Genomic DNA, 72,089 nt, shown 5'->3' with positions numbered 1-72,089 from the left:
CAGATCCTCCGGAGAATACTTGGACCCGTCAATGAGAACCACCGGTGGCGCATCCGCACAAATGCTGAGCTCTTCGACCGATACCAACCTAGAATCACTAATATTCTGAGGTCAAGAAGGCTCAGGTGGGCGGGCCACGTTGTACGATCTGAAAGATCTAGAACTCTCTATAGGATTCACAAAGACACACCAGCTGGCACTCGACCTCTTGACCGCCCGCGACGGAGATGGGCGGACAACATTCAAAGGGATGCGGAAAGGCAGGGGATAGTCAACTGGGAAGAGAGAGCGCTGGGCAGAGATCCCTGGAGAAACGTTGTGCAGTCGGCCATGGACCTGAACGGCCCCTAGCGCCAATTTAATAATAATAATAACAATTTACATTGCGTTTAGATATATTATGAAAATTTCAAGTGTCTAGCTAGTCGGGAAGTTAGTTAAAAATCGATTGCAAGATTTGTACCGGACAAAGAACCACCGGAAAAATAAGAATACGAGCTAAGAAAACCGTTGTAAAATAGTCGCCTATTAAATAAATATAATGATAAAACCAAACTACTTTTTTTATTCTAAATTTTCATTACGTTTTTATAATGTTTTATTGCAAAATAATATTTATTATTATTATATTTTATGTGCACATTTGTCCACCACCATGGCGAATTGCTTATTTTTATGGTATTATAAACATCAGAAAAAAGACTATATTTTGATACCTACTATTTCATATTTTAAGGAATAAATAATTTAAAAAAAGATAATATTACTATAGGCATAAATATGTAAAGAAAAATTATCAACAAACAGTGCATTGATCAATCATCAAAACGAAAAAAGTTTTTATTAAATAATCTTACCTGTTCATGAACTGACCATCTGATTATAAATTTAAAAAAATTTTCGTCAAATTTTAATAAATTAATAATAAATAAATAGGTACTTCGAAGCCGACTTTTTGTCACCCTCCAGCGGTGCTACATAAGCGAACTGCACGTTACCGGTCTCACATAGGAAACCAAGGGAAATGGTGAGATCTGGTGAATGTAATAAAGTACATATTATTATTATGTGTATGCGTAGGTGAATACCTATTAATTACCTACATGATTAGTAGTATAGTATCTATACTCCAGATAGATTTGGAGCAGGAATCACCGTTATTAGTGTTGCACCATTATTATACTATTAATTGTGACCTAAAAAAATAGATATAAGTACCATTAAATAATAAATGGGTAGGCGGTAGTAACTATAATATTTCAAATTTGGAATTTTTCATAAAATATTTTTAATTTTCATAACTATATTTTTTTTTAAATAAAGAAAGACTTTGTTAAGAAGAAGAGAATTGTAGGCATTTTAATTATAAATAATTGCGAAAGGACAAATTGGCTGAAATGTAACGCTAAATGCATCCATTTGTTACTGGAGATGAAATTTGCATTTTTTTTTTTGAAAAAATTACGTTTGCCCTGCTTTTATCAAAAGGCATAGGTACTTACAGTGACCATAATGTCATATCATATTCAATATAATTATAGTTATGTTTTTAAAAAGCTGATACTTAAGTTGGTAGTTGTCAATATTAAATAATTACAAGATAAAAAGAACTTTTTATATACAACGTTTTTAAAATTTCTGTTGAATTATTATGCTCAATATGCTCAATCTTGATATGAAGTAAATAAAAACAAACAAACAAATATATAATACTGAAATGTCATTGTGACATTTAATATTGATTTCCATAGTAACGCACGTATATATTAATAATTTAGTTGCTAGGACCACCCCCTTAGCAACCAATAATAGTGGATTGGATTACGGATTTCTTCCGAAATAACTTTTCATACAAAACAAAATTAACTGAAAATGAATTAAATTCTGCTTAAAGATGGCTAAAAGTATTAAAAGAATGCATTGGTATCGTGTTCTGATATATTCTAAAAGTTTCAAAATTCTAGCTAGTCGGTAAGTTAGATAAAAATCGATTGCAAGATTTGTACTGGACAAACAACCACCGGACAAATACGAGCTAATAAAAACGTTGTAAAATATAAACGTTGACATTAAATATTTATAGTATCGATTGAAGCAACATGGTGGAAATTGAAAATTCTTTTGCGTAGTTCAGACAAATCTAAATAATAAAATCTTTTTTTCGTGAAAAAATAACAGTTTTTGCCAAATGACACAACGTTATTTGACTATTTGAAACGTTGCTATAACGATGAATATTTTTATATTTGGCCTCAATTAAAATAAATAGTTGAAGCTACTAGAGTAAAATCCAACATAGTACGAATCATGAGGTTTTTAGCTGTTTTCAATACTCTTTTATTATGTTCTATTTCAAGATAAATTCATATTTGAACTTAGTTGCAAGTGTCACATAATCATGATTTTAATATTGAAAAGCTGTATGCAATGCCAATAATCTGAATTAGGTAGGTATTAAATTAATAAAAATGAAATGTATTTTTTACAAAATTATAAATTCAGTGAATGTTCAATTCTACGTGGAAATTATTTAAAATAATACTTTGGTAAGAAATTAGGTATAGGTTTTTGTAGTAGTAAGTAGGGCTTTTATTTTAATGTAGATACTGCTACAGTTTCAAATTGTGTTATAAGTTTGTAATATGTAAAATAAATATATTTTCTTTAAATTGAATCACCAGCTTACATTTTGCTGGCTTCCTTTAAAATGTTAGGCATCTTTTTAATTCAATAGATAATGCCATGTTGAATTTTTTTGCTGTAAGCTGAAATCAGTGCAGTTTTTTTGAGAATGTCTTCTAATTCTGCTATAACATCGTCTGATGTTGCTGATTTAATAGTTTATAATGTGAATCACAAAAAATACAATGCATAATTTATTTTCATAATAAATATTTTTTGAAGACAATAAATTAATCATGATTCTTTCGAAATATATTTAGAAATGTTTACGTGAATATTAAATATTAAATATTTAACATTTATATATATATATATATATATATTATATGGTTATCTATCTAAGCTTTAGACGTTATTTTATAACCCACAGCAAATAAAATACCAAATGTTTGCTTCAAAATATTGATGAAATAAAATCGGTATTAATCTGGTTTTTACACATTATTATTTTATTATTTATAAATCTGGGTCAATTTTTATTTGGTTATAGAATCGCACAAATTTCCCATTTTTTTCCTTTCCGGCTATGATTGAACTGCAACTGGTACTGCAGCCAATTTTTCACACGATTAATCACAAACGTAATAATATAATATGTAATTACAAAATCATGACTAGAAAGTCTATGCTGACATTCGAAAAAAGCTTTCAAATGAATATTTATTACAATGTGAAAAATAATGAATGAAGTATAAATAACTTTAAAATACATGACACAAAAATGTAATAAATAATCATATTACATTAATAATAAATAGTTTACTCGCTGCAGTAGAATTCCGATGATTATGCGACTATTGCATCGCTAGCTGTTTTTCAGTCGTTTTTTATTACTGAAATTTCTATAAGTACATCGGTATTATATAGCAATCATACCAGTCAGCATTGCATGAATGACATACTTTAATATATGTTTTGTTGTAAAAACAAAACAATAGAGCGATAATTATCGTCAGCATTTCCTCAATCATAACTAGATCAGTAAGGTCGGTTATGATTTGTTAATTGCGTCAATATCTCTTGTAATTACTGAATTTATATAAATTAGATGGACAATGAATAAATCCTCACTCACTCATCGAGTCCGTCACGCAACGCACTACTATTGTCACGAGTCACTTCACTCGACATAGCCAATCGTCATTCAACTCGAATCAAGTCTCTCAGTTCATTAGTATAATCAATCTCTTGATCACATCGATCTCGTACATCCATATCCGCGATTATAAGCCATCCTTATTATTGTATTTATTTATTCTTGTAAAAGACAAATAAACTCTCACCTCACAACATCCAACCAACAACGACTTTATCTCCTCCACCTCATCTACTGTAAAAAATATAATTCAGATATAAATAAAGATATTGTTTATTGAATTATAATATAATTATTGCTGAGGCCTGGATAAGTGTTAAGCAATGTTTGGAATTGTATGAATCAAATCAAAAATATTTTGAATTAGTTTAATGACAAATTATAATGGTTACAGCATACAATAGAGGCAAATCCGCGAATGCCAGCGCAGAGCCAAGAACTAAGGAATACAACGCTAACGATGATAAACCGCCAGCTCATTTATCACTTTACCCGTTGCAAAAAAAAAGAAAAAACTTTTGCGAAAAAATTCCCCGTTTTGATTTTTTTGGCTCCATTTTAACTGAGTAATAAAAGATCTCCTTGGAATACTCTTTTACTCACCTTTCTGTCTGTTATTTATTTGACACAAAAGAAACATAAATTAAGCGGGAACATCTTTTTGTAACGGGCGGAAATTTTATGTAAAAAATATATATTATAATTTTGAACGCGGCGGATTTCTTTGAATTATATTGAAAAAAATACTATAAATTTAATATAACTAACTTTCACAATTTCATTTTGTTAACAATCTGGACGGTTTTTTTTATCTAGTAAAAGCCTAATTACTAATGAGCAACTTACAAAAAATACGAAATAGTTCAAAATGATATAATAAATAAACTAAGTATAAAAAAATGTACTAAAATGTAATTAGTTATATTAGGATAAGATTGGGGCAAATGGACAGAAGTTAAATAAACGTGACGTCAGTTGGTCATCGGACACGTCCATCTTGTTTTTTTGCTTGTATGATACGTGCGTCTTGTGGAGTAATTACTGAATAAATCCATTTAACCCGCCGCAATCCCTGTGTAGGTATTCTGATTTTTCAAACGCAAGAATTGCACAAAAAAGGTTGGTATGTGGGAAAATTGTGTCATAAAATTATAATATCATTTAAAATCTATATATATTTTGGTAAAACTTATAGATTTTTTACAATATGATACTCAATATAAAAACGATATTCCAGCATTCTGTGACATATTTTGATACGTATAAAAAACCTACTACCGTGTCCATTCGCCAAACTTTTACCCTATTATAGTTAATAAATCAATTATTATTTGAGCGTTAGTGATTTTAAGTTCAATTATTTTCAATTATGTATTTATTTTACGAATTATGAACATGACAAATAACACATTCAAAGCGTTCACGGCATGACATAAAAATACAGAATAATACGAGTAAATAATAACTGGAAGCACACCGAGTGAAGTATGTTGATAGACCCTGTCCTAAAAACGTATAAAAAACATCCACATAAACTCACCTCACGTAAGTTGAGTATATCAATATCCGAAGCGATCCGATTGGAGATAGTCGTTGTCCTCCCAGTTGGCATTACTAATAGAAGGTGATTTCCACAGTTTGGGAGAACAAACAAGGGATGCTGCCATTTTTTACGATAATTATCAGAAAGTTAATACTGCCAAGAATGGCAGAGTTTCCAATAAGGCCGTAGTTAAATAATACCTCGTCTAAACTTTAAGCTACAGTATATAAGCACACCTAAGAGAAGATCAGTCGTGTAGACCCACGGATAATATCCATACTATACTATAGAAAATATTGGAAAGTTAAAACAAACAGAATGCGCTATTGAACTTTGAGCTTTGTGTCCGGGGTTAGAATAAGCGCAATTCGCAATATATTAATTTATTATTAATTTAAATGAAATGCAATTCTACAGTGCTTATTTCACTTTTATTGACTATTTAACTGGACCGATTTTATTTTTAAAAAAGTACATATTTATAATCATGACAATTTTTTTTTCATCTTCTCCATCTTGTTCTATTTTTTAAATATGAGAAAAGCAATCCACGTACAATAAAATCTGTCAGAAAATATTTTATTTATTTACATAATATATCATTATACTCTGTGATCTAACAATCCAGCATGTTTCTTCTAATCCCCCCATCCTAAGAATGTCAATTGAGCTTGTTAGTCACTCACTTACATATTATTATCTAACTGGATTTATTCTCTGGTTTTAAAGGAAAAAAAACATTTTAATTTATCGTGATGCAAGATTCGAATTCGCGACCAAAAGACACCAGCGTTCTTCATCACTGTGTATGTATGTAGGGGGTTATAAAACTTGTGGTACGAATTTCACAGTCCTGTTATGTATTAACTTTCAAATATTTTACGCGTTTTTTATGACATATCGTTAGTTTAAAGTCTAACATTTAACACAATTAATCGTTTATCCTAGCACAATGCATAACAAAAATCATACTACGAAAATGCCAAATCTTTGACTGTCGTAGTGCAAAAATGAAGGTCACAATTTGATAGAAATTATTGCCTTTAACTAAAGACTGTACTCGCAAGATGACTAAAAATACTCTTGTTTTTAATCACCCAACACGTATGTCCAGGCCCTTCACGCATAAACACTGTTGAAGTACGCGAAAGTGTGGTCAGAGAGCCAGAAATGTCGATTCCAAGAAGATCGCAGAAATTTGGTCTCTCATACGGCTCTTTGTGGCGAATTTTGAATAAATCGTTTTACTTAAACCCGTATAACATTCCAGCTTACGCAAGTACTAAAGCCAATGTAATGGATGGAAGCCAATGCGTCGCAGATTGGGTTTTGGAAGAGCAGGCGATTTTTCAATGAAAATCATCTTAAGTGATGTGGAATATTTTCACCTCAATGATAACGTTAAAAAGCGAAATTGCCATATTTTTGGGGCTAAAAAAACTGATTCAAGAGAGACCGTTACATGCTGCGAAAGTTACTGTTTGGTGTGGTTTTTAGGCTGGAAGCATTATCAGGCCGTACTTCTTCGATAATGATCGTTCGCTATTGACAAATGACAACTGACTCTTTGTGGTCGATTTGGATATGAGAGATTACAATTTGGAAAACACGTGGTTCCAACAGGATCAGGCCACATGTAATACTGCTCGTGAAACACTGGCTTTATTGCGTGTAAAAAACAAATTTGTACAAAAACTTGGATTTAAATAATATTTTTAAAATGTGATCGATATATTATGTATAAAATTCATTTCATGTGATAGTAAATATGTTTTCAAAACAGAAAAGATACATTACCTCAACTTTAATGAAATATTGTCAATTCTTTTAAAGGCAAAGGTGCGGTCCATAGAGACTTCGAATGCTTTTTTCTTTTTTATTTTACTTTATAGTATAAATAATGCTACCATCAATACACGTAGCGAAGCTTTTCTAAAAAGTTTGTTGTTATTTTCTCAAAGTAGTCTAGGGTAAAAAACTTTCAAAATACTTAAATGTGCTTTTTTAAACAATTCTATTACTGTGGTCTGGAAATACAGTCAACTTTAAAAAGCAGAATTCAATTTTCTTCTGAAAGATATTATTTATTTCAAGTTTAAAACGATTCAGAATTGCGTAAAGTTTTTTAAAACGGGTCATTTAATATAACTTGGCATATTGTGTGCGTGCGTAAATTATTAAAAAAAATACAATATGGAATCGAGAAAAATTGGATGGCAAAATGTTTTTTTGTCAAATTTTGTTGTAAAAATAAGATCTCTATAATAATGTATTTTTAGGACATTTAGAAAATATTCATTCCTTCGTACGGAGATATTTTTTTATAGAAACTGTCGATACTTTTTTTTCAGTCAAATTAATTGTATTGTATTGTGTATTTTTTGTACTATGTATGTGTTTCAACTCAATCGTACCAATAACGCAGATATTTTAGGAATTGGTAAGTATATTTACAATGTTATTCCTGGTATCTTACTCTTAACGAGAAGGTCACCTCATGAAGCTTTTATCATTTTAGATTAATGCAGAAAATAATATATATAAGGCAAAGCTCTGGAGGTTTCTTAAGAGGTGCTACGGTGTTTCATAACACTAGTGACTAGGACATATCCCCGACCAATGTATCTAAAGTAGTCATCACTTAGAAGTCTTCCCGTCAATTACATGTCATGTCTCGTTCTTACTGATTAGGTCATTCGAGTCGCGAATAACAAAACTCTTCTAACTCTTCAGAGCGTTTACTAGCCTAGATTATTGGTTGTAAAAGGTATCTATAATTGAGAATTTTTGGTTCAATTAAATGCCAATTATAGTCAATTAAACCCATGTAGAATGATAGTCTTTATTCTTGATATCGTTATACAATTGTTATGGAAGCCTAGGTATCATTAATAATTATTATAAGTACATTTGATTTTAATATTTCATTTATTGAGAATGATCTCTATAACAAGCATGAAATATTAAAGATAAATAAAGATGGAAGAACACACGGTGACAGAAAAAACAGCAAAAAAATATAAGTATCTTTCTTTTACTTAAAAAAATGTAAACATAATAGAATCCAGGTAAAGACAATAAGGTACTTCTTATTTATATACCCTTGTTTTATAATATTTTTACACGAATCGTGTTGTGAATTCTTATATATATGACCATTTCAGAAAGGTCTTTCATAAATAATGTGTACCTCCAGGTGATGACAAAGCACACAGTTTTTATTTGAAGTGAATTATTATACAAAGAACACGTAATATTATCATTGGGGTGAAATTATATGAAGAAAAGAAAAATATACATAAAATGCATACTAAAATAAAAAAGTATTCTGACGTGTTAGTAATAGCTAGGGCAGATTTTCCGCAGGGTGGTTTAATTTATCAAAACCACGCGAGCTGCGGCGCTTTTCCAGGCTGGGGGAAAGTCTTAAGCTCGACATCACAATGCACGGATTTCATTTTGTTACCTTCTTTGTATGCACGCATTCGTGGTTTTCAGACGCTTTCCAGAGTAAGTGATGCCAAACATTTAGCAGTTTGTTAAATTGGAATTGTTTTGTTTGTTTACAGACATTTAAAGTATGCACACGTAGAGGGGCATACTTACATATTTATTTATTTATAACGGTGCATGTACATAATATGAAACTTGATTATATGAAATACAACAGCAAAACAAAGTACCTACATATAATAATAATATTATAAATATTACAATCAAGTACAATTATTTATGCTACAACAAAAAAATACAATGTATCGCTAAATTTGAATAAAATAGAAGAAAAAGTACAATAACATAAAAGCAACATAACGAATTATGAAGTATAGTTTTAGAAGAAGTCTGTAGTGAGTTTGGTATTATTGTAATGATTCTGTATTTATCTATTCATTTTTGTATGGCCAGTATTGTCATATTTTGTATAGTATTTCTGAGTTATTTTATTTTTTAGTGGGTATTTTGTGAGATTTTTAGAGGTCAGCATCGTATTTGTACTGTCTGCACATAAGTGGGCTCGCACATCAGAACTCGCCGCATGCGTCTTATGACAAATTCGTCGATGTGACGTCATTGTAAACCAAGAAACAAACGTTATCAAATGGAGCTTTGCAGATTGGCCGATGCAACTGCGACTCTGCAACCCTGCGACATGCCTCGAGTTGCATTGGCCAAAGCCTGCATGTCGATCTCGAAAAATGTCGATTCCGCGCATGCGCACAGCTTGCGGCCATCGGCAATTTCTGTCTCTGTCTCTGTCTACACTGTCATTGCTCGCTCATCGCTGATCACCGCGTTTGATGTTTGTTCATACAATCAACCCAATAAAAATGGCAGACGAGAGACTTCTCCTTTTTCGCGTTTGACGTTTGCCGCTAGGCATATTTGCGAGGTTGTAGCATGCAACATTTTCCGGCAGTCTCAGTAGTTTTGATTTATGGCCGTCAGGCACACAAGGCGAGTTGTGATGTGCGAGCCGGCTAAAGTGTTTTTGTAGTATTGGGCAGTTGTAAATGACATGCCACACTGATTGAGACGTATCGCCGTCACATAGTAAACTGTCATCTCAATTTGAATTTTTAGATTCAAGATTAAGATAGTACTCCGTGGCCGTAAATGTGTCCCAATTATTAAGAATATAATATTGTGTTTTGTTTCAATAATATATTTTTTATGATATTACTTCACCATACCCAAGAGGATTTAGGTCAACGTTATATTATGTGAGGATCAAATAATGTCAAATAATAACCTTTCCAATACGTGCTTGCTACTTGTGCCCCTGTATGGCTATGAGAAGTGGTATATTAATTACAAAAACATAAAATTTTGAATTTTTAAGTTTTGAAAATCGACGTCTCTGACGAATTTCAGGGGTTCATTGGTACGAACGCGTTACAAATACTCGAGCTAGTGACTCGATACGTCAGTCAGTAGCCAACTCTCCTTCACCTTGTAGCGATACTATACAATATATCTACCCACTACATGTGTGACGTGGCGGAAGACGCTGGACGTAGTGATGATGAACCGCTGCTGAGGTATCATATGGTCATGGTCCCCATATGGGAGGGGGGGTGATAGAGCTTTAGCCTGGGGCTCAGTATGGCGGGTTGATCAGTAAAGTGAGATAAACACACATCACAAATTTGCTCTAATAATAAAAAGCTGCTTACTTGAGACTTATTTATGTTTAAAAATGTATGGCTGTGCAATGAAATTTGATGTGAAATGACGATTGATATAATTAAATCATAATTCACGTATACAATTATATTTTGTTTTTTTTTTTAGGGGATTGCCTGATTAATAAAAATGGCTATTTATCCAATATGACGAAGGGTCACACGTTACATGGACACCCGAAAACTGAGTCGCGATCAGTACTTCATAATATGATGCCGAGTGCCGACTACTCAATAATTTAAGTCGATTTATTTAAAAATACAAAGAAACGGTTTGGAGAACACTACTGTAGTACATCAAACTGTCATTAATTTTAGCGATAAGTAGGAGGTCCCACCAAACATCTTGGCCTAGGAGCCCGCTTCAGGATTTGGTGGCCATGCATAGGGTGATGTATTAAAATATGATTTAACCATATCAATAATAAAATATCTCTAAGAAATACATGCCGTCGAGTGAAGACCAGGAAAATGAAAACTCAGTATAAGAAGTACGTACTTACCCGGAATGTGCACCAGAGATTTCCAGAGTCAAACTAGATGAATAAACGAAGATACATATTATACAATGATATTTATATAGAATTAGTAATATGTTTATTAAGAATTATTTTACCATAATAATATCTTTATTGATATTAACGTGATGCCATTGACCATTAAAACTAAGTATAAATGGTTTGAATCACCTGCCATAATAATATTCCGAAGACGATATTATTTCCTCGAACACTTTAAAATTCCTACATATTATTATTATTCTCATGGCAAGTAAAACGGCAGATATTTCATAAAATAGAAACAGACGTGTACGTAAATAGAAACAGGTAGGAAATTCCATTCAATGGTATAGAATTCTTTCCCTGATCGAGCACAAAACATGTTTTGTCAAACTTATAGACAACCCAATATATTTTTATCTGTAGCTTTATATGCTACATCTAAGTAGATATATATGTGAATGCGTAGGAGTTTTCTACGCAAAAGAATGCTTGAATTTTAAAAACATATATTTTTAAGTCGTTGACAGTTGAACAAAACAAATGAATAATAATTAATGCATTATGGTGGTTCCTCAATAAATATTTATGAACATTTTACAAAGCATGAAAAAGATTTATTTGAAATTTTAGAAGTCTGTCCATTTAAATGACTACATTAATTATTATTAATTGTGGAAATAATACTTTTATACTTGACACTTTCCTTGGCAGTAGTGAAATTAATTGTAATGGGATTAGGTACCAACTTTATATAGGGGACATTAATTAATGTTATTTTATATGAGGTACCTACGTTCCTAGATTATGAATGACAGATTATAGGATTATTAAAAATTAAGATATTTTTTGGTTAATGATTTTTTGAGTAGATAATATCGATGACCCGTTATGAAAAAACTTCTGCAACTCATGACATAAACGAAAACTGTTAGAAAAATAAATTCAGATAGAAGACAAATAATATTATGTACCTATTTCGAATTTATCAATCAAATATCAACAATGTAACATAATTCGACGTAATTATTACAAATGTAAAAATGTACCTTTAAATGCGCCAGTGGATAAAGCAGTATTATCTTATGACAACCACTAGACTTTACTACAGCTCGCACGAAGTCTATGTAGGTGCGGTTTGTACGTAAATGTAGGAATTTATGCTGAGGCATGCACGTGCATCAATTCGACAGGAAAAGTTGGATATGAGAAATGGGCGAGGGAAATGCGAGAGTAATGTGAAGTACGCAGGTCGTGGTTTACTACAAGGCCCATTAAGCATTCTGTACCGGGTTATAACGCGTGTATGATCTCTCCGCACTCTACTGCATAAAATTCAGATATCGAAACGTTCCTGCAGTGAAAACATTACCTGCGATCTGCCACAATATACAGTGATTGTCGTTTGTGATGATTCATATTCACCTAACTCTCTTCTTTTTCATCTTCGTCGTGCCCTCGTGTCTAAAGATCGTGACTACCCTAAAAAAAGTCATTTTTCGAGCAACTAAAACTGTCCACCCCTCACAGTCCTCTAATTTTCTCAGGGCAGAGTGAATACTACATCCAGTAAACTCCTTCACACCTCTTTATTTACCTGAAGGCTACCTAGATGACTCTCCAGATTATTTTGTCCACACCAGATATGTCTAAAAAACTACAGAAATTATATAATAGACATAATTATCGAGAATCATTCCTTTATCCGGAGTCTGGATGATTGAGTGATCCATTCTGTGATTTGTCCAAATAAAAATGAACCATTTGGCGCCAACATCACATTTAGAATACATAAATTGAATTCTACTCCCTTACCTTTATTACCGAATGATAAATTTGTACCAGTTCGATCTCCAAACCATCCTTAGCTGCTCTGTAAGTGATTTGGTGAGTTTTTAATGTTAGGTATATTATGAGGACACTATTGATATATTTTGCACTAACTATGGTCAAGTGATAGCATGTCGCCTTTTAATGTGGATTCCGGGTTTGAATCCCGGGTCTTGCGAAAATTCACATGTATCCTTGGACTCAGAATATGTACGTAATAGTTTGAGCAAGTAGCTAACATCCATTTTTCATAAAAACAAAAATGTGTTAATACAACCTCCACTCTGTGCAGGCCCATTAGGATTGAACAAAGTATAGTATTTTAATTGTCTGTGTATAAATTTAAATTTACTTTCCGAGTCAAAAATACTAAAATATTGTGTAAGTGTGTTTGTAATATTCCTATTTTAAAATTCCTTCCCTAAAAAACATCTTGAATTCTGTGTTTTAAATTTCGCATTATGCTGATATGAAAATAAATTATGTGTATTATATTATAGGTGCCCACTTTATCTCGCATGCAAATTCCCTGAATAACTTTGGCCCGCGTACTAAAGAAATATTACATTTCCTCGGGTGTACCGAGCGTAGCCTCCCAGGTCTTGTGAAATGATACTTTGGGAAAGTTTCCTCTGCGAGTCGCCAGGTGTGTTGGGTGGCACTATAGCCACTCTCCCATATACCTATCACATGAGCGTACAGGTACAACATGTGAGTAACGCATACAGGGCCTGCGTGAATAATATATAAATTAAAAAGATTTATAGGTAGCCGGTTTTGTACGGATAGAATAATGCAGCAATTGAAAATATGATAGGGCTGAAATTTTCCACATAAATAATTTTGAGCGAATCATTTTCAGTGTTTATGGAATCAACTAAATATTTAATATAAAATACTTTGTTGCAACCAGTGTTACCAACAAGACAATTCAGAAAAATATGCCAGATAGGCTGTAATACTAGAATTTCTCAAAATTAAAAAAAAAATATAGAAAATAGTATTTCAAAAAATATATTCATAATTATGAACTTTGTTTATTACAAAAAAAAACCGTATTTTATAACTAGGTAATTAAATTAAAAATCAATATAGGTAAGTGTGTCGTACATAACGCTGGGGTCACCACTTTGGGTTCGTGTTATAGAGGGACGAGAACCATTTTGGCGGCGAAGGTGTAAAGATGTAAAGACCGGATGGAGATTGCTCTGATGAATTGCGAAGAGAGTTTATTTTACTGGATGAAAAAATACAATGATTCAAAATACAGTTGCGAAATGCAGTGCCAGATACTATGCTCGGAGATGTTAGGATCGAGTGTGTTGCTCGGTGAAGTCTGAATTTACTAGGACCTCCTCCAGTACACTTTTATGTGCAGTGTAGTCTTTGAAAAAGCCAGTAAAAGTCAGTAGCATTTGGTGTCAATTACTAATTTATCTTGTATTATACATATTGAAATTTTTTTCAAGGGATGCATATTAATTATGAATGTTAAAAGTGGAAACACATTCAAAACATGCCACGCGACGTGTCCACAACCGATGTAAACCGTGCAAAATAAAGGGGTTGTTTTCCTTCTTCGTTAGGACCTTATGACTGTGAATTGTGACCTGGATTATTTGACTATCAGCCGTCTCGACAGGTTGGTCCCACTCCTCTCAGAATTGTACGATAAGCAAGACCTGTGGTCACTTTAAAGACCCGTGGAACTCATAAATTGGTGCAAATATTTTGGATCTCCAATGTTTGGTTTAATATTCTAGTGCGACATGTTTAATAAACAAGACAGCGCGGATGGTACAAATGGACACTAACGATCCTAAATAATGACTATTAAACCATTTGCATTCGATAGCCTTTTATGGATACGACAGCTCGCAATAAGAGGTAAGTGAATATCTTTAGTTGTATCTACAGGTCAAGTTTTAATCGCTACGCTCAAAGTGTGAAAAGTATGGGTATGAAGAATGTACATGTAAAAATGCGGTATTCCCCGCATATAAGTAGTAAGTGGGGTGAATGTGTAAGTCAGTAGGACCTACTTGATTTTGTTATTATTTTGCCCACTCCCGCCTTATAAGGGAATAAAAAAAATTAATATATTTTTTTAAATGGACCCCCACTAAAAACATTTTTCGGTGTGCACCTGTACAATAACGTTTGAGAAGCTCAACGAACTTTACTTTATTATTATTGAGTCTTTATTTGATCATGTTAAAAATATAAAATTAAAACAGATAGATATAGAATATTATTTAAATACAAATAATAAGTAAATAATGATGAATATTTCTGATGTCTTCATTTCCCTGTCATAAATTTCAATATTCCCCTTTGTTTTCAATTCTTAGTAAAACGAGACAATGTTTACATTGGAGATTACCTTTCAAACAAATAGGTAACAGATGAGAAAATTCGAAACGTACCTGTATTATTTTGTATTATTGATGATGATTGATCTGTGCACATCTTGAAAATGGTGAATCAAGAAATTACATAATTATATTATAAGTAAATTTATTAACACATTAAATACTTTACATTTTTATATAAAATCTATAACGTATTCTTCTGTCTTCAGTACTCGCCTTTTAATAAATAAATACTCAACCACAGAACAGATTAATAAATATAATTCAGATAGGCTCGATGGCCGCGTGGCCTAAGCGCCAGCCTATAGTGTCGAGGGTCCCAGGTTCGAATCCTGGGTCTGGCAAGTAAACATATTGTTTTTCAATTTGTGTATGAGTCAGAGTATGGACCTAATAGGTTGAGCAAATGGCTGACATCCATTTCTCGTAAAAATTAAATCTGTTAATACAAACCTCCTCTCTGTGGAGGCCCATATGATCCTATAAGGATCGGACATGGTCAAATAAAAGAAGAAGAATACCATACCCCACCCCAATGCACTACATTTTGAAGGAAGGTTTTGAATGTGTGACTGTACTACGAAATACATGCAATAGTGTGTGTTCAACCTTCAAATACACCAATATTAAATGAGCGTCAGTGCATAAACTAAAAGCAGTTGTCAGAACGAAGGACAAGCTTAGAATGACGTATTCTTGACACATGTTTAAGTTCATCCCATATTTTTCCACACTCTAGATCGGTTGCCTGTTACTCCACACCCGTTAGGTATTTCAGTTCCTGGTGCTCTACCCCAACAGAGACACCTAGTGAACAACAATGTTTAAACAACATTTAAAAAAAACGTTGTAACATGTGAATAAGTTAAGAAACCTCATCATATTACATCTACATTACAGCCATGTTTATAATTAAAATATAATGAACTATTTCTTTTATTCAACGAATAATTCACAAGATTTTAGACTGAAATATTATATATATTGAACATACATAATTTGAAAACATCTCATGCATATACCCATAATGCAATTTGATAGTTAAAATCGTTGTAATTAAGTAAGATGCGTAAAAGACATTAATGTATATTTTCTAAAATTAAAATAAAAATGTGTTTCACTTTAAATCTTTCGAGTGTGGATAAATATGGAATAAATTTAAATAAGTTTGTCACGTAAACGAAACGCGCATCCAATATTGGTAATATTTGAAGACATTAGGATACGCTTCATATTTTGTACATTTAATAACGTGACCATCATTAAGTCAGTTGAGCTGTCTCACCGGAAAAAGATAACAGTATAGCATTGATATCAATAAATGATATTTGCTATTTGTAGAGTATTAATTGCAAACAATAATATTTCGATTTTATTAGATTCAATAGCAACATTAATTTGATATTTATTGTTAAAAAATATCTCATAATAATGCTGTTTTTCTAATTTACTTACTTACCTATTTTTTTCTGCCTTTCCCTGTATTCCGGTGGGTCTTATTACGTATTATTAGGTGTTTTTTTTTTCATACATTTATTTACAATTTGGTTTATAAATATTTCACAGTAAGCTGTAATACAACCAACCTACTGCATACGGAACATCTGGTTCAACGAATGATGGACAAATTTAATGTAGAGTATAGTTTACGTTTTATAACTTTGCACTTTTTGCACTTTTTACTACACTGATACGCCTCTTTGCCTGATTACCTCGCATAAAATTAGATCAAATAAATTATTCACTTGTATATCTGTGGTAATAAGAAAATAAATAAATAATATACTTATGTAAAAAAAATATTTTTAGAATAGTATTTAAGTACATCATTTTCATCCAACCGCCAAAGTGCAAAGTAATGAAGCAGCAACTCTACATAGTCATAAAGTGGTACACAATGGGCACAAACCAATAACAGGGCCACCCTAAAACCTGGTAGATTTTCATCATATTCGGCGGGGAGTTAGAGGAGGCCTCCATTCAGTAGTGGATCGGCCGCTGATTATGATGATGGTATAAATAAATATTCTTTGAGAGAAGGGAAAAGGGAAATAACTCTATAAAAAAAAACTACTTTTAAAGACAAGATTTTATATAGATACTTCAGTCGGAAGCCAACAGCGGTGGAGTGAGGTTGTACAACTTCGCTTGCGTATTCGGGACGCTATTCGCCTGGTTACTCGCGAACGGTTATAAATACGGGATACAACAAAAATAATATTGTTTGTAAATGAATTTGACAATAAACTCAACATGTGTGGTCCCATGTGATTTTGACAATCAGTGCCAGTGCTTGAGAAAAAGTGAAAAATATTTATTGTTGCACGGATAGTGCACTTTGTGCGGGGAGTGCGTCAAACGCTGTGAAGCGAGGGGTTGTCCACACTGTTTTTTGTTCACACTGTTGCGCGAATTCCAAGACCGCGTGAACGGCAAAAGCAATAAAATGGAAAACACCACGATGGAAGTGAATGAAACCAAAAAAACGAAGAAGAAAAGAAACGATGATGAAGAGGAAGTGGTTGGAGAAAAAGAAGAAGAATGGCAGACGGTGACCTCTGGAAAAAAACCCAGAAGAGACTCTGGGGTCACTCCAAAGGGAAACCAAAACATCGTCATGATAGCGACGGGAAGTAAAATTCCATTAAAATTGAAAATAGCGCAGATGCTGCATAAGGCAGGAGTAAAAGTACAGAAAATTTACAATAAAAATTTAAAGACGTACATCCAAGTAGAAGACGAAAAAGAAGCAGATAAAGTGAAACAAGCTGGAGAACTCAAAGATCTCGGTTTTGTGACCAAAGAGAATGACTCCTGCTCTTATGGAGTAATAAGAAAAGTCGATATTGATATGGACCTCCAAGAACTGCAAATGGAAATCAAAAGTGATGCAAAAGTAATCAACCTTAAGAGGTTGACAAGAAAAGGTGATACAGGAGAGCTGACAAAGACCTCGTCAGTCAGTATTAAATTTGGGGAGAAAATATTGCCGAGAACAATTTACATATATGGAGTCTCTTTTGCTGTAGAACCGTATGTATTCAGGGTTATGCAATGCTACAAATGCTGGCGATATGGGCATATCGCGAACAATTGCGGACGTACAGTAGAAACGTGCCCTAAGTGTGGTGAAAACCACAAAACCTGCGAAAAAAATGAGGAAATTACGTGCATCAATTGCAAAGGTAACCACGCGGCAAACAGCCAAAAATGCCCAAAGTGGCAAGAGGAAAAGAATTGCAAAGAAGCAATGAAAAAAATGAACATACCTTTCAAGGAAGCAAAAAAAAATATGTTAAATAATAGCTATGCTGACATATTAAAACAAAAAAAAATCGTAAGAAGAGATGAAAGCGAAACAATTCAAAAAACTAAGGAAAACAAAAAGAAAGAAGAGGCGGTGGTAGAAGCTTCAGGCTCAACAATAATATCTACAGGTAGGAGCGTAAAGCCTACAAAAAATAAGAAAAATTCAAAGGGGAAGACAGAGGTTAACGCGATGGGAGAAATTATGAAAGTCTTGCTGAAAGGGGGAGACTGGCAGCAGATCATTAAACAACTAATAATTAAAGCAGTGGACTGGGTATGCAAACAATTCAAAGAAGGACACTTAAAGGAAATTCTAGGGGAGGTTCTGGAGCAAAATGGATAATAAAAAACAAATTAGGATTTTACAATGGAATGCCAGAAGTATGAAGCAAAAAAAGGATGATATAGAACTCTACTTAATAAGACAAAAAATTTCAATAGCATTAATCTCAGAGACTTGGCTGAGGTCTGAATTAGACTATCTGAAATTCAATGATTACACGATGTATCGAAAATACAGAAGGGATGGATACGGAGGAGAGCGATTCTGGTGCATAAAACACTGGCGTCTAAAGAAGAAAGAAAGAAAGACGGAAGAGCTAGACAAAATAATTATAAAGCCATTTAACAGAATAGGAGTGAGGACCTGATCGAAGGATCCCCTTCTAGAAGAGAAGAGGCGATATGACAGCGAGTCGCAGTCAAAGCCTCGGTAAAATCACAAAAAAAAAAAAAAAAATATAGATACTTATGCGAGTATGTTTCTGTCTACAGTTTAGTTATTAGTTTATTGGCATTGATTTGATTCATCATTTTATCTAGTAAAATAAATATTATATGGATTATGATTAAATTACGGAATCATTTATCAATAAATACATTTTTCTTTCGCACACAGAATTAACTTAAGATCTAATTAATAAAATGTAGTATTTTTTTGTAACTCCCCTGTATATAGTGGGAAACTTATTTTTCTTATTTGCTGACGATGCGATAAAAACCACATAAGCGAGTCGATTTGAAAAAGAAAGCTTAAATGTTTGATAAGTGTTCGGGACTTTCCCGCACTTTTGAAAAAACTCAACGTGATATTTTGCGGAGATATTATTTTCTCACGAGCTTGTAATTATTATTTTCACAAGCTATTGTCGCTCAGGTGAGACTTATTTTCGTGACAATAAAATTGATGCCTGAAAAGGTGTTATCCCTTTTTCAAGAAGGCTTACCAGATTCGTTACCATTGTTTTACTTTCAACGAGTTCGTTATTATAAAGTTGCCATGAATAATTCTTTAAAAAGTCATCTCCACGAGAAATAAATATAAATCATCTTATTTTAGAGATATATGTATTTTAAGGGATACTATAAAAGTATCAGCTATTATTTTATAGATTTGCACTTGCACAGAATGTCAAGTAAGATAATTTTAAATTAGTATTCAACACCATAAAATACATGTCATAAATGTAAATCAATTAAATTAGACGATAATTATAGTAAGTTGAATTCTCTCATTTCTCGATCATCTCGCCATTTTAAATAATATAAGTGTTCATGAAGAAAAATAAAAAAGTTCAATATCTTAAAAATAATATATTGTATGCTAATTATCAGTCGAAAATGGCCACTGCAACGAGCCCGAAACGTCGAAGAAAGAAGGTTTAAAGTACACATGGTGAAAACCCAGAAATCTATAAATACGATTCATACGGATCAGTTTAAAAAAATGATGCAGGTATTTTCATAGCGGTCAACATTTAAAAACACTTGTATAATTAATCGCTAACAGTGAGATAAGTCAAAAATACTAGTTCAGAGATAATTTACTTTAAAGTATGTTTCATATAAATTTATTTTATTTTTTATGCTGCTTATATATTACTAGCTGACCCGGCAAACGTTGTTCTGCCATATAAATTATTTCTAGTGAATATTTTGGTTGTTAAATAAAAAATAACGAATGTATCGTAAGTGTGTGGGGATGGGATCTATGACAGAAAGAGGAATAGAGCGCTGTAGACGATGACCGCCGATAAAAACAAAAAAACATCAACCATTCATTTTCTCAATTCAAAATGACTAATGATGTTCATAATGAATGAATTACCGGGGACAGGATCTCGTTGTTTAATGTTTATGCAATATCCGAGAAAATTAGCGGATATTGGAGAGCGTCGTATGAACGGTGTGTGTCAGCGATGAACTCCAGATTATTGTTTCTTTTTCGAATCACGATTTCTCGCGTCGATGTGCGGTCGCCAACCATGATTCCAGCAATTCGTCAACAACAGGTGCATTGAATCGACGCACGTGCTCTCCAGCTGGTGTTTTATCAGGATTGATGACAATAGCGTGATTGTCACTTTGCAATTTGTGCATGTGTGCTTTGAAAAATTTCAATAATTCATTGTGCTCATTCAACAGGGCGTCCAGTTCACCGACGATGCGCCTGGAAATAGGCGAATTGAGGCCATTGTAGCCGCAACGTGCATTCACATGATTGATGTCCTCACCGCCCATGAAGTAGATTTGTAAAAATTTATGTGGTTCGTTTGGCATTGGCAGCAATGAGCCTACTTTGTGGTATACTTGGCCTTTGATTTTGAACGTAGAATGGAATTGTTGACCATTTGCCGCAGTATTGTGAACTATTTCTGTTGCTCCGAACGAAGTCATTTGGAAGCATGAATTGAATGTGCGAATGGACTTCAGGAACAGGTTTGCATCTGGAACCGTGCCGATGAGCAAGCCGTTCAATGGTTCTGGTGGTATCTCAATTTCTGGTAGTTGCACTTTTCCTGATGCGCAACACATCCCGGCTGACTCATGTTTGAATTTGAGCGCATGACAATGGGGACATTCTTTGTCCATAGCACCAATCAGCACTTTCGGATGAGCGGAATATTTAATATCTGGCTCGTACTCGAATGCGAGACGAAGGAACGAAGCGGATGTAAATGTTCGATGTACTTGTTGGCGTTGTCAGTCATTTGCTCTGCGTGTGTTAACTACGAACCGGCGCGCTTGGCTCCGTTCCAATTGTCGTTGTTGATTTCGTTCAGCTTGTGCCTCTTATGATAGAGATGCATGCAATTGCGACATGCTTACACGCACGTTTTTGTTCTCTTGTTGGATTTGTTCGTCTGTTCTTTCTGCTCTACTATTTTGCATGTTTGTTGCTTTATTCGTTCGACGGCCTAAATGGCCCCCCTTGCGTCTTGCTGGCATTATGCACTGTAATACACGCACATAAAAATAGATAAATTAAAATAAATCGTACAAAATTTTGCACGCACTGCGTTGTGATATGCCGAATGAAATGTCAAAATGACGCAACGCTTCTCTTGAATTCTTCTCGGACGTAGCGCCATCTGTCATTCAACAACATAAATAATTTCGTTTGAAATACGAACGACGGTTAAATTTGTTCATACAAAAATAATAAAATCGCGATTAAAAATGGGAGAGTAGGGTTAGGAGAGTTAAAATTTGGGGTTATAAGTATTTTTTTATGCCAAATAATAAAAAAAATACAAAAAAAAAATTGTCAAAAAAATAAAAGAAAATTTTTCTGGAAAGAGATACCCTTATCAACTAGCGGTATAAAATATACTTGTTGACCTATTCTCATACCTAACAAATATACATAAAAAAAAACATAAAAATCGGTCGAGCCATTTCGGAGGAGTTCAACCACAAACATCGTGACACGAGATTTTTATATATATATAGAGATAATAATGGTAAGATTTTTTTATTATCAGTGGGTTATCTCAGTTATCCACTTTTACTTTGAAGTTACAAAACATTTTTAATAAATGCAACATTGGCACTGCAATATGAGTATTACATTTTTTTTACAACTATTTACTCAGTGATTTATTATGTAGATAGGTACAACATTCAGCAATCGATTGGTATACTCATCTCAAAATCAACATGTTCAGTTTATTATTTTTACTAATGCTTCCAAGTGGTAATATCGGCCTATGGTTTGAGCAATTATTGTCCAAATATCTATCTCAAAAAATATATTGTAGAATATCTTCAGAGTGTGATCAATAACCACACTTGACTGTAAACCCAATAATGATGATGATAATGATAACTGAGTTCGACTTCTGGTACTATACTAATGATTATTCCCAGATTTATAATTAGCCAATTTAAACAATTAGAACTGGTTTATTTAACACATTAAACGACACAGTATTCCTTATTAAATGTATTATTAATGATATATTATAATATTTCGAATATGTACGTAAATAATTATTTAATTAAAAAAATAGTCCTCCACTCTGGTACTTACCTACATATTTAAAAGAAAACATAATATTTAAAAACTGCGTATGATCTATAACTGCTTAAATTGCTTATATTTTATTTTTTGGATTTTTTCTAATAATTCCAGTTCTACAATAAATTTAAATAAAGTATAATAATATGTGCATCACATATACTTATAATTTAAATGTTATTTTTATTTATGTCGCCTCATGTAATAAATAATGTAGGTACAAATATAAAAATTAACGAAAATTGCTTTTTTTCCAAACAGCTGCTGTGTTATAATATAGAGCCTTCAAATTATAGCTGTTTGCTTTGAAAAGTTAATTTTATATCATATTTACATTTCCAAATAAGCACCCTTAACGATAATAATTTCAAACTTTATAAATTATAATAATTTATTGCCAACAATTTGTATTGTTAAGTTATTAAATATTATTTGTATTTATGAGAAACACTCAAATTCGTACAGCTTTTGTGTACTTTGTTCTACAAAGTTCGAATTCAAATTCAAAATTCGAATTTATCAGCAAAGATGGTAAATTGTATTATACTCGCCATAATAATAGTTGGTATAATATATCATGGTACTGTTCGGTTAAAGCGGATACAGCGGAAAACGCATTTTGAAAATAGCCGATAAACTGGATTATTTGTTAGCTTGGGTTAATTTAGGTTAGGTTAGGTTGGGTTAGGTTAGGTTAGGTTTGGTTAGGTTAACCTTACAAATAATCCAGTTTATCGGCTATTTTCAAAATACGTTTTCCGCTGTATCCGCTTTAACCGAACAGTACCTATATCATTTCCGTAGTACTATTGTGGCACGTTATGAAAGCTTAAAACAAAAGTATGCTGAGCTTTAAAAACGGAAGCTCACAGCGGATATTGGATATACGATGGCAAGATTGAGTAAAAAAAGTAGAAGTCAATAGAGTAGAATAATATTCAGTTTCTCGTTACATTTAAAGTATGGCCCGGTGCATTTACCATATATGCATGAATATGCAAAATCTCGTGTTTATGGTCGTCTGTAAACAATTTTTTTAAATTGTAATAATGCACGTGTACTGAGAATAAGTCAACAAATAGGGTAAACCATGTACAATACCTGTTCTGACTATAGAAATACTAGAGCTCAGGTCAAGAGATCAAGAAGATGGCAAGAAGCACATGAAAAAATGATCATCTCACTTGCATTCGGTAAATGATGATCCAGTGCTACATTTATGTACTGGTGTATTGAGTTGAGGAATGAGATAACTGGACGCCAGGACAATTGGGCGCCGTACTGTTGAATGAAATAAATAGTCGTTCGATACGATTTTATACATAAAGTAGACGAGGAATTTTATCATTTACCATCTACTACTTAGTAGTTTTAATTCACTTTGCTCTTAACATAATGTTTTTTTTTTATTTCGGTTTGAGAATTATCATGTTTTTACATTTGTATAAAAATAAATAAACCCTCTTCTCGTTGGAACTTAAACATATGCACAAAATTAAGTCATTATTTACGTGTGCATATTAAAATTCTCACTAAGTATTAAATAATAAGGTTAAATATATATTTTATAGTACCTATAATTCACGAAAGTCTATTTATTTTCGTATTTCATTCAATTGCGTGGCACCCAGTTGTCCCGGCGCCGAATCGTCCTAGACCCCTGAGTTAACACCTTGACGTTAAGGAACGGACCATTAGAAAACTAGCCAGATCTGGTAGTACCTATCGATGTACGATGAAGATTATTTAGATTACTATTTAGTAGTTAGTGACCCTATATAAAACACCTTACGAGTTATTACCTTTCTGATGTCGTGACCTAAGGGTTGGGAACCCGTATGCAGTATTTAATATTAAGATTTTCTATTAAGTATGTGTATTTGATACTTGACTTACGTGGTGTTTATTCACTCTACTAAAGAAGCGGGCATGGACGAAGAAAAAAACGTGGTTCATCTCAACGGTATGGCTGCAAATCTTTGTTATACAAAATAATGGATAAGACAAAAGAAAATTATATCGATGGTGCAGATCACAAACCTTCTATGTCAAATTTTATGATTTTGACTTTATGATATCAAAAAATCAACAAAAATTTAATGGATCTGTTGAACTTTACCTCCTATGTCAAAGAGAAATATAGCCGAGTTTATTTATCTTTTAATTAAAACTCCTATGTCATATTCATCGTATTATGCTGCTAATAAATCAGTTTTAACCTTCCCCTGTAAAATCGTATTTTTTTACTAAGAAGGTTTGTGATCTGCACCATCGATATAATAAATTATATAATGACAGTTTAATTGAAAGATCAATCCTCTTATTTTTCCTACACATTATTGTAAGGTCGTTAACTGGATGCAAATTAAGTTAAGAGCGGCAGATATTTTGGATAGTTAAATACTTCACATTAAATAATATAGAGATTCATTTTTCATTAGTTATTATATTTGCTCTTTTGTATTTATAAAATATTGAATTTTAAAATTATACCACTTATTAATTATATTATAATAATATAATATATTATCAACTTATTTAAATTGTTGTATGTAGATAATATTAAATTCTTCTTAATATAATATAGAAGAGCATGGTCCCCTATTTGAAGATCGTGTTAGTATCTAACTAAATCGATAAATTACCAGATCCACTCAGAGATTAAAGTTTCGAAGTGAAATACCTACTAAGCATTAGAAGACCACGAATTTGCTAGACTCTGGGGTTGTAAAGAATCTACAGGGTGACATAAGCCAATAATTGAGATAGAAATGGTCGGAGAAAGGAAGCGAGAATATTAAATTGAATGTTCTCCGAATTTAAAAAAAAAATTGGCGCCTCCTTATTTCAAATGTATAAAAATTTTGTGTAAAAAATGTATTTTTTACTCAATATTGAATGCACGAAACAATAAAGGAAGAAAGGTAAAACTTTCCGCGTCTTTGTTTGAACTAGTATACGCCACGGATTACATCAACATTGACATATAATTGTATCATATAATTACATCGTTAGTGATAGATTATGTTTTTGTAGTTCTCATAACTGCAAATCCGTTGTATGACCATTTGAGAAGCTGAAAAAAATATTACCGAATAATTAATTTCTAAATATTTTGTATTTTAACTAAACTACCTACCATCATGAAAATAATCATTGATTACAAAGGATTAATTAAAAAAAAAAATTGTTAGTTTTTCCTAGAAAATTACGATAGTATAAATATTTTAAAAAGAAATTTTTGCATTCACTATAATTAAACCCATTTACAAACATATGATTATTATTTGTAGACGTCCCCAATATGCTTGTATCTATAAAAATATATCATTACCAGGGATTTTAAGATTTAGGGGAATTCAAGGTAACATAATAAATCACATTTGAATCTACTTCTAAGAAGGTCATAATTCCAGGTAGAAAATTTAATACTAGTAATGTATAATAAATAGAAAATGTTATAAAACACGATGAAATTGTGCAAGAAAAAACGTTTCTGATACCGTTAGTGTTCCTTCGAATATTAATTTATATATGTATTCAAACATTTGTATTGAAGCTATTATATTTTTATCATTGCGGTTAGAATTATCTATAAATTGATATATTATGCTCTTGATAACATACTGAGATATCAATTGAAAATTTTCGTCAATTACAAAAAAGGAATTAAATCTCGATGCACATTATTATTACATCAATTAACAATTTTTAAATTAATTAATATTCTTGTCATCTGTAATAATTATTATTTTACTCACATTAGTAAAAGTGTCGAGCGAAAGAATGAACACTTTGCCAGCCGTAAGTCTGAGTGGCTTCTTCATTCTCTCTCTGAATATCTTGAGGGTAGTCTTCACGTCCTCGGGATAGTCTGGCCAGTTGCTGTTGAACGCGGCGTGGGTGAGCTGGTGACTCTTCAGCGTGCACACATAAACAGAGTTTTTTTTCTTGTTTTTAATTATAATACAACGTGCATACATTTAAGTACATAATGTATAATTTTCAAGCTGTGGTTGGCTGAAATAATTTGTGGTGTTTTTCAACTTTTACCTCGTTTTTACATGTCATCCAATCAGGTATAAATCCAGAAATCATTGTATTAAGCCGCGTTGACACGGTCCAAGTACGATCCAAGAAGACTTGGATAGGAATAATTCGTATGAAGATGTCTCATCCAAGTGACAGCTTCGTACTATTTATTCCTATCCAAGTTAACTTGGATGCGTAGGACGTGGTCTAAGTAGCTTGGATAGGAATAATTATTTATTTATTTATTTATTTATTTGAAAAAGACACGTTGAGTACATAACAAATTATTAATTCAGGACGTTCACAACATGACATTTAGAATAAAAATTACAAGTAATCAGTTAGGAAAATCAGAAAAAACAAAGTGGAGGAAAAAAAGAAAGCAAAAATAGTTTTATACAAAAGAAATAAAATTTAAGAAAACAACAATGATTCAAAAAATACAAATTAAACAATAAAATAGAATTTAAAAAACAGAATATATAATGGATCGCCAAAAATATCTACATCTCTAGGGAGTGCATTGACCAACCGCACAGCCCTCGCTATTGGTGCCTGGTGAGCCTGACATGAGGAAACAGCTTTCATCCAAAATAGGTCATGGCTGCGACCACGCATGTAATTGACGGGTGTGTAAAAATTTAAATTTTCTAGAATATCGGGATTGAAAATGATACCACGTGAGAGCAGGGAAAAATGCTTTAAGAGCAGAAGTGACCTACGAGCTTCAAGAGAATGAAAGGCGAGCATGCCTTGAAGAAAGTTAGTCGGAAAATACTCGTTTGAGAAGGTGTCAAAAGGAAAATAATTATAAACTTTAAAATAGAGATGACGAAGAAATTTTTTCTGAACACGCTCTAAAACAAGCTTATAGGAAACTTCATAAGGACTCCAGATGATGGAGCCATACTCAAGAATACTCCGTACTAACGACACATAGAGTGTACGTAAAACAGTTGGATTCTTGAATGACTTGGCTTGTCTCATGACGAATCCTAGAAGCTTGCTCGCACGCAATGCCGTAGAAGTGATGTGCGAGCGAAATGATAAACGTGAGTCAAACAATATGCCAAGGTCTTTAATTTCTGATTGACGGTTCAGTAATCTATTTGACATATTGTAGTTGAAAATAATTGGAGATCTTGATTTCGAAAAGCTAATACACACACATTTATCAGTATTAAATTCGAGTTTATTTTTTTTCGCCCAAATTTCAATTGAGTTGAGTTGGTATTAGTATGAAGATGTCTCATCCAAGTGACAGCTCATACTATGTATTCCTATCCAAGTTAACTCGGATGAGAAGGACGCGGTCCAAGTAGCTTGGATAGGAATAATTAGTATGAAGATGTATCATACGAGTGCACTTGGATAGGAATATATAGGTAGTATGAAGCTGTCATTTGGATGGCACTCGATCCAAGTGTACTTGGATCGTACTTGGATCGTGTCAACGCGGCTTTAAGGGGCATAATATTATCAACATGTCCAATTATTTAAACTAACATACTACTGTATCTAAAATTGAGAGTATTTATGCAGTAACCAGTCAGACCACATATAACAAAAACAGATAAATAGACACTTTTGTGTTATGTTAATATAAAACATGATAGCTTTTTAATGATAATACCATAATATATTACATGTAGGAGTAAACAACTTACACACAAACAAAAGTCTCATCAGCAAACGCCATTCAAACTGCATGCATTGCCATAATAAAGACTGATGCAATAAGATATTACCTTCTATGGTAAGAAATGTAGACAATAAATAGGCTGGAGTGCTACGTGCAAAAGCTTCGAGATTGCAGTCCCATATTGGGAATCTTGCATTATTATTATTTAATCGTTACATATTGTCTTCTACCAATTATATTATATAATTTATACGTTAATAAATTCTGAATCTCAATTGTTTTGAATAATGTACAATCAGTGTGTTTATTTAATTACCACGCCTATATCACCTGAAACTAGGGACTATCCTGCTCTTCTAGCATTCTACCTTTATCCCCTAAATATAATAATATATGAGTGTGAATAACTTTCAATCAAATAAATTGAATTTTTATGTTATATTGGTATTGAAAAATATGTGTTATTATGTTATTTTAGGGTTGTGTTACTAATGTCTATAAATCGAAGGTAACATATTCTGTGATCAGCTTCTTTATCAGTTCTCTTTATGACTTTGTACAACATTTTTGTATGAAGGGAGTCTTTGTGATTTATGCAGTAGGTGTGTAGAAAAACCACGTTACACCATGTTGAACATGATAACTAATTTTCGCGCAAATTACGACCGGCTGTTTTTTTTCCTTTTTAAAAATATACAATTTATTGAAGAGACAACCCTTATTTTATCCCATCAAAATACAGTGATGGTCTTCTTTAACAAATTACAACTAACCATTTTTGATCGTTTAAATAAATTGATCAAAATGGTGGATATATTTTTTTTTGTTATTAAAATTTCATTCAGCATAGATAGCACTCGTTGTATAAATGACCGATTATGTTTATTTTTTTCTATAAAAATAAAACCTACAGCGGTTTAAATTATTTTCTTGAGTCGTTGAACTGTCATATCAGATACTTAAGTAGAATACCTTCCATATAACTTCGTCTCCAAACCAACACAGCATAAAGACTTCAGACATCATGCAGCAGAAATAGACCAGGGTCCACAGAAGTTGGAGAGGATGACCTAGTGGGTCATCAATCTAGTAAAGTAAATAGATAATAATATTATTATGTACTCAAATATTATTGAATTTTAATACACAAAAATATAAAATCGAATCCGTTATAGTCTTCTGAAATATCAGAAATGCATTTTAAAAATCTGTTGGCATGTGTGTGTGTGTGTGTGTGTGTGTGTACGGCCTGAGTGGACATCATTCAGCGGGGCGTGAGCGGCGTGCGCAACTCAAACGTATAACAGTGTGTGAAATGTTCGAAGACAATGTATTGTTTTGGTTCATATTCGTAGACATCTATATATTTTATAACACAAGTATCGCAACGTTATATATAGCTATTACTTGTCATAAAGTTGGAAAACTCTGCGTCCGTTCAGATGTACTGATCACATATTTTAAATTTACTAGAGTGAAAAATGTTAACAATAAACCACCTAGATAATTAAAAAAACTGAAGTTTCCTTATTCTAAATTTAATACAATATTTGGGAAGCATTAATATTATCTCAAACTTGGCATGATATAACAATATTATAGTTGTAATGTATGAAAAACATGCACAGAAACAAAACTAAAAACACCAACATACGTGTACAGTTAATAACTCTTGAAGCCGTTATTATAAGCATTGTCAATTTTAATTATTATATGCAATAATCCTGCCTAAGCTGAAAGATTTAATGTACTTCTGATTCCATTATTGATAGCATTAATTTAATTAAGCTGGATGAATAATATGATATGAAAGCTGCTCGTCAAATCTATTGTATACACTGCCATATTGATAGGACTATACGTTTTCGCGTTAACGTTAAAACGCTACTACGCTCATTTCGCTCGGCTGTGAGCCGTTTAAGATTATTAGGTGTAATAAGTATTATTGTGGTGTTAAAGATAAAACTATTACACACGTAGTTCTTAGTATCATAGCGTACATTATTACGATTATGTATAGGCAATACCTTATAATTGTATTATCTGCAACGCAAGAGTGCGAATATATGAAAATATTATTAGCGTACTTCAGTGAAACGGCAAATAATTTTCAGCAGTAGGTGCGACGAAATTTCGCACTAGTCGCCAATCGGAGATCGACAGTCGAAGTGTGCGCACGTCGATTTGTTTTGTCATGACGTCGGATGAATATATTCTTAAATCGTGTAAAGATGACTAAAAAACTTTACGTATGTTACTTGAAAAAGAAAACATGTCAATGAATATACTATTATTATTACTAATATAACATTAAATGGATGCATGTTGAATTTTTATGACAAATTATATTTCGTTCGGCACGCGTCATTTGCACAATCCGCGCATCGCCTAGCCACGGTCTTTTTACACCATGCCTCAACTGAAGTATAGCCTTAAAGAGAGAGTGAAGCAGGAAGAAGACGTTTTAAACATACACGTTTAAACGCAAATTCTAAATTTGAAAAATCGGAGGAATCGTTAGTTTTAATCGGGTCGTGAAAGATAACAGATAATACTCTTATAATCAAATTGATAGAACCTTTCAGTACTAGAATGGCATATCGAGTGATTTCAGTATTGAGAAATTAGTGTATTATCCAATATATGTAAAAATAATTATAATACGGATAGGGTGTTGTAACCTACTGTAACCTTAAGCAATATACACAATCAATTTAAAAATAGAAACATTATGGATAAGGAGGAACTATCAGCTAAGTTTCGCCGCTTGATAAATGAACGAGTTCAGCGATGACGTGCTCGGTTAAGTCAGGCGAATGTGAATAATTGTGTATGTAACATTAGAAAAAAGGCAGTAAAATATAACATACACTTATGGTGTACGTATGATAATATTGACAGATGGTACTGGCACCTGGTAATACTTGCTAGTAATGTTATATAAAGATGAAACATAAAGTATCTTTGTTTTTAACCAAAAATGATAACTAAGGGCCAAAGGGGATTTCCCGTCAGAACATTATTTTTAGTTTAACTAACAAAAATACTATTTGGTGTTCGTAAGTAAAATGAAAGTTAGTTGAGCTTTTGGGTACTCGAAAACGATGACTTATAGGGTAGTTCGTAGAGCAAATGAACACAGTCATAGTACGGAACACACGGCTATAAAATTAGTATGCACCTACTCTAAAACTTTCCGGTGCAAGTCTTTGCTAACGGTGGTGACTCTTTATGAACCATAAGTAGTGCATATTTACTTTGAACTAAGTAGTAAGTAACTATTAAGTACCTTACTAGTATTATAACAGCTGTCATAGTATATCTTATGTCATGAAATATTATTAGATATAAGATATGAATCAATACAATTATATAATATGATTAAATGTAACTCAATAACTGACCAAATTTCCACAGTAATAATATTATGTTATATTGCAAGGGATGTTTTTCTATCAATAAAAATAAGGGATACCTTTTCTATTAAGTACCGATTATAGATAAGAATTATCGTGTGATTTTATAGAGTAACAAAAATTGTGATGTACATCATGGGGTCGATAGTTATGATGCTTTTGTGTAAAATATATTGATTAGAGGACGCTCCCCTAATCATTGTCCGTGTAAAAATATCGCAAGTACAACAAATGTCTATTCCTTATCTTACCTATACATTGAGCACCTAACCAATATAACGAGACTCTTGTATCAGGTTTCATACTGTTAACTTATGTACTACGAGGGTGGGTCAATAAGTCCTTAGAAAAGCCGACAGGTGGCGCGACTAGTACTGTAAGCGGTTTGTTTTTATGCAGCGGCACTACCGATTCAGTATGCTGCGAAGTTTCAATCAGATTGGTCGGGTTGTTGTGTGTTTCTCGTACATTTAAAAAAAAAAATTGCTTGTGGAAAATGGAAAAATGGAAAATGGAGAAAATTGAGGTTAGAGCTGTTATTAAACATTTTAATATAAAAGGGTTAACAGCAAAGGAAATAAAAAATGAGTTGGATTTAGTTCACGGCATATCTGCTCCTTCACTTGCAACTATTTATAACTGGTTAAATGAATTTAAACGTGGTCGTACATCAACAAAGGATGAACCACGCTCAGGACGTCCTGTAGAGGTGACTACACCAGAAATGATCAATAAAATCCACGATATGGTGTTAAGTGACCGAAGATTAAAGTTGAGTGAGATAATTGAGGTTACAGGGATCTCAAAAGGTAGCGTCATTTCTATTTTACATGACAAATTGGGCATGATAAATATTTCTGCAAGATGGGTGCCGCGTTTGCTCACAGTCGACAATAAACGCAATAGGGTGGTGGCCTCTAAAGCCCTGTTGTCGCTCATGCAACGCAATCCGGATGAATTTTTTCATCGCTTTGTGACTGTAGATGAAACATGGATACACCACTATACTCCCGAGACGAAAGAACAGTCAAAGCAGTGGATTGCGAAGGCAAACCATGTCCAAAGAAGGCGAAAACCGTAAAATCAGCTGGTAAGGTTATGGCTACTGTATTTTGGGATGCACGTGAAATTATTTTCGTTGACTATTTGGAAAAAGGAAAAAAAATAACAGGGGATTATTATGCATCTTTATTGGACCAGCTAAAAAACAAAATTGAAGAAAAACGGCCTCATTTAAACAGGAAAAAAATCCTCTTTCATCAGGACAATGCCCGTGTTCACACATGTTTACGATCAATGGCTAAAATTGAAGAATTGAAGTTCGAATTGGTCGACCACCCACCGTATTCGCCAGATTTAGCCCCCAGTGACTTTTTCCTTTTCCCAAACTTAAAAAAATGGCTAAGTGGACAACGTTTTTTTTCAAATGAAGAAGTCATCGATCGGACAAATGCTTATTTTGAGGACCTTCCGAAAACTTATTTTTCTGACGGTTTAAAAAATATTGAGAAACGTCTAACCAAGTGTATTGAGCTCCAAGGAGATTATGTTGAGAAATAAAAAAAAATACAAAAATAAAAACTGTTTTAATGCTTTTTTCTAAGGAATTATTGACCCACCCTCGTATGTTAAATACCTGTTTTTACAATTATTGTTTAATAAATGAATCCAATGCAGTATTTTAATTAGATCAAATCGTTATTTACTAATTTTGGCCTGGTTAAACCGTGCTATAACAAAATTTACGGAATTTAAGAAGAAATTTATTAGATGTTATGAACGTGGTCGTATATCATAATGTAACAACTGTGTGTGATCACTGATCATGGAATCTAAATTCTAAATTATAATTGGATAATGAAACTAGGTACTTACCGAGAGAATTTGTATACCAATCAGACAGATGACAAGACCGCTCAACATGAACTGGATGGCTGCTGCAGCACTGAAGGCGTCTTCGACTTTGGAGACATAGCTGTCACACAAAAAGTAGGTGATATTTTAAGCTTTATACGAAATTACTAATTGAATGTTATATTGAACTTCCCTTTACGGAACTATGTGCCATATAACATTCAAAAATTAATAATTGGAGTCATCTTTGGCAGATAAGTCTGAAAAATCTGTAGACTTGTAGGAGAGGGGCATATGGCATTATGGTGCTCTGTTTTCCATCGTGTGAATGATAAAACATATTTTTATATATTATAAGAGTATGACTTTTAATATTATATTATAATGTTTGGATAATTAAATTGAGAATGAAGCGATATTTTGTATTTGAGGAATATATTAGTGATTATTATACATTTATTTTAATATTTATTTAACATTTATTTTAATATTTATTTAACATTTAATTCGGTAAAACTTTCCATTGGAATTGGCAATTTACTTATAATTTTGAGGGAAGTTGCAAATGGCTTGTATTTTCCTGACCAGCAGCAGTTTTGTGCGTAATACACATAATATAGGTATACTGTATCCGCGATGTATCAACTTATTCAGTTAACCACTGATAACGCAGAGCTTTAATTAACTTTAGTTTATATTATTTACTATTAATTTAAAGACTTTCAATTTATATTGTGCAGTGTTCATACTTTTACCATTTTGTATGTAAATAAAAATATGTTTAAACAATTGAGTACCTAGGTTAAAATCAAATGGATCCATTACAGACACATTACGATATTGGGATGAAAATAAATACAAATTTTCAGGGAGCTATAATTTGTAGATCAAAAGTTTTAATAATATTAAATTACTAGAAAATACGGAGAAACTTCAAGCATTGCTTAAAATTATGATAACAACGTATTACATTACAGATTGTGGCTAGTGTGCATTTTAGTAATAGAGAATAGCTCTTTATTTGCTTTTAATCAGATTTTTTTTTTATCAGAATTTCAAATACGGAAATAATTTTGTAGATGTAACGCAACGTTTCCTCGCTAATTAATATTTCCGCAGCTCTCATTATATTTTTATTACATGCATAGAATTTAACGTTATTTCAATTTAACGTAAGTAATGTCGACAATATTTAATGCATCTTCAACTATGTATGATGTTTAAAAATAAACGTTGAGCTGCAAAAATTATTACTTTTAAATTAACTATTATTAAGATAACATTGAATTCTTGCCTTACGATACTGATGTGATGCTTTATATACTCTCGAAGCTTGATTCTGAGTAAAGTTTCGAATTGTTCCCCATCCTGTTTAATATCCGGAATAATTTGCAATTCGCCAGCTATATTCTGGTGCGGAATAATATTTTTTTTCATCGAAAATCTCTCCACAAGCATTTGCATGTTTTCCAAGTTGAATGCCAAAATATCCATTTGCCCGACTGGAAAATAATAGAAGAAAATCTGAGATAAAAAATTCAAGCTTTTATTATAATATTACGTTAGAAGTGTTTTATTTTGGCGTGGGTATATATTATTGTATACAGGGCTTGAAATGTACTAATAACTAGTTTTCAAAATATTCAAGGAAAAAAGGTTAACGATGATAATAAAAGTGAAGACCACAATTTTCTAGATGTATAACAGCTCTCAATAATTGTGTACCAAGTTACGGATGTTTAGTTAATACTCCCGTTACTGCAATACCATCTTAGGTTACACAACCATTCCCAGAATCATCAATATTGCATCTAATTAAAATGTTATAATATTCTAAAAACCGATAGCATTATCTATTAAATACATATAGTTTATAGATATTCATTTAATGTCATAAAATTATAAATGCACATTGCGTAGCGTCGCATTCATTATGAACAAAAGAGATAGGTCTTAAATTATATGCGACAAAAATAGAGACACTCTCAATATTTGTGAGAAAGAAATATGAAAATAAGCGCTTAGATTAAGATAGTCTATTATGACGTCTTGTAGGATGTATGAGTGTATAGTATATGAATTCTAGTCAACCTCGTGTAACCCAAAGTGATATTACCGAAACGGACGGAAATAATTATCATCGTAAAAAGAAGGTTAATAATGAATGGATATATTGAGGATCAAGTTATTGATTTATATGACATTATGGATAATTCCAGGGCAAAAGATTTTTTAATTTATTATATTGAGCGTGCAGTACAGAATAATATAATGATACTCATGCATAAAATCCAGGAAATAGACAACTAAATTATGTTCGATAAATCTTTCGAAAATGAACATCTTCTTGGTCGTGCACTCACGGCTGATGATCGTGACCACATTTGAATTTCGCCATCATTTGAGCGACCAAGATTTTCCATCCTTCTCGATCTTCCGCTTCTCTCAGGGCAGAATAGATGGTGCCCCTCCCCAGTGGAGAAAATGAGCATGAATACTATATTTTCTCTTTAGTAAACTATTGATATTAATCATATATTTATTAAAACATTAATATAGTGAAGTTTTACATGCACATATTATTTTTGTTCTAATGTCATGTAAGTACTTAAAAAATCAAATAGGTACATAATAATATAAAATATCCCTTTATTTGGCTGACAAAATTAGACCCTTATAATATTGAAATACACATTATAAAAATAGTAAGTCAAAATAATTCATTCGAAAATATTTCTTCGGGCATTATGTATAATGGGTAATATTAAGTACCTACTTGGTGCAGAACACATACATCTAAAGATTGTAACTTTAGACTGAGAAAAACTATGCTAATTATTTTTTAAACTCAACAATTAATTTGACATTTAAGTGTACATATTTTAAAATATAAAAAAACACTATATTATGTTACTACGACAATTTTATTGAAGAGCTAAACACAATAATGATAATTTATTCTATTTAACATTCACAAGACGGAACCATATTGTAAGTTAACTAAAAGGCGGCTTAAAAAGTTTCAGTGGTTCACTGGCAAATAAAATTGAGTTTATGAATATAAAACTATGTTTATCAGCGATGGCGGTTCTGGGCGAAATAATGTTCTTTTTTTAAATTTGTTTTGTTAAATTAAATTGTTGAATGATTCACAAATTACAAATTAAATTTCCAGATTGTTCGGGGTCTCACGGAGTTATACACATAAAATGGCCGCAGGAACGCAGATACCGAGATTAGTTTTTTCCCACTCGTCTCGCTAACCTTGAAGTACCGAACCGTTTAAACTTTAAGCATTACCGAGCACAGATACGAATCCAAAATTTACGTAAATAATAAGCTCTGGTCAGAGCTCATACACTTCGAGCCCTGCCTTTATAAAAATAATATAACTAGGTACTATAGAGCTGATATAACTCATATCACTTATGTACTATTATGTTCACTCTTAAAACATTAATATTATACTTATTATACAGTAATTGCCTATTAGAATATAATATTGCATCTCATGTAGGATTAACTTTACATGCTATGAGAATTTTATTAATAATAATTTTTTTTTTAGATAATAGGAGTCTCTAGCACTGTCTAAGAGGTTGAACGAATAAATAGCGACCAATCAAATTACGTGTCTAGAATATGATCTCTCCAGATCAAAGAAAGATATGTAAAATCAAGTGTTATCAAGCAAACCTGATTTCGGGGAAAATCGTTATATTTCTATGCAAAAAAATTAAATTCGTCAATTTACATTTTCAAACTTAGAGTAAGCTAGTTATGTGAAGTAGTACATAATGTACGTATATTTTTTTTATTCACCAAATACGAAGCGTCTTTTTATAATGACTTCTAAGAATCATTGATAGTGTGGAATATCAATCACCGAAGTTTAAAAAGCAACCAAGAGGCTGTATAACAGAGATGGTGGAATCCATGCAAAATTTCTGCTCTGCGGACTGATCCGCTATCGTCGACCTTGCGACATCTTCTACTAATGTGTATCCACACGAAACAGGCTCCACAAATCTTTAACATCTACATAATACGTATTACTCTCTTCAGCATCCCATGAAAGTTTTGGCAACATTTATTATGAATAAAGTCAGAATACTAATACTAGAGGTCCTGCATTCGAAACTCGTCTTTTTGTAGTGCCATATCCGGTATCGGATGTTTTTTTATTCATATATATCGCTGCTCTAAATAGGAATACAGTATTAAACTCAAGCTAGTATTTGAGATTCTTGGGTAAGACATTCTTCTTCCAAGACCTTGATTACTGGTGATCTTCCATTACATATTAATATTCACGAGTTGATAACTCCCATGATGTGATCAAGGTATGCCAACTTTCTTGACTTTATTTATCTGATTACATCTTTGGTATGTTTCATCCTCGAAATTCCTAATTATATCTTTCCAGCTGATAAGAAGTATGCCTCTATATACCCACATTTCAAAAGCTTTAAGTTTTATGAGCTTTTTTCTGTGAGTGTCCACGCTTCCATACAATAGGACTGAAACGACATAGCACGTATCCGGTTCCAGGCTGAATGCGTGGCTACATAGTTTTAAAAACAGGTCCGATCTTCTCGCCTCGGCATTTCAGTTCAATGGTATGGTCCCAGTTATCATCTTCAGAGCAGCTTTAGGGAATATCCTGCGAATCGATGTTTCCGCCAAATCTTTTGGGTGCACTGGTATAACCGCATTACAAACACTCTAACTCGTCAGCTGACACATAAATCCTCGGTGACTGAAGTAATCACGAAGAGGTGTTCCATGTGGCGATATGCAAAAATACATAACACTAGCAATTTTAAATATGGTCATTAGATATTATGACATCTAAAACATACCTACATAAACAATTTTATTCATTATTAAAATGGAATTTTTGAATATTTTATTGTCATATTAATAATAAAAAAATCGGATACAGTAGATAATATAACTCCATCTGACTTGGTATACTTGGTAATTATAATTATTGGGAAATCAAAATTTAACAAAAATGTCCACAGTAGGTAATGATGACGGGGCACAGTGTGACGTCGCTAATGATTTTAGCAGCTGTCATTATAAATTTTGATAGATGCATATCATGCTATATAATATTGATGTTATTTCGTTTTAAAGTAACTTGACATTACAAGCATCTAGCAGTTTCTGCCACACATTTTTACATGACGGCACACCGGGGAAGGGAAATTTGTTTCGAGGCAAACCGAATAGAAATCTCCCAAAAACTTAATAATATACTGCATTAAAATATGAATAATAATATAAAAATATTATTGGTAACAATAAAATAATATTTTTTTATTAACACATACCATTATAATATATACAAATATATTGACACTTATTTTAGTAGGGATATATTCTATCTAATTGATTTTGTGAAAGAAATGTGTCAAAACGTGGTTCCAAATTAGTTTAACAAACACGTAACTCCTCATCACGATAATAATATAATCCTTAGAGTTTCTTTATATTTAATTTCCATGTGCGCTAAGAAACCTAATTTGCAAGGATATTGATTATGGTTGTAGTAGCAAATTGATAATAATTGACCCTAAACCAACATCTAAGATTCTGACAACTGTAGCTCAGAAAATAAGGCCTTCTGCACAGATTGTTTTAAAATTCTATTAAATTTTATTTCACTGTTAATAGCAAGTATTTGCTAAGATATTTTGCAAAACCATTTATGACCCACTTGTAAAATTTTGATAATCATGTGAAAATACCTCTCGTGGCACACAGTTTTACATACACTGTCCTAGTGCTAAAACTTTAAAGCATTTTTATCTCCAAATCACCTAAGATGGCGTTATTTATGTTATAAGAGAGCATTACAGATATTCAATTTATGTGTATGTATGTATGTACTAATATAATAAACCCGATAGCGTAGTTTTGTAAATAATGGTGTTATAAGCTCTGTCGGTAATGTAGGTAACTGTGAAGACCTCGTAATGTCAAATTGACTGGCATTATAAGCATTCGACAATCATTATAAAAGCCGTTATCTACTCACGAACTTGTGCGATAAATGCCGGCATTATTGTATCAAGTACTCCATCAACCAGCACCACAGCTGTCTTGGAATAGATCTGCATCAAATAAACGATCTGGTAGGCGGGGGTGGCCATTACGTCGAAGAACGGATACTGCACGTTCGTAGGCAGCACTTGGAAACGCTCCGATATCGGCATTAGACAGCCGACTGGAAAAGTGACACAACTATGAGAAATGTGCGAAAAATATCCTAGTCATTGGAAAGAAAAGTTGACAATTATATTATTACCTATTGACAAGTGTTTATTAGTATGTAGATATTTTAATTATTTATACGTACGATTCTCTTTTGCGCTGGGGATACGTTCCAGAGGCTACCGTGCGAGAATAAAAAGCTTGGAAAAAAGATAAGTTTCACATATAAAAATGAGAGATTTCATTTACTTAAAATTAACCAAAATAAAGCACATAGCGCGTCTTCGTCTAAGATTTGATGTTGACGATTGTGAACATGTCGAGAAATTCATTTATTAAATTCCGTAAAACGACATTAAAAAAATATTACAGAAAGAGGATAAAATCGAAACAAAAGAGCAACATCAATGTGTCAAAACAATAACAAGTCATGCACTATTTTAATTTAAATATCGTTGGCGCACATATTTTTTTTCCGATGAGAATACTAAAAACGTGGTACAATTCACAAAGCACACATAGTTTGAAAACGCCTTCACTGGATTTTTTCCATAGACTATGGTAGGTATATTCCAAATTTGATTTTTTTTTAAATTCTTCTTTACGACTGTTTACACACTATTTTTTAATTGAATAATTAATTAAAATATTTGACGCTATCAATTTCAATAGATTACAATATAATATGCCAAATTTGAATGTACTGATTATTTTTTCAAACAATGAAACGAAACAATAAAACGGGTGTTAACATATTGTAATATCTATCTAATATTTATTTATTTATTTCAATCCACTACGGTATGGTGGCTTCCCGAACCTGCGTTTACTCCTCTCAATCGTGATGAAAATTGGTGATAATATATTATTATCTACATATTTAAATCAATCCACTGCCGGATAAAGGTCTCCCAACCTGATTCTTCTCCTCTTGTTCATATGAATTAAAAAAATATCAAAATTATTAGTGATATGATATAATACACCCTAACTATTTATAACGCCATTACCTGGGTCAATCCACTGCTGGATGAAAGCCTCCCTAATCTGATTCTATTCCTCTCGATCAAATAAATTTCTATTTTTATCAAAATTGGTGATAATATATCTACCTATTTATACCACCATTATAATAATCAACTTGGACTAATCCACTGCTAGATGAAACCCTCTCTAAGCTGATTCCACTTCTCTGTGTCCTATGATTTCCTGTACTTATCAGAATTGGTAATTTGATATAGGTACCCATTTATATCATGATTATCATCATCAGCTTCGATCGATCTACTGCTAGGCGAAGTTCTTTCCAAGCTAATTCCACTTATCTCAGATCTATGCATTGCTGAGACTAAAAAGTGCAAGTGCGTTCAAATTGCAATTTGAAGAGATCCTAACGTCATTTACGTATGAATCGAAAGTAGTGTTAGTATTTTTTTTAATAGAATTTGCGAAAACACCTCGGATGCATAGTTGGTAGGAAATTTTGTAAATTTGATATAAATTGGTAAAGAACATATCCTGGAATGCAATGAATGCAGGTTCAAGTTCAATAATGTGTGCTAAATTACTAGCAAACATGCAAGTGTGACTTTATACTGTGTCATAGGAAGTAGCAATGTGTGGTCTCGTAGAACGTTGTTTCGATTAAAACATACAAGTTTTTATGACGTAATCCATGCAAACTACATTTAATTTTCAAAGACGCATTTGTGCAGTGGCAAAAGTTTGCGAACAATTGTACGTTGGTTTGGCTTTAAACATCCATAAAATAAAATTTAATAGTCTTACCTATAATAGCGACAATGCACATGTAGAGATAACCCTTAGAAACCAGCCTTCCTTTCCATATGGCCCGCCTCACAAATGGCAAGTGTTCAGGTTCCGTAGGGTAAAATTCCTCTCTCTTTAAATGTTCGATCAAGATTATCACTTTTTTTCTATTATACATCAAGATCATCAGCTTGAAAGCCATGTATGCCTCGCTTAGCATAAGGTATAACCTGAAAAATAGACTTTCATTAGAAATAAGTAAGTATAAATACTTACGGAACCCTTGATTATTAGATGGTGTTGCCTTTCAGAAACAAACTGTGTTATTATTTATATTTTTTGTGGCAATGAAATTTTATTTAAAAAAATGCAGATCTCTGCAGTAGTCAAAGTGTGCTGACAAAATAGTTATAGTTTTTATTCACATGTGTCACTATTTATTTATAATAATAATTATGACCCATTAAAGTAATGTGTACGTAGGTATACTTGAAGTTGAACATGTTTGAGATAAATAATAGTTTTTGTTTAAAGCGATACTTCTACCTACCAGAGGCACCTAGCAGAAAAATACGAAGCTTGCAATTTGAGATTTTTTTTGATAATGTTCAAGTTAAATCTGAAAACATTAAAAAGAAAAATATTTTGTATTTTAACTCGAAAATAAAATTACAATTGTAAAAAAATATTATAAAATGTGAATTTCTTAACGGATCCCACCTTATACATTATTATTTTATACCATTTTACAACATTTTTATTAGCTCGTATTCTTATTTATCCGGTGGTTGTTTATCCGGTACAAATCTTGCAATCGATTTTTAACTAACTTCCCGACTAGCCTAGACATTTGAAACTTTTAGAATATATCATAACACGATGCCAATGCATTTTTTAATGCTTTGAGCCATTTTTAAGTAGAATTGAATTCATTTTCAGTTAATTCTGTTTTGTATGAAAAGTTATTTCGGAAGAAATCCGTAATCCAATCCACTATTATTGGTTGCTAGGGGGTCTGGGGTCCTATTTATTAATATATTATACGTGCGTTACTATGGAAATCGATATGAGTGTCAAAATGACATTTTAGTGTTATATCTATCAAGTACAATTTTTTTGATCGTTTAAGCTTAAGCAAGTCAAGTTTATATGATTCAACAGAAAATTTAAAAACGTTGTATAGTTACAAAGTTATTTTTATCCTTTAATTATTTATCATTAAAGTTTAGTTTATTAACTTTTCTATGTTGAGTTTAAAAGATTTTTGATTAATTCATAGTTTTAATATTTTTTATATTTATTTTAAAGACATCGATTTTTATAAAAATATAAATGTGTGTACTTGAAATCCTTTTTATATCACCATTTTATCAAAATGTCAAACTGTGTTCAAATATAAATTAATTATGTAAACTAAAAGTATTTACAATTAATCCTAATTTTCAAATTATCTTTCTCATTTTTTTTAGAATAGAATATTGTGCTCATAATTCAAATAAAAGTTATCCGTTCTACGATATTTTTTTAGTATGGTGCTAAAATCCATTAATAAGCTTTTTTATAAACACTGCAGCAGACATAATGCTTAAAACGAATTGAAAATAAACCAAAGTGTATTTTTTCTCTGTTTATCATGAAAATGAATGTCTGCTTCTATTCTTTCTCGCGCAATGCCATTATTTAAAGATATCAACGGCTGGATAATAATTAATCATAAAATAATTTTCTCAGACATAAAATTAGGCAAGAAATCCCTTACTTGATAATATATTAAATTAAAAACTTTATTAAGAAATCTTTTAATTAGCGCTTTGTCCACTCAAAGAAGGACTTTATTGTTTTCATGAATCATAATACTGTGATGGGAATTCATTAACATTCTACGTTAACGTTCTTAAACGAATACGTTTATATAAGTAACTTTTATATTCTAAACTAAGCCCGGATTCAGCTACCTAATTTAGCTTCCTAGGAGAATCGTATTTCAAGACAACTCCCCTTCTATTATTATTTTTTTTAACTTTTTTAATTAAAAAAAATAAAGATAAAAAATTCTGTTTCATTGGCACTTTAATATCTGACGCCAGTCCTCTTCAACGGAACGAAAATTATCACCCTAGTTCAATTTTATCTTGAAAGGCAATTTATTATTTTTGAGTAAAATGAGTTTCTGGATTATTCTGGATCAGGTAACAGAGGTTAAACCGATGAATCAATATAATAAAATATAACAGTGTAAAGAGACAAAAATCCAGGTATACCAACATATAAATGGGGTAACGATCTACTACCAAAAATATGATTTAACGTTTCTAAGAAAATATAGTTCCGACTATTTATACTACACATTACCGCCAAAGAGTGCGACACTTCGTATCCTTGTGCCACAGCCTCAAGGGTTCCGTCGTCGTGGCCGGCCCTCCCTCACCCTGCAGCGGTGCTACAAAAGCGATCTACACGCCTGGCACGGCCTGGCATGGCGGGAGGTGCAAGAGTTGGCGATGGATCGAGGGAAGTGGCGCGAACTTGTGCTTTCCCTATGCCCCAATGCTGGGTCGTGATAGGGTGAAAGAAGAAGAAGATACTACACAGACATATTATTAGGCACTAAATTTGCGATGACTGATGACTCAGATGAGAATATTAACAATTTAAAACTGATTAAAACTAATAACTGAATCAAAACCCAACGAGTTTTCCTTACGACAATATAGAAATTATGAGGTACCTAGGTATATTTATTATTTACCTATTGAATATTAAATACCGAGGTTCAATGAAAACAAATAAGTATGACTGACAGAGTTTATTGTGCACTATTTATGTCGAATCTTAACAGCCTACCTCCACCCCTCACCACTGCCTTTTCTTAATATGATTGTAATTCAGTATTAATCGTATACTTATATGAATATTCATGAAGTCATAATTTAAATTTATATAGTATAAACTCAGTAAAGATCTACTCTGCATAAAACTGAAAGCAATTTATTATGTGGCTTTTTTATTTTAGCAAATAAGCTAAAAGCACACGCGTGTCGGAGATAAAGAAGACAATTTATTCACCACTCAAATAATAAAATATACCACAATATCAAGTAGTTTTATGTCCTACCAGCCATTTAGATAGGTATTATACCATGTTATAATATCGAGAATGTTAATCCAACAGAACGTGCGTGACAAGTTATGTGGAAACGTTACAGGATTGCAATTAGGAATAAGAATTTTATTGGTTTAATCATATTATTATCTGTGCGTCTAAGTAAAATGGATATATTATTATAGTGGCGCATTTAGGGTGGCGGAGGCCTGACGTACTGACTGATTTTGAGGCCACCACGATAAAAAAATAAAAATCATAAATTCCAAATATTTTTTATTTGTATAAAATTTGCATTGGTTTTACGTAAATGTTCAGGATGGATGATAGATGGTCTCAATATTATTGACGCTCGATTTTTTACAATTATTAATTATTGTAAGTTTATCATTGACTTAAAATAAAAAATATTTTCTTTTTAATATAAAAATTGTAGTTAATGGCCCATCAAACCACACCCGCCCCGCAACACACCCGGTCTTAATCGGGGGTATCACGTAACTATACATTTGGATGTGAAGCATATTTTTTTATGACTGCGAATGTTTCAGGGGCAGTTACCCAAGACTAAGGCCGCCATGCACTCAAATGTGCTTTGACTGAATTTACATGACTTTAAGTTAAGGTACCAATGGGAGAGATGAGCACGTAGAGGCAATATTAAAAATTGTAGTAAGTAAGAAGTAACAAATTAAATTTTTCTAAATGCAATAGAATTGGCCTTTGTGGCGACCAGGTCGGATGGTTTGATGGGCCCAACAGCTGGTTGAACCGCTCTTCCCTTTCCGTATACATTTTAAGACATTCCCAGAGGATGTGGTTTGCATCCTGTATTTCTCCGCCACATCGACATGTTGATCGGGTAACAAGACCAAGCTCAAAGAGCCTGCCAGCGAAGCCACCATGTCCAGTCAAGAATTAATTCTGGTATATCTTATTTAGGTATGGTCCCAATATATAAGCTCAATTTGATCTTAAATAAAAAGGATTTCAAGATATACACATTTATATATTTTTTTTTTAAAATCGATGTTTTTTAAAATAGATTTAAAAAATATTAAAACTATGAATTATTCAAAAATCTAAACAGTGAAAAATTGAAAACTTAAGGGGGGACATGCTCAGCGTACGTCAAAATGGAGCTTTTATGCTATTTTCAAGAATGATCCTGGACATTCCTTAAACGTTGTAGATAATCTATTTACATAATTTTGAAGCCTTATTATACTTTATATTTATTTTAAACATTTGATGATTGCATAAAGTATTTTTATTACATAAAATAGTATTCTTTTAAACCTCTCGCTCTAATGTTTAAGAATATAGTCATATTTCAGTACGTCCATGTGAAGTGGTATTAAGATTTTTTATATTTATTAAATTTAATAAAGCATTTATAAAACCATTAGTAAAATTTATGTCGACATTATTATAGTGAAATATTTACGATAAAAAATGATATTGATAATCTCTGTGATCCCAAATTTGACAAGAATTAGGCATTTTATTATTCAAAAAATGGGCAAGATTTACACATTTAAAGATACTGATTATAAGCTTTGTCTTTGACCATTCAAATGTGATAAACATTCTACGAATAATGTTTGCTTTATAATAATTATTGACCTAAGAATAAGGTAGTATTTTTTTGAAATATACCATTTCTATTGGCATTTACCAGTGGCTAAGCTACAACATACAGCCGTAGCCATAAATTGACAAACGATAAATAAAGTAGGGAGTAATATCATGTTAACGCGCGTGTTTGAACATGTACTAATTGATTTTTTTTTTAAATGGTAAAATATTTCACTATAATAATGTAGAAATAAATTTTACTAATGGTTTTATAAATGCTTTTAAAAATTAATAAATATAAAAAAATCTTAACACGACTTCACATGGACGTACCGAAATATGACTATATTCTAAAACATTAGAGCGAGAGGTTTAAAAGAATACTATTTTATGTAATAAAAATACTTTATGCAATCATCAAATGTTTAAAATAAATATAAAGTATAATAAGGCTTCAAAATTATGTAAATAGATTATCTACAATGTTTAAGGAATGTCCAGGATCATGCTTTGAAAATAGCATAAAAGCTCCATTTTGACGTACACTGAGCATGTGGGCCGTTAATAAACTAAATTTTAATAATAAATATAACCATAAAAATAATGTAATAATAACGTAACCTATGTACCAAATGTGACAAATTCACATTTGACTTAAAAAATATTTATTTTTTTAATGTTTTCAGATACTTACATTTTAATTAATTCAGTTGAAATTGTAAATTATCAAAAAGAATTCTCAAATTGCAAGCTTCGTATTTTTCCACTAGGTTTTCTGTTGGCATATAGGATCCCCCTTAAGGTAGGGGTGAGGAACTCACTCAGGGGTGAGGAAGTGTAATAATATAAGAGAGTGTGTATTGTTCAGCTATATGAAGCCGTGGTTCATGAATATAACGCACAGTAGAACCTCAATTTAATTATTATTAACTTAACTATGAAACGTTATATCATCATGTTGCTTTTCAGTACGGCTACCAAATTCAAACACAACATAGTTAACCATATTTTCTACTAAATTAACTAAAATTACCACTAACTTTATATTTAAAACAAAAACAAAAAATTTCAGCAACACATGCTTGCAGTTTTTGAATGAATGGAGTCATTCTAACCAATATTTCCCGGCGACGTATACAAAATATATTTAATTCAGCCATAGAAATTCTATCTTACTCAACGCATATTATTGCAAAGAATATAAGCATGTCGAATGCTTTCTCACTTGCACTTTCGTTTTTGATCAAACCTTGTTGAGGAATCGTATTTGTTTAAAAAGGACGTTTACAGTATGCACCCGCATACCAAGGATAGGGTCCAACTGACCCATTTCCTCTGACTTCAGGTGAGTAGCAAGTGACAACAATATGTAATTATCACCCTTTACATGAAGCCTTCACTGGCTGATGTTTGTGTGACTTTTTCGGAAATGGCTCACTGGCAAAACATTCAGATAAAGGTATCTTAAAATTTAACAGATAATGAAGTTTGTACAGAAACATAAAATATGATTAAATCTCAATATTATTACATACTTATTAAATTTAAGCTACTTCTAGTTATAAGACAACCTAAACTTCCTCGAAGGGGAGTAAAAATATAGTGGACGTTATTCGGATATATATTTTACAATTACCTACTCCACAAACGAATATAAACACGACCTTGTTGATTAAGCCTCAATTACATTGAGCTTCTTTACGAGCTGTTTATTGGCGAATTTACAATCTGCCTGTAAAGTCGCCCAGTGTAATCATCGAATAAGCTAATAATCAGGTTGTAAACACTCTACCGAGAAAAGTTGAAAGCCGGTCAACTTTACACCCTACACATCGGCGTGTGGGCCTACTGCGTCTGCGCAGTAGAGCGCAGTACCAACCTCCCGGTAAAAAAACGAACTACGTTCTGTCAAAATAGTCGCTGGCTTGTGGTTTCTCAGCGAATAGAAAGTTTTGTGTGTAATCATCAAATCGCAGTAGCTGAATCGCCCGCTTTTAAATTTGCCAATAAACAGCTCGTAAAGAAGCTCAATGTAATTGAGGCTTTAATGAAAGCATTTGTGTAGGTTCTACCTATTCAAATATAAAATATTTTTCTGAAAAATACTACAATAATTATTGGTACCTATATTAAGACATAAAATACTCATAAATTTACCTATTAATTTTACTGTAGTCAGATTGTAGATTAAACTATATTTAATAATAATAAAAAAATAATAACTGAAGCCATTCAATTTGGTAGGTACTCATACCTACTCATTATATAGTTCTTGTTTTATTTTATTATTGGAATTGAACATTTTTTTAAGTGTTGTTCGATACAACACTTTGAAAAGGTAATTTTAAATAAATTGTGCCTTGTTTTCATTGGTAAAGTATATACTAGCATACCTACTATTCACTATACTACTCCACTTGACCGGATTTCAAGTACCCGTCCACATCCAAATTAAAAATTATATTGAAGATGTGAGTCTCAAAGAATCGAATTTCTCATCCTCGCTCGCTCAAGTGCCATTTCATCGCTTGTCTCACTTACTTTTGAGACGTAAGACAAATGACTCAAAACAATAATATCCAAACACATGGCATCATCATCACGCTGGATTAACACACATTTGCAAGGAGGTATTAATTAGCATGGCGGTACCCAGTGGGCCGCGAATTGAACCTTATAAACATATCTTTTTGTTATATTAAAATTAGGTATATCATAAAGGTCGTCTTGTATTTTGGTTAAGTATTTCACCATGATTATAAAAGATGGCAGTGTGTGTACAATATATTAAATTATTTAAAACAATCAACCACGGCTAGTAAGAGTATAAAGTACAGCGTGTATACACGCTCATTTTCTATGGCCGGCCGCGTACAAAGTTGGAGACTCTGGAAATCGATAGTGGGGGAAGGCGAGTAGCAGTGTTACTATCTACTTCTCTACAAATTACGTTGTCACTGGTAAAATTAGAAATATATTTTTTTTACCCATGTATGTATTACAAATTTTTGTGTTTACGAGGAATGGATGTTAGCCACTCCCTCAACCTATTAGTTCCATACTCTGACTCAAACACAAAATTAAAAACAATATGTGTGTTTACAAGAGCCAGGATTCGAACCTGGGACCTATGACGTTATAGGCCGACGCTCAAGCTGCTCGGCCGTCGTGGGTATGAAACATAATTAGCACTTGCTCTCTTCTGCTAGTCTTTACGTAATTCCATCACTATCGCTAGCTTGGATATTATTTCTTATTTTGTAATTTATATTGATGGATTATCTCTATAATACTAAAGATTTTTTTGGATTAAACATGTTGATTGGTTTAATATGGGTAGGTATATTATATATAATAATATATTTTTTTTAAACATTGATTTTTTTAGGAAACAGTAATGTTTTAACTTTTAATTCTTTTTTTTATATCCAACGGAGTTTTGGCATTGTCACAAATGTATGTAAGTATGTGGTTTTGTATCGTATGCCACTTATGATTTATGTTCATGATAATATGTATTATATTTTCATTAAGTATATTATAAGCGTCTGACCATAATCATTTTATAACCTATACATACACGTTCATATTCTCAGTAAAAACATATTTTCATGAACAAAATCATAAGTTTAGTGTACTGCCGTACTAAGCACAGAGGCCGTAACTGATGTATTTAGGTATTTTCATGTTTTGATGAATTTGGATTCAGCAGAGTTTTGGTATAAGATCGGTAAAAAAAAACCAGCCAAAACTGCTATATTTCCACAGAAAATTGAGTTTTTTAAAAGCCGTATATACGCAGTATGAGGAAAAACACAATAAATACTAAGCGGTTCGGTCGTAACTGACATTTACTAAAGGATTTAAGACGTATCTGACACAGATACGGCTAATATCCTTTAGTTTTTCGGACTTACGGCTGAACTGGCCTAGTATCGCTGTTGTTACGGCCAAATTGCTTTAGTAATAATACCATATTTCGATCGCTATTGCGTGACTGCAAAAGCCGCATTCAACATTTGACTGTTACTCAGTGTGAACCTAATGATTCTATAACCGTGTATTGATTCATTTTTTGTTGATAACTGCAGTAATAATATCTTATATTTGTTTTGAAGTGTATTATAATTGATTACTTCGACTTTGGTTGATTTACGCACAGTAAGTAAATATTTGTTTTTTTACGTAGTCGAAAGTTTTACCTTAAAAATATCATACAGGTTCGCTGCCGGTGGCACCGGTCGGAGACACCTGGTCACTCATGTTGCTGTGATATTTGATACTTTTCATAACATGTGAGCACCAAACCCATAAAAGCAATTAGTGAACCGTTAAATTTCAAATTTATGGGTCAGGCTCGAACTGTGTAAAAATAGTTTGGACCATTTTTCAATGGCGACATTCACAAAGCCTACTTGAATGTTACCAATGTGTTGGTAGTGTGAAATGTTTTGTAATTTATGAGTTACAATAACTCCTTATAACAAATACCTCTCACCGTCAAGTTTAAGTTATGGTGCCTCCGGTTGCGACTAATAAAAAAATATTATGAAAATGGTTAGTCATCAGTTAGTTTCGTCTACTTGACCTCAATTTTATGTTTTTGTGGATTGGCACTCGGATTATTCTATATTACAAAAGGTGTAGTATTATATTAAATGTAATAGGCATCATGTTTACAAATAGAAATTGTTGAAAAAGTAATCTTACTTTCAATACATAAAATAAATAAAAAGCATACGGAAAGGTCATACTTGCATGACATGGTACAAGTTATCGCAAATAGAGGACAAAATACTTTAACATACAAAAAAGACATTTGACGGACCACCGGTTGAATTGAACTTCTTATCTGCAAAAGTATTAAAATCCAGTATACCTTTTCCTAATATTATTAATTAGAACTCCAATTGGAATAACTAAAGAAAAAAAGGATAATATTATATCTAAATTAATCGACTCTGGAAAAGGTATTATTCCAAATAACCAAATGAAGTTTTGGAAAGATTTGCCTGTTAACTCTAAACAACTTTTAGGCAAAATATTGATTTATATGATTTTCAAATTATTTAAGTATATTATATTGTTTTAATTCCATTTTTTATTTTTACTTATTTTAGACATTAATTACAACTAACTACTTTCAAACTTATGACTGCTTTTCTGTTGTTATATTTATTTTTAATAAATTGTCTTACAATATAATGTTAAGATCATAAACCATATTATTTTATTATCCTAAATATTATTCTATCCCATTTACTCCGGAATTCTTGTGTGAAAAAAAGATATCTGATATTAATGGGGGGAAAATGTAGATACGGCCATATTACCTTAGTAAGGTCTAAGAAATGATTTGTATGAAGGAGGCCGTAAGTGCATTATTTATGTGAAAAATGACAGATATAAGATTTTTAAGGGATGTTAACAAATCTTACACCAAAATAAAGCATTATAGGCTTATAAAATAAACCAAAAGTTCTACAGTAGAAGCAGCAAAAGTAAAATAATGTGCGAGATCGTTTCTCCCACTTGCCTAAAATGCAGATGCGTGCTTAGTACGGCAGTGTAGCACATGGTAGAAAACCACAAATTTCAGTTTCATTGTATGGATGGCCTCTTAGTTGGGTATATTTTAATTTGATTCAAATGAATGTTATAATATTAAAATGTCTACCTACCCTTCTGCAACCTTCGCCACGTCATCTCCATTGTGGAACACATAAAATATCTCTCCGCCAACTGGGAAAATGGTTATAACCCACCAGATGAGAACCCGGTAGAACAAATGGATCCAGAATATAACAGACAACATCGGATATTCGTTGTACCACTGCCCGAAGAATTTGAACCAATACACGTGGATTGAGATGAACCTGTCTGGATGCATGTCCGGTGTCGGTTCAATATACATCTTGGTCTCCATCTTTAGTCAGGTTTGATATATTACCTACTACAATCATCGACAAAAAATGGTATCAAATTATAGAACACCCTAAAAAAGTAAGTATCTCATTTCTCTTTAATATAATATTATACTTGGTTTATGTATTTGAAAAAGAAAGCATAATAAAATTATAAAATAAAGTTAATAATTCAATCTAAAATATAGTATATCGACTTTTTTTAGTGCTAAAACCTTGTATATTATTAAGACTTTAGTGTGCACATAGATGGTTTTGAATAGGCAACGATTATAGATTTAATAGAATTAATATACTTACCTAACGCGGGTAACCAAAATAACTACAGCTCACTTATAAAATTTTGGTGAAGTCAAAATAGTAATTGTATTCTTTTAGTGAAAAGAAAATGCTTTTATAAACAAAATATAATTACCTACAGATCTAATTAAGAAGCATTGCCGGAGAGTGATTAATATTCTGGGTATTAATTTATAATAAAATATCTAAATTAATGTATAGTAGAACAAGTAGAACCTTGATTATTCAGATTAGTTGAGGGTGAAAGTAGTAAATTTGGATAGTCGAAAAATAATATGCTAAAATCTATTATTCTTGCAGAATAAACCTTTTTTATGTCGATTGATAACCATAAACAAACCAGATAGGTAATTCCGGTTCAACTGTATAAATAACTAACTATTCTTTCTTTCTCGTCATGCACTTCATGTCTGAGAATCGTGATCATTCTGGATCATCCTTCTCCGATTTGCCTTATCCTCTGAAAGCGTTGTGGTAGATGCTATGCTAGCTGAATAGCTATTAGTTTTACTAATTACTTTCATTTTGTACAATTATACAATTTAAAAGAATTATTTATCCAATGTATACAACTGAATAAATGATAACTCGGTGAATATAATGTTATGTATTATAAAACATATCCATCTACCAAAATTACAATGTAAATATTTCATAACTTAATAATCTCAGGGCAAAGCAAAAGAAGGATGATGACCGTGGCTTTTGAGATGTCTTTGTATTTGTTAGAATGAGTCGGGAGAAAATTACTCCAACCATTTAACGTGACAACAAAGTGATGGATGTGTGAGGAACAAATAGTTTGGACCAAAGATATTGGTGAATTAATTTTCATACAAACTGAGTAGAGTGCTTGCAGAGTTTGAAAGGCTGTATAGTACAATGGCTTCTTATGTCAAACAGTAATATGTATACTTTAACTTCCTTTTAATAGGGAACACCACAGAGGAAAGGTTTTAAGGAATATATATATATATTAACGTATGAAAAATATGAAAAACAACTTTTAAAGTGGATTACCTAACCCAGACGTGTATTATTGCACTTAATGAGTTTTAATTCTCCTACTACGTACTACGCCTTTGACTTTAACTAAACAAAAAATATGAAACTTACCTGGTTACTAATCATTGACACTTTTGATTAAAAATTCTTTGTATATATTTTCCCCAATTAGAGGTGCCTTTAATTAAATAAAAACAGAAAAACTTGAATATCAAACAAACGATAACTACTGTCAATTAGCTTTGAAGATATAATTAACGTAAACCACATTGGCTATATTATAATCACAAGACTCCCTCATTAAGGTCTTAATGAAATATACAAGTAAATAAAAAATTTACCGGTATAGCGGCAGTTTTCAGTGGAAATAAAAAAAAAAACAATTTTTACTATGACAACATAAATAAGCCATTAGACATAATGGGACTGGTCGAGTTTCAATTCATGATTGTAAATATTTAAAGGAGAAATTAGAACGTCAATAATTGAGCCCTTCATCGGAAAAAGAGCATTGTCTCGATAAAGCTAGTTTTCAGAAACCAAGTTCAAATGATAATCACCCAAAAATCATTATTATTTAATTTCGACAAAAGACGAATGGTGAATGGTGATGTACATTATATCAGTGATGAAGGGTGGAGGTAGGCTGTTAAGATCCGCCATAAACAGAGCACATTAAACTTTTTCAGACATACATATTTGTTTTCATTGAAATAAGACTAAAATTTACAGATAATGTTGGTTAGTTTTTAAAATTCAATTAAACCGTGAGAAACCAAGCCATAATAGATAATAGTCAAAAAATACATGTCTATCTATAAAATATCTAAAATTATGCAATTAAATCATACATAACTTTGAATATTTTATAAATAGAATAATATTTTTTATTTATTATTGTTTGGTTAGGCAGGGCAAAATGAATTTAAAAAAATAATTAACAATATGTGTAATATGTATTTTTAATCCAACGAAAACAAATAACTATGAATGAAAAAGTGTGCACAATTTTGTCGTATTGCCCAAATTAGGCCAAAACTATTATGGTTTCGTTTAGGTAGGGTTTAATTGATTTTTAAAAAATAACTAACACTATCTGTAAATTGTAGTCTTAGTTCAGTAAAAACAAATACATATGACTAAAAAAGTTTAGTGTGCACTATTTATAGCGAATCTTAACAGCCTACCTCCACCCTTCGCCACTGCATTATATAGCACAAGGTATTTGAACTAGTGCGTCATGTTTCATTGCTTTTATGTCTAAATGAAGATATCAGGATAATGCTAGTTTTCCAGATATGTGATCGATTGATTATTATTGTATAAGCAATGTAGTGAATTTTTTACTCGTAATAAAATGATGCATCAAATTACAAAAACCAATAAATCCACAATCCATGAGTGGTAAGTCATATTTTTGGTTTCAATTTTAGTTTCGATCACGTTTTATTTTCAAATTATAATAATCTGCCGATTTATATTAACTGATAAAACACCTCTTTGTAATACGTGAAAAATAAAATTGGACATCAATTTATATTGTTTTAAATAATATCTTGGTTTCTGTAAATCGTTAGGTCAAGATTTAGATAATTACATATTGTACTTATCATTACATCGTACCCCATATCGTGCCATCATACAGTGGTAACCGATGGTAGTATAGAACAACAGGGACACCCTAAAACCTACCGGCTAGACAAACTCATAGAATTCAATAAATGTACGTAGCAGCGAAGAACTAGAGATCAAGAAAAGGAAGAAAAAGCTAGGGGAAGCCTTCATCCATCAGTGATCAACCCAAGCTAATCAACATATAATAAGTACATATTTTTTGTTAAATTTTGACCATAGTTAGGTATTACACACCTCATATTTGTGATTCAAAGCTAATTTCAGTAAAATCTAAGTTGTCTCTTCAACGCTTTCATTGTGACAGCAGCGCATTACAACATCTTACCAACACTCAGAGCAACCGTGTGATGAACTTCGAAAATAGATGCTTGAGGTCGATACGTGATGTACAGTATGACAACACTCCACGACCAGAGAGAGACCTTGGGCTTGACTCGGCCACATTCAACAGATGTCAAAAGAGACTCAATTTGGCCTGTCTCTTCTTTAAGATAACCAGATTTCTGCTGTCACGTGTATATATGAGACTGCTAACACACAACGTATTATAACATGTATACAAATAAAACCGAAATATAAAGTCACAACAGATAAAATAGTATTTATATTTTAATAGAAAAGATATTGAAATGATTACATACATACATTCGATATTGCAATATTCGATACAATAATTAATGTTGTAGTATTAAATAAAAGAGAATAATAATAATAGAAAATAATAATTGATAGTAGGTAGAATATTTTCAGACTGAGTAGGTAAAATAAAATAAAAACTGGTTAAAAGTACCCACATACTTGGTAAATTTGCAAAACGATATTTGGACCTTATTATACATTAATAGATCAAGTTGTGACAGTTCAGGCAATACATACAATCAGCAAAAACATAGTTTTGAGAATTTTATAAAAAAGTATAGGAACCACATGCATAGAATGTCGATATTATAATATAAAACTGACTAATTAGTATCCTTCTGCATAGATATTTTCTAAAACAACCGATAACATGGCAATGATGCTTTATGTGATAAAAATTATTGCCTTTTTTTTAAATGACAGTTTTATGTTAATAATAAAAATATTTTTAAATTGACTGGTGTATGAAAACTGCACAATATTCAATAAACAATAATTTAATGGTTGCATTATCAGTGGTTAATTTAATAATTGAATGAACCACAGATAGTTACATGTGTAGCGGTATTTGAACAATACTTATTGAATACATATGTTCCAATACTAGTAAGTATTGTAACATACGAGGGTGGGTCAATAAGTCCTTAGAAAAGCCGACAGGTGGCGCGACTAGTACTGTAAGCGGTTTGTTTTCATGCAGCGGCACTACCGATTCAGTATGCTGCGAAGTTTCAATCAGATTGGTCGGGTTGTTGTGTGTTTCTCGTACATTTAAAAAAAAAATTTGCTTGTGGAAAATGGAAAAATGGAAAATGGAGAAAATTGAGTTTAGAGCTGTTATTAAACATTTTAATATAAAAGGGTTAACAGCAAAAGAAATAAAAAATGAGTTGGATTTAGTTCACGGCATATCTGCTCCTTCACTTGCAACTATTTATAACTGGTTAAATGAATTTAAACGTGGTCGTACATCAACAAAGGATGAACCACGCTCAGGACGTCCTGTAGAGGTGACTACACCAGAAATGATCAATAAAATCCACGATATGGTGTTAAGTGACCGAAGATTAAAGTTGAGTGAGATAATTGAGGTTACAGGGATCTCAAAAGGTAGCGTCATTTCTATTTTACATGACAAATTGGGCATGAAAAATATTTCTGCAAGATGGGTGCCGCGTTTGCTCACAGTCGACAATAAACGCAATAGGGTGGTGGCCTCTAAAGCCCTGTTGTCGCTCATGCAACGCAATCCGGATGAATTTTTTCGTCGCTTTGTGACTGTAGATGAAACATGGATACACCACTATACTCCCGAGACGAAAGAACAGTCAAAGCAGTGGATTGCGAAAGGCGAACCATGTCCAAAGAAGGCGAAAACCGTAAAATCAGCTGGTAAGGTTATGGCTACTGTATTTTGGGATGCACGTGGAATTATTTTCGTTGACTATTTGGAAAAAGGAAAAACAATAACAGGGGATTATTATGCATCTTTATTGGACCAGCTAAAAAACAAAATTGAAGAAAAACGGCCTCATTTAAACAGGAAAAAAATCCTCTTTCATCAGGACAATGCCCGTGTTCACACATGTTTACGATCAATGGCTAAAATTGAAGAATTGAAGTTCGAATTGGTCGACCACCCACCGTTTTCGCCAGATTTAGCCCCCAGTGACTTTTTCCTTTTCCCAAACTTAAAAAAATGGCTAAGTGGACAACGTTTTTTTTCAAATGAAGAAGTCATCGATCGGACAAATGCTTATTTTGAGGACCTTCCGAAAACTTATTTTTCTGACGGTTTAAAAAAAATTGAGAAACGTCTAACCAAGTGTATTGAGCTCCAAGGAGATTATGTTGAGAAATAAAAAAAAAATACAAAAATAAAAACTGTTTTAATGCTTTTTTCTAAGGAATTATTGACCCACCCTCGTATGTTAATTATTGACTTATGCGTATAGTAATGTCTATCTGATTTCAATTGATTAAATAATATAATTAATCATTTAATACTGCTAATCTTTCAGGTTTGTGTAGATAATTCGTACTCATAATAATTTGTCACTTCTATATTGTATAAAAACCATATTATTTATTTGATTTCTGTTTACGAAACGTAATTAGATAACAACTGTCACTTTTTCTCTATTTTCATTATGTACGCATTACTCGACTTACGCATACGTCTATGTATTTAAATAGGTACTACTATGCATTAGGCCCTTATTGTGTATTAAAAACCAACATTCTGGCATGTTTGCTCTCTGATTTGTCAGATTCAATAATTTGGCACATTTAGCAAATTTGACCTGTGTATTAAAAATATATTTAAAAAATCCATTGGCATATTATTTAAGTCAAAATAATTGTCATTTCTGCCTATAGTGATAGTGACTTTTGCCTGAACGACGTCGACATGATGTTTTCAAAAAAACTAACATAGGTACTTAATTGGTTTTAATTGACAATTAATTATTAAAAATGCATGTTATAATTCAAAACCAGCATGAATCAATATTGTCGACTAATTAAATTTTATCATTAATATAAAAGTTGTCCCTAATGACATTTTTTCTTTGTTAATATGACACTTGGTTTACAAATGAAGAAGGGGGTCCATTTAATTTACTATTAATTACATACATACTTTGTTTGAGTAGGAATTTCCAAGAGAAATAAGGTTTATGTGAAGCCAATCAAATCAATATTTAGAAGTCTAATAGGATAAAGATTAGATAAAAAATAATCATTAGAGAATATTATGCATGTAGTATAAAATTTGCCAGTTCAAAATATTTATAGAAGAGTAAAATCAGTTTAAATACAATAAATAATGCCGTCACAATGGCCGAGCGCTTACCGCGTCGGCTTATAATGTTGTGGGTCCCGGGTCTGGCAAATTGACATGTTATTTTTCAATCTGTGTTTAGACCAGAGTATGGACCTAATAGATTGAGCAAATGGCTAACATCCATTTTTCATAACAACAAAAATTTGTTAACACAACCTCCACACGCCAAGGTAAAGGTAAAAAACATGTTTTGAAAATTGAATAAAATCATTGAATTTATTGGAATCGAAATGTAATATTCGGAATGATTTCATGATAATAATGTGTTATTTTTTACATAACAAAATTCATTTTATTTAAAATAATTATATAACAAAGTACTACGTACACACAGAGCCGTAGTGAGTGTATTTTTGGCATTCCACAAGTTTTTTAAAGTACCTACAAATAATATTCCCAAATAATTTTATAAAATTAAACGATAATTATTGAACATTGTACAAACTGCTCAAATGCTATATCAAAACTGTTTTCGAATATTTATATACATTTATGAACATTTAATATATTCTGATACAGATGTCCATGTATTTTTGTATTCCAGCGCAGATAGAAAACATTGTTCAAATAGATACAGATGTTCTTGGTCTAGACTTGGCTTTATAATGTATTGGACTTAAACAACAATATAAAACAAAGCACTATTTTTAAAGCTGGTTTTACAGAGTAATCACAAAAATAAAAACCATTATTTTTTTTCTGTGCCAAAAATATTAAAATTGATTCATAATGATTTAATCATTGCAAGTGAATTGAGTAAATTGTTGTAGACTTGTAGAGTTACATCAATATTTTTTAACAGTTTTTAATTTACTATAGCTACTCACAGAGGCATTTCCGACAGGGAATATTCAAAATATTGTCAATAAAATATCTGTATTTCAAAAAACTTTCTCAAGATCCCTTTGACAAATATTATGTTTCCATTTGGAACATATTGTCAGATTTTAAAATACTGTGCTCATAACAATGTGTCAAATGCTTGTAAAGAATATCGATAAAATAAACGCTTTGCGTGGCGTCCCCTCCGCTTTAGTGCATTACGCATTTGCCAGCCATATCACTACGGCCCTGTATATACAATACAATGGTATATATACGGTACTTAATTATACAATGATGCAATAATAAAATAAATAAAAAAGTAATGCTTCAAGGAATGTTAATGTAAGAACAATTTGTAAACAATAATGTCACTTATACAACAAGTTGCTTTTGTCAAATCAGGTAAGATTAGAAATCGGTTATAATTTTATTTTAGTGTTGCCTTACAATTTTCTGAAGGAAAGGACAAAGATACCTATGAGTATGGGCATAATGCACTGTAAGTGTATAACCATAGTAAGTGAAAAATTTTCGATTTTGAGTTTTAAATGTGAAACAAATTAATAAACGAATATGGCATAATATTATACCTACGTATGAATCAAATATTGTCGTTACATCTTAGAAACCCTATTTTTCTTGTAATAAATGAAATCTATAAACCCTAATATCTACAAACTATGTCATTTGCACTTACTATGGTTTTACACTCACAGTACGATAATTCTAGTTTCAAAAAGTTAATAAATGTATAAACCAAAATGTTGGTAAATCTGATTTATTATTCCTTGTGCATTTCCCACAAGGATTTATATACCTCTGCTTTAGTTTCTTTGCACACTGAGTCCTGCATATACAGGAAGTCTCATAGACAGTATGCGCTGAGATGTGTGTAGAGATATTATGCAGTTTTGCTCAATCACTAAACATTGCAACATATTGCACGTTTTTGCCTAGTTGTGCGAGGACACTCAAGCAATACGATTTTTTAAATTCAATATCTTTGTTTCTAGAGTGGTTTTAAAGTAATGATAAATGCATTGGGTTTATAATATTTAACCAAGTCAAAAATGGTTGTTATGTGGCTATAAACATTATTGTAATACCCATACAACAAAATCAATCAAATACAGATTAGTATGCAGTTTAGTACAAGCCAATGACATTATTAAGACGCACTCAATACAGTAGCTAGCAAGTAAATTCGCATGTATAGGTAGACATCACGCAATTTTCATTATGCGATATCACGCATCGTGAATTTATAGCAATATGACCTTTATTGTAATGGCGTTAGAGCAGTGTTTCTAATGTCAATGTTCATTTGAGCGAACCCGTTCGAACCGAGCCATTCGGCAGACCCAACAAAAAGCATCAGGAATTTATAGCAATATCATCTTTATTGTAATGGCGTTAGAACAGATTATGCCATTCGGCAGACCCGACAATAAAGTGAGTGTCATTTTCTTTTCCAGATGATTCGTCCATATTAATGTCATTGTTACAAGCATATTAATAATGCTAATTCTTTGAGAAAATTATTACAAAATTCATAGGTTATTTTCAATTATGTAATATGTAAAACTATACATACACAGGTAATACATTTTACCTGGAATGATTAAAATGAAAATAATAATAATTATATTTGATATGTATGTATATATTATGTACGGTCATGGTCATATTATGTATGCATTCATTTAGATATGAGTTATTCGCAAATGGCTGAATTAAAATAATCCGTGCAGCAAGCTCAATACACGATTGTTTGTTCGCCATCTAGAAATTTAGTCATTTCATCAATCAGCCTAAAGACATAATAGCAGTAAGAAATGATTCTTACTCTCTCGCTGACTCAAGAATCAGTTGCGATTGATTGATCATATTTTTTGTATTGAAATACAGATGGAAGATAGTACGAATGATTTATATCGTTCATGAGCCGCAACAGGTGTCTCGTGATTCAAATGAACGAATCGCCAAATATTACCAACACAAAGTTTCCTATTCATATTTAACAGAGTCATTTCTCATCACTAAATCCATTTTTTGTTAAGAGTGAATTAAGTATTAATCCTCGTAATTTGGTTATTAATTTTAACCGACTCATGTTGTTTACCTAACAGATATTATGATAAATGACTAGTGAAGTGTAGTTAGTGAAACAATATACATATTATCTTTATAACCATGACTGTACAGGTATAATTTTTAATGTGTAATAAAATATAACAGATGAAATTAATATTATGAGTATAATTATTATAGTAACTGAATGTCATAAGAAAATATAATATGGATTATATTTTTTGTTTATACTGTTAAAACTTACTAAACAAATACAACTTAAAAGCATATATTAGTCATAAATAAGTGTGCATGAAATGCCTACTTAATTATTTATTGGCCTATTTTGTTTGTATATTATTTTTTTGAATAGGAAGAATAAATCAATGTATTAAGGACAAAAATTATAAATTCAGTCATAATAATAAATGCATACTTTATTATGACTACGACTGTACATACTAAATAATAGAATTAAAATAAGATAATATTAATTCATATCTCTTTCCTTTAGCTGTAAAAATAAAAACTACTTTTATTTATATTTTTTATGAAAAAAAAAGCAACCACAAAGTGTTGTGGATGGTGTTGAATAAAATTATACACTTTTTTGATGTATGATTGTGCTTTAATATGACGCAATGAAAAATGTGCAAGTGATAAACGGTCACGATGCGTTCTGGATGATTTTAAATGGTCACAGTTGAATGGTAGAACCAAATCTTACTGAGTTAAAGAAATCAAAATGTTTAAAGAATGATAAAATTCCATCCAGTCAACCAAATATAGAAGACACATATGATTTCAACATTGCTTTGACGTGGTTGTGGTGCTTTTTTAGTACGTTGACTGTTTTCCTTGTTTGGGCGTAACATAATATACAGGTAATATTCATTCATCGGGAGTGAATACGTTATACATATCACAATCGATTAACAAAAAAAAAATGTCTCGCACTTGTTTTGACATGTGCCACATACCAGGGGATCATCAAGATTGAAATCATGCACATACGATTTATGTAGCTTAGTTACGAGTGACCTTTTTGTAATAGGGAATAAAATGAATCATATATTTTTTTAATTTATTGCAAAGTTACATTACATTTATTTCAGGTATGACATTTATTTTATTAATTTGTTTATGAATAATGTATTTTCATATGTAAAATGGCAAAAATTCGCTAATCACGACGGTGCCCAATGTGTATTCTACCCGATCAACAAAGGGGTTACCTGCATATGAGTGTAAGTTAATGTATTAAAAATAAACAATAATTTTTATTGATTAATTCTGGGTTTCACATGTAAATCTTAGTTTTTGCCCAAAATGCAAATATTGTAGATTTCCAATATTTCATCAAACCATTATATTTATGTCAGGCTCTGAAAACACCCGAGTTATAAATTAATAAACTTAAAGGAATCTGAATTTAGATACCAGTCTATTAAAATTTCTTATGGAGGACAATGTATTGGGTCAGCACTAAATATTCACTGACCGAATTGTAACTGCGTTACCTACTAAAGTACAATCATAACGTCTTGTTAGGTTAGGTTAGGTTTTCTTTGTATTTGTATGTAAACTATATACTAAATAAATGATACAAAGCGAGGCTATGTATAATAAAGGGAGACACCCATCCGGTCAGATGCTATTTTTCCGGATATGTAATAGACTAACACATTGAATGTAGTTTGTGACAGTTAGAAGAGATGGAGACATTTGCAGAAGACGATCAGGACCCACGGTAGGTTGTAGTACTGATTTTGAACCAGAAATGTACTTAGTACTAAAAAAATATATTTCATATTAAGCATCCTAAGATAAAAAAAGATGTAATAGAAACAAAATTCTAATATCAAGTGAATTGATTGATAACTGATTTTTGATATGAACAATTCAACAAAAATAACTAAATTCTGACAGAATTTAAAAATAAATCCATTATAAAATTATTATGGACGCTACTTAACAGTTATTAGACAAATAAAAAATATATCTATGAAGAAATAGATTCACATACAATCTAAAATACTGAATTATATTAGGAGTCAATCAAAACAAACTCACCTAATTTCTTATAGGCTTTTGAAAGGAAAGATATGAGTTTGTATTTTTCTGTGACTCATATAGAATACAGTTTTCAAACATGCACTTTTTTGTTAATAATTTACAAAGACTTCTATTCTCACATAAAGGCCTACTAAGACTTAGTTTAGCTTTTTTTATAATTAAATATATTTAAGGCTAGAATACTTCAATGGCCGACAATATTATTAATATCAATTATTAGATCTCACACACCACACTGTTTTTGTATAAGCATCAGCGGTTTATATTGTTCATAGGTGATTTTAATATATTGGATGATTAATGAACTCATGCAAACATTTTCAAAAACATAGAAAGGTGATAAGAAATTGAATATGTATGTATTACTTAAAAAACCATATCATATTCTCACATATCCGGCAGAATACAATAAATTGCACACCTGTAATCAATTACTGTTAATAATAATGATTATTATTCATGCCAATATACATTTAGGATTTATCCTAAAGGATTCCCCTTGACTACGAGAGACAAAGGTAAAAACAATGCCTGTTTTGATTTACCGATGTAAAACTGCTATCAAATACTGCCAGCCTTTTCACTGCCAGTCAATTTTTACTAGTTAGGCTAGCTATTATTAGAATAAAATAATTCCCTTAAAAAATATGAAATAGGAACAGAATGATAAATATTTGTGAAAACTTACCAAATCAACATGTTTCTCGTGAATATATTCACACTAAAATGATAAATATTGTTTAAAAAATATAAACAGTTTATTCAGAAGTTATGACGTTTACAAGAACGCACGAGTTAATCGTCCATGGCTTTGACGAGTTTACTCGGCTCTGGCAGTGATCAGGCGGTGAACATTGAATTCATATTCAGGCATAAGCAAATATAAGCAGTCAAAAAACAATAATTTATGTCCAGTGTTTCCCAAACATGCAACATACTAGATTCCCCGTTTAGAAACAGATTTTGGTTGCGTACCCCTATTCTAAAAATTTCATTTTTTTAGACATAGATGTAGATGTAAGATTTTACAATGTTTTCTATTTTCAGAATTGCTGTAAATAGAAATTTACGTACCCCTTCAAATGTTTCAGGTTGGGAAACAATGATCGATGACGTGAGAATTTAAGTGACATTATCATATAGTAATTACAGATATATTTCAATAAAGATAAAACATTTGGCCGAGGATTCCAGTATTTTGAAAAAAAAACTAGTATTTCTTACATGGCACAGTATCTACATACTTTCATTAGATACACTGGCCATTATTATTTGAAATCTATATTTACCAACTAGATGTCATCACATTAAATTATCTAAACCTTTCTATGTCATATATTTTAGATATAATTTAGTTCATTATTCACAACAGATTATTTGATAAAGATCGTTTTAAACGTAGCTAACCGTAATCGACACTGCCGAAAGAAGTAAGGCCTTTATTTTGAATTGCGAATGAAACAGCGGCATCCATAAAATCAAAATGCTCTTGCATTTGTTCATCGGACTCGAGAAAATCGTTCTTAACCTGATCGTCACTCTCATCATCGGAGCTGCTGTCCTCCGGCTTCTGATTCAAGCACGATTCCGGACTTTTTGGAGGTTCACCACTCGGCACTGTCTCTGGTACTATATTAGGAACTGATTCGGAGTTGGAACTACATTCGTGAGTTCTAGAAGGTAAAATCGGACACACATCTATATTGTGATCTCTCCTGTGGAACGGTATACCGGATACCGCGTGATTTCTTCGCGTGTGTACATTCCTACAGTTACATGAACTCGGTAAATGCCTCAAAGAAGAGGTATCCACATTGGGAATATTATCAGGAGACAACATACCTTCAAAAATGGGCCGTTTTAAACTATTCCGTAAATTAAAACTCGGCACCGTGTGCGTTGGACTACTTCTACTCTTAGAATTATCTTCAGGAGAACTCTCCGTGTCGCTCAAGCATTCAAAATCGGTCACAGGTGGATCATTAGATGTGTTATCATCATTATCATTACTATTGAAAGAGTTCAGACAGTTTTCTCGGATGAATATGGAATCGGACAGACTCCTATGTCGTATGGCACCGAATCCTCTGCCCAGAGGCAGATTTAAAATACGCTCTCTTTCGGGTTCTCTTAAATTATTGGGGTTACTGTTGTGGAGTCCGTGCGCTGATATGGCCATCAGAATGCCTTCGTTTTCCACACGGTTGTCTGCCGGAAGGAACTCAAAGAATTGCGCCACGTCCAGAGCTAAGGCGGAGTGACGGTTGTTCTCGAACGGCGGCATTGGAGAGACAAACCAGGATTCCAGGACACGGTTTATTGTATTGTCAACAAAGCCTTTCGCCAGCTGAAATCATACATCAATAAATATGAATGGAAGATGAATATGAAACCTATTATTAAATTATTAAGTAATTAACAGATTAATAAAAACATATTTATAAGTAATATTCAATTATGTTCGAATTTATGTTTTTTTACAATTACTGATCTTCGCTACCTTACGAAGAGGTTTATAATTTTTTTTATGAGAAGTGATCGTTAGCTATTTGCTATACCTATTAGGTCCATGCTAAGAATTCAAGCCCACATTGAAAAACAACATGAATTTATCAGACCCCACTCCCACTTCATAGATACTTTACCACTCGTCTATTCACACGGCTCACGAAGGTTACACAGGTTTACCGTGGGGGTGACAGCTATGCCTCGGTCAGGTGGTATTGACTTTGATAGTATGCAAGTGAAAGAGGATGATGTAGAGAAACAGAGCAAGGATGTAGCCCTGTCTGATTCACGGTCGTGCCCCGAATCATTCTGTGAGTGTCGGCAATTCTGATACCGCATTCGCTATTTGTGTGATGAAAAATAATGTCTGTTGTATAGTCGGAACATTGTTTATAATTATTTATGTATTAACAGGTCCAATTATTCATCAAATTTATAATAAAATTGTTCGTGGCTATATATGGTACAAGTGTCGAGAATAATGATAGTATATTTTCTGTCATCTAGATATGTATATATTCTCGGTTACTTACGACTTCTAGGAGATTAGACGCAAGTGAGCCCAGCGCATCACAGGCGTCTGTCCAATGGTTTCTGTCATTCAATTGCATTGAATAAACATTCATCAAATGGCATTTTATCAATAATAAATAATACTAACACATGAAAAGTGATATCCCATCTTTCTTGGAGTGTTTAGTAGATTTTTTTTACAATTTTTAACTAGGCACATTGGCATTTTGTAACACAATAATAACGGCGGAGTCGAAACCTGACAGTCAGAAATTTTGTATGGGCAGACCCAGCGGTGTCGCCAGACCGCTTGCAAGAATGCTCATTTGAGCGTAGGATACCGATATTAAAATATGAATTTCGCCATCCGGCAGACCCGACACAAAGTGAGTGTTATTTTATTTTCCAAATGCTTCGTCCATATTAATGTCATTGGTTGAGATATAACATCTAGATAGGGGCTGTTGTCCCAACAAAACATTAGTTTTTAGTACAAATAACAATTACTTAATATAGACTTGAATATTTTGTTATGAACAAAACTACCACGGTCTTTAATTTATATTTCTTTAGTGAAATGTATGACAAAATAAGGTAAAACTACTTAATTCCAAAATCTCAGAATTCACAATATTTTAAATCTTTGGATTTCGACATTAATAAATTGAGCAAAATTCCCGCATTCAGAATCCCAGGATTACTGGGAATGATAACCTAACCCAACAAATAATCCAGTATATCGGCTATTTTCGAAATACGTTTGCCGGTGGCTTCTACTAAGTAGACAATAGCCTTTTCGTCCTGCACAACATCCACTGCAGTAAATAATATAAAAAATTCACCTGTCTCGCTTGCCACCTCGCTAAGTAATGATCTTCTGTCTTGAACGTTTGCTGCGTCATCGACAACATCGACAGTGAGTTCATACCGTCATCCCCAGAAGGTTTCGAACTCTCCGGATCATTCTGCGATATGCTAATATATACATTTTTCTTTAATCCTGACGCACTTTCTTCGGATGGCACGTAAACTGGATAAGAAACGGAGCTACTAGGGTTAGGGGAGATACTTTCAGTAAGTTTATTTGCCGGTTTACTGTTTGTATCTAACGATTCAGCATTTGTATCCAATCCTAACCCGCTAAAATCTTGTTTTAATAGGTAATCACCGAGTATTTCTAAATTCTCTTCTGCTTTACATGTCGTGTCACTTTCTGGGGCGTCACTAGGCGGTGTAATATCACTTAAATCTGTAGGCGTAGTGATTATCTCAGGGATATTCTCTTGGGACTCGGCACTAGGGCCTTCTTGGTCTCGCAAATGGTACTTTCCTTTAACCTGCCAGGCGAATCTTGCCTTTTTCAGAGGTCGTTCTGAATCAGACATTTTGTTGCTGGCACCTGGTTTTTTGCACGATGACTCACCCGGAATACGACAATCCATCTTTCTCCCTGGTGTCCCTTTCGAAGAAATTATATTAAAACATTATCGGACACGATTTTGGTGCAATCCAATTTGTAAACAAAATTCTTTTGAACTGTCAATCAATGACAGTTACTAATTAATCACATACTTTTAACGTCATAGTAATTTATGTTACAAAATTAACACGAAACTACAGTTCCGGCTTCTAGTATATATTATTGCACGTATTATTACAAATTAAACCCATATTTAATGGTAAAATATAATAAATTTACTTTGAAAACTATGCAACTGCACCCAAAAATATTTTCTTTTCTCTTTGTATCGATTTCACTTTCGTAATGTGTTAGAGCTACCGGAAATATTGAGATAGGAATTTGACTTGAGTTAAAAAGAGACAAACAAAATGTCGCGTGTCTGAGAACAAGTTTAACGGTAAAGCAGAAAACTGTTCATATTTTTGTTGAAAAGCTTCTTCTAAAAGCTTTACACTATTGTACATAGGTGTTAATGTCAGTATTAAAAATGATAAAGTTTTAAAAAATAATGCTAATGTTGGTAGGTATTATCAATGACCCATTATATAGTAGTTTTATTTTTCGATTTTGAAATAGGTATTCTGATAATATAAGCTTCGTCTGGAAGAACGTCTTGCTACTAATGATGTCTAGCAACCGAATACGATTCACACAATTTAATAAAAAAATACTGATAATCTGTAGGTAGGTAGGTACCTACCAATCTAAAACAAAACGCAAACAAATATTTTATAAATCCAAAGGGAATTTTAGAACAAAAACAGTTGGGTACATTGACAATCCTATTTTAATTATTGCTACATTATATTCGAGGATCAAATAAAGGTTTTTGAATAATAAATAGATGTACCTGTACGTAATGTTTTTATTAGTAAGTAATTAAAAAAAAACATCGACTTGTCTAAAAAAAAGCAATATATATTTATAACTTGAAAACTTTTTATGTAGATACCTATTATGGAATCAACCTTCAGTGTGGTCACAATTTACCGAAGATTCCACTCGGTTCAATTAATTAGACATCACAGTGCTCGAAATGGACCGGAGCGCACCAGAGCGTCGTTCCGGTTCGTGAAATCTATAAAGTTATAGCTCCGTCTCGTGGACAAAATAATTTGACCGTCTGAGCTAGATATGCCATATAACAAAAAATCTATCATACTTATGTTTATAAAATACTCATAAAATTTGATAAACATGTTAATATCCTCAGAAAATTTTCGAGCGCTCCGGTTGGTAAACTTTTCCATTTCGAGCGCTGAGACATCATGATTAGATTTGTGGCAGCAGAGAATTTGGCAACAGCGGTGACAGGCGGAAAATTTAAGAGTAGAAAACCGTTGCAACCAAAATCAACAACCTTATACAAGACCGATCACAACGAACACAAAATGAATTATTACCAGGGCCCGAAATGACCGGAGCCCACCGGAGTGCCATTCCGGTTCGTCAGTAAAATTATCGCTCCGTCTCGTGGAAAAAAATATATGACCGTCTGAGCCAGATATGCTACATTATAATAAAAAACTAACACACCTACTTTTATAAAATATACATACAATTCTATATCTTCTGAAATATCTTCAGAAATTGTCGAGCGCTTCGGTTCGTAAACGTTTCCATTTCAAGCGCTGGTTATTACTATTATATCATAATCAGATATAATGACATTGAGCATTAGAACCAATATTCTAAAGATTTGTCGATAATACTGACATATTATTATCATCATGACAAAGTTTAGAATGTTTGCCTACATCTATAAGATAAAGTAAATGGGTAAGTGCCTATCAATCTATCTTCCTCTACCTGGTATCTTAGTAGGTATACTGGAAAGTGTACAATTATTAGTGCAAGTTTAATATTCTGGCCGATACGTCACTAAAACGTGTCCGGAAACTTGTACGAAAACACTTGTAAGAAATTACATTGGCCGATAGCATAGGAACAAAGACACAAATTATTGTAGAAAAGCATTCTATACGAATGTATTTTACCAATGATGTCTTTGCCAACGCGTTGATTATTATACGAGTTATTTAAAAAAATGTATTTGGCCAACATCATACCGATACACAAAATGTAGAAAAGCTTTTGATATAATTAAGTAATATGAATGAACTTTGTAGACACGCTAATTTGTAAGAATTTAGAAAATATTATAATACTTTAGGTTTTGTACCTACTACAATAATAATATGATGTCACGATGGTAAATACCTACATAACTATTTATAAAGACAATCAATGGCAATAAATGACTAAAAGGTAAGTAATCATACTTTGATGATCATTCAGCGTTCATTTCTCTGATAAATTTTACGTAGGTATTTTTTAGATTCACACTGCTTAGCGTGTCGGCAAAGATAATAAATACAGTGGATCATTTGTTTTGAATGTCTTTTTGTTGGAGATATTAATTTGGTTCAAGACGTTTTTTCGTATAATTTAACTATAACTGATCCTAGATTTGGTACGCCAATGGTTGTATTTATGCAGATACTATTATTTATGTGGCTAATAATTCATCTGTAAAAATGGTCGCGAAACCAACGATTTTTCTTGAATGTTTATGCGATGTGTCAACTCAACTGAATACTACTATTTATTAGGGTAACCAATATCGGTAATAACTTATGGGTCTGAATAAATTTTACAATTTTATACAGCAATGGAATACCTACCCTATATAGGTACCCACACAAGTAAAGTTGTATAGTACCTATTTACTAGTTACTATAGCAATTTGTAGAAAGGTATTATAATAAGTTGATGAATACGCGTTTACCTTTTTTTTTTATTTCATCGGCATATTAAATTTATAATGTAGTAAGTACATAGTCAAGGCTGTATTCTGTGAGGACCAAATGTCGTTTGTTTAACGCGTACGCGAACGCTGTGAGACATGGCATCTTACTAAGCTTCAAGAGTCTCGGCTTTTGAGCTTTGAGAATCGATGTCTCCGCAGAATCTTAGGGGTACATTGGTACGACCGCGTTACAAACATCCGAGTTCGTGAGCAGACACAACAGCCTTCGGTGATTGAAGTTATCACGAAGAGACGAATTACGTGGCTGGGACATGTATTCCGGATGCCGCCAAAGAGTGCGGCACTTCGTACCCTTGTGGCACAGCCTCAAGGGTTCCGTCGCCGTGGCCGGCCCTCCCTCACCCTGCAGCGATGCTACAAAAGCGACCTACGTGCTGCAGGTCTGACATGGCGGGAGGCACAGGAGTTGGCGATGGACCGAGGGAAGTGGCGCCAACTTGTGCTTGCCCTATGCCCCAATGTTGGGACGTGACAGGGTGAAAGAAGAAGAAGAAGTACATAGTAATATTATGTACATGTAAATGCATGGCTTTCACAGGGGGGGAGGGAGTTGTGACAGGACTCTAGCTCGGGGGCCCGGTGTAGTCGGTCAAACAGCTAAGTGAGATAAATAAATACACTTCACAAAATTACTCGTCTTGCGAACGTATAATTGTGTGTATTATGCCCAAAAAAGACACTGTCTACGAACATTTCACACACGGTTATACGTTTGAGTTTCGCAAGACGCCGCCGCGCCGCGCCCGCCAAACCACTACGGTTGAGCACTAATAATAAAAAAGCCGCCTGCGGCGTTATTTTACTTCAACATTTTAAATGTAATATAACATTACTGAAAAAAGGCTAGTTAATAGTGTTACCATTATGATATTACGGACTTACTAAATAATTGCTTGACCTAAACAGGGACAATCTACCTGCAAGGAGGACTTTTGAAAAACGGCAGTTGACAAAGGCCGCGCGAGCGATTAGGTACTCACGACATTTTTATCACCAACCCATAACAGAAACTCATAGTCAAACAA

The 72,089-nt window shown here is 32.3% G+C and overlaps 2 protein-coding genes across 2 annotated transcripts; both read right to left on the bottom strand.

Annotated features, from left to right (window-relative positions):
• Positions 1–25,837: 25,837 nt before the first annotated feature.
• Positions 25,838–47,762, bottom strand: LOC147072775 (odorant receptor Or2-like). Its single transcript, XM_085945707.1, has 7 exons — positions 47,738–47,762; positions 39,883–39,994; positions 35,054–35,260; positions 33,781–33,880; positions 29,462–29,575; positions 26,577–26,732; positions 25,838–25,891 (listed from the first exon to the last, which is right to left on the bottom strand). The coding sequence occupies exons 1-7, from the start codon at positions 47,760–47,762 to the stop codon at positions 25,838–25,840; spliced, it is 768 nt and encodes a 255-aa protein (XP_085801833.1).
• Positions 47,763–63,842: 16,080 nt separating this feature from the next.
• On the bottom strand, positions 63,843–68,519 carry LOC147072774 (uncharacterized). The gene is made up of 2 exons (XM_085945837.1): positions 67,615–68,519; positions 63,843–66,098 (listed from the first exon to the last, which is right to left on the bottom strand). The coding sequence occupies exons 1-2, from the start codon at positions 68,212–68,214 to the stop codon at positions 65,154–65,156; spliced, it is 1,545 nt and encodes a 514-aa protein (XP_085801963.1). The 5' UTR covers positions 68,215–68,519; the 3' UTR covers positions 63,843–65,153.
• Positions 68,520–72,089: the final 3,570 nt, after the last annotated feature.

This window comes from Rhyacophila brunnea, unplaced genomic scaffold (genome assembly GCF_057557595.1).
Source record: "Rhyacophila brunnea isolate RB1 unplaced genomic scaffold, BYU_Rbru_1.0 scaffold_19, whole genome shotgun sequence".
Classification (NCBI taxonomy): domain Eukaryota; kingdom Metazoa; phylum Arthropoda; class Insecta; order Trichoptera; family Rhyacophilidae; genus Rhyacophila; species Rhyacophila brunnea.
The sequence above is the reverse complement of the archived record's forward strand: the minus strand, read 5'-3'. Positions and strand labels throughout refer to the sequence as shown.

Coding starts and splice junctions, on each gene's coding strand:
- LOC147072775 (XM_085945707.1), bottom strand. CDS start 47,762: ATGGGTCAGTTGGACCCTATCCTTG. Junction 39,995..47,737: donor TCAGTTGGACCCTATCCTTG/GTATGCGGGTGC, acceptor TCACTTTTCCAG/TCGGCTGTCTAATGCCGATA. Junction 25,892..26,576: donor CGCTCGACACTTTTACTAAT/GTGAGTAAAATA, acceptor TATTTTTTTCAG/CTTCTCAAATGGTCATACAA.
- LOC147072774 (XM_085945837.1), bottom strand. CDS start 68,214: ATGGATTGTCGTATTCCGGGTGAGTCATCGTGCAAAAAACCAGGTGCC. Junction 66,099..67,614: donor CGAGGTGGCAAGCGAGACAG/GTGAATTTTTTA, acceptor GTATGATTTCAG/CTGGCGAAAGGCTTTGTTGA.